The sequence below is a fragment of the Mytilus trossulus genome, chromosome 3 (genome assembly GCF_036588685.1).
Source record: "Mytilus trossulus isolate FHL-02 chromosome 3, PNRI_Mtr1.1.1.hap1, whole genome shotgun sequence".
NCBI lineage: Eukaryota > Metazoa > Mollusca > Bivalvia > Mytilida > Mytilidae > Mytilus > Mytilus trossulus.
In genome coordinates this window covers 7,512,251-7,584,339 of record NC_086375.1, presented here as the reverse complement: position 1 = coordinate 7,584,339, position 72,089 = coordinate 7,512,251, and the positions used below count along the sequence as shown (strand labels likewise).

At 31.7% G+C, this 72,089-nt stretch overlaps 1 protein-coding gene and 1 long non-coding RNA gene across 2 annotated transcripts; one reads left to right on the top strand and one right to left on the bottom strand.

Moving 5' to 3' along the window:
• The first annotated feature begins 25,341 nt into the window (after nucleotides 1-25,341).
• Nucleotides 25,342-26,624, top strand: LOC134709928 (ankyrin repeat and SOCS box protein 8-like). Its single transcript, XM_063570051.1, has one exon. The coding sequence runs from the start codon at nucleotides 25,342-25,344 to the stop codon at nucleotides 26,020-26,022; it is 681 nt and encodes a 226-aa protein (XP_063426121.1). The 3' UTR covers nucleotides 26,023-26,624.
• Nucleotides 26,625-45,469: 18,845 nt separating this feature from the next.
• On the bottom strand, nucleotides 45,470-51,676 carry LOC134709198 (uncharacterized). The gene is made up of 4 exons (XR_010105919.1): nucleotides 51,607-51,676; nucleotides 48,601-48,672; nucleotides 47,495-47,566; nucleotides 45,470-45,612 (listed from the first exon to the last, which is right to left on the bottom strand). It is a non-coding gene; the product is annotated as an uncharacterized LOC134709198 (long non-coding RNA).
• Between the last annotated feature and the right edge of the window lie 20,413 nt (nucleotides 51,677-72,089).

Here is a 72,089-nt window from a genome sequence, read left to right as displayed (position 1 = left end):
GTTTCAAAAGGTAAACATATTCGGATTGCACCAAAATACGTTCCGAATGCACTGATTCAACCAAATTTAATAAAATCTTGAAAAAAGAAGTAAAGGGGTATAGACATAGATGTCACTCACATATGTGGATTGCCAAGTTAATCTTAGTCTACAATTACATGCATTTATAACATAATTAAAAACATGTACGTTCTATTTGGAACATAGGCAAACGTTCATCTGCTCACTTATAATTTCCATTAATTGTCTACTATAAAGAACATACCTGGGCAATTTTGATTTAAAAGAGGCAGGTCTAAGGTATTATATACATATATATGATATTTAATCAAGATAGATAGTCTATTCATCCTCATATTAGTTCTACAACTTTGTTTTTGATTAGAATCGTGATATCATACAAAGTTATACTGTAATCAAGAGTATATAACACAAGCTTAATTCATTCACCTCATTTTCAAACAGGTATCTTGATCTAGTATGTGACTGTAACTTCCTCTTTTGGTCCTGGCTTAAATCAAAATCTTGGTTTGATGATCAAGTCACCTGCGTGGATCGGGATTATATAAAGATGTCGAATCTTCAAGAAAATGATTTCGATAATTGTAAATGTAAGTACTTTGTGTGATAGCATACATTTAAAGAGAAAAAAAACAATGATAATTGTAGACTATTATTGATCATTTTAACAAGATTGGTTTTCTCGCTTGCGCCGGAACAGGACGAATAAGGATACTCTGTTTTGCTATCGTACCTAGGACAACAGCACCCTCTTAGATGTAAGCAATAATTTTTCATATTAATCTACAGTGCTGAGAAATGAAATTATCAGTCAGTTAGATTTAAAGAAAATTTCATAGAATAGCGATTATACAAAAGTCATCGATTATATTGAACAGTATATGTTATTTAAGCGTTTTAATAACAGTCATTTGACATAATAACAAACGAGGTTCGGAAATATGTCTTTAAAAATAATATATATGGTCATTTCAACAAGTAAGTGCACTATATATATCAAATGAACACAATGTGAAACATGGGTTTTAACCGTATGTTTGGATGAATCATCAATTTTTTAACAGTTCATACAAGAACAGAAATAAAACTTAATATTCCTAAAACTTGATATCACTCTTTTGTTTATGAAAAATCACTCTTGGGTATTCAACACAGCTAGAAAATCCCTGAAAATTCATCTGGCCCTTCAACAAAAAAGTGTACTTATTTATTAGTGATGATTCCCGTAACACTAAAATTCAAAACATAAAAAAACCATACAAGACGAACAAAGGCCATAGGCTACTGAAATGCAGCAAAGTTAAACATGTTTTGTGAGACCTCATCTTTATCTTTATCTCATGTAGAATGTTATACCATGTTTATTTGCCTATTATACTCTGATGAAAATACAACTACTATCATTAAGATAAAACAAATATTTGGTGGATGAAAACTCAAAAAAGAACTGCGTCTTCTAATTGATACTGATATGATTTACTCATGAATACAACAGAAAATACTTTAACTTTAAATAATATGTAATGGTTCTTTTTTTGTGGATAAGCCATTTAAAATAAGGCTTATTTTCATAGCAATTTGTAATTTAAAGAGCATGCACATTTTTACATGTATACCTTATTTATTTAATTACTTACAATTTCTATCATAATAATTGAAACATATGTTTTGCACACTGGTGTTTGATATTATTTAGACAAGATATATTGTTGTATAATTTGGATGAAAATGAAATAAAATGATTTAGGTAGCACAATACAAAGATTTTATAACTCCAACTCTCAAGTTTTAAAATGATGTAACTTTCTTAATAATGCTTGAAACATTTATAAAAGTAGTAGTTTTTGATAGCTAACAGATTCTTCAGTCAAATTAATGCAATGTTAGTAGTACATGTAGTATGCAACCATTATGTAACCAATTATAATGTTAACTGTGTCTAAAATATGTTTCACCAAAGGAGAAGGTTAAGTAAGACCCTATTTGGCCCAAAAATATAGCAGTTTTAGAAAATTGTGAAAATGTAATATGTCTTTTTGATGAGTTTAGCCTTTTTCAACTGATTTTTATAGTTCGTTCTTATGTTGTACTGTTATTCCACTGTCCCAGGTTAGGGGGAGGGTTGGGATCCCGCTAACATGTTGAACCCCGCCATATTATCTATGTATGTGCCTGTCCTAAATCAGGAGCCTGTAATGCAGTAGTTGTCGTTTGTGTTACATACGTGTTTTTCGTTCATTTTTTTTACATAAATAAGGCCGTTAGTTTTCTCGTTTGAATTGATTTACATTGTCTTATATATTGCCTTTTATAGCTGACTATGCGGTATGGGCTTTGCTCATTGTTGAAGGCCGTACGGTGACCTATAGTTGTAAATGTTTGTGTCATTTTGGTCTTTTGTGGATAGTTGTCTCATTGGCAATCATACCACATCTTCGTTTTTTATATTTAAGCTATATTCTTGAAAGTAAAAACGCTTCTTCTACATACATATGAGCTGTTTTTCACAATACAATGCACACATATCGCGTTCTAGAATTAATAAGTCATGCTAAATTACTGAAATCTTCAAATTTTTTGCATTTTGATTAATTCTTAGACGGTTTCCGTCTAAAATGAAAGTGGTCGCATTCGTGTTCATTAATATTATTGAAATTTTAAATGTATTTGGTGATAATACAAAACATATATAAAGGTTGAGGATGAACACAGATGCGGCCACTTTCATTTTTGACAAAAAAACACCTGAAAAGTGACTTTTTTTTTGCATATTTGATGGATTTTTTATATTCAGGCTTAAATCAGAGATCAGAGCGTTTTTAGTGACTAAATCAGTTAAAATCTTTTACAGAAACTAATCGAATTGAAATAGACACTTAAGTGTTTAAAAAAGTGTCCAACAACTTTCGTTAGATGAACCTGGAATATTAGGCCAAAATCTGCCTTTACCTGACCTACTCCTTTCCAGTTTCAAATGAAAATAGCTTCTGCATCTGTATCCCTTTAGGGCAGATTTTATTATATGTTGTTACTATGGTCATTATCTACAAAAAGGGTGTCTCATATTTCAGATAGAATGTATAGTACAAAGTTTACAGCTAATTAAACATTATCTTCTTTTATGTGGTTAGGATATTTACACTAATTAGAGATTTATAAGATAATGGAATACCATAGAGACAATCTGAGACACCCCTTGGAAGCCCATGATGTGTTGATTAAGATTTCGTTAAAATTTTCTGTATAGTTAAAGAGATAATAGAACTTAATTCGTTCAAGTGAACTAACCATGATTTTGCCACTAGTTACATAATAATTGATTACATAATGATTGCATAATAAAAATATTGCATTCATTTAAAATATGTTTTATCTATCTATATATACATATTTTATTATTGTCTATGCATTCATAAGAATGTTACAGCATTTCAAAGGTTAGTGATTGGAAGTAAAAAATCTTTGTATTGTGCTACCTAAACAGATAAGATAGTATCCAGACACATGAACACAATGGTTTATCAAAAAATGGATGCGTACAGAGATGCTCTTGTCCTTATTGTGAAATCAGTGAGATTTGTAAAGGAAAACAAAAACAACAAAATAATCTTTTTCTATATTAAAAGTTCCCATTTATTGATTCTTTATATATATATAATTATTATAATGCTTTACTGTGGCAATGTCAATCTTTGTTAATTGCTTTTTTATAACATACGCATATACTTACTTTGCCTATATAGAAAGAGAGTTTTACATTTAATGTTGTCGAAGTTAATATCAATGCAAAATAACTGCTATTTATTTAAACACTTTTTTTTTGTATTTCAAGTGAATTTAAATTTCGAATGTATTGCATATTTTATGTTATTCTAAAACTTTCAATTTATATTTTATATATATCCAGTGTGTGTTACATTTCAGTGTTGTGTCGTTGTTCTCCTCTCATATTTAATGCGTTTCCCTCGGTTTAGTTTGTTACCCCGATTTTGTTTTTTGTCCATGGATTTATGAGTTTGAACAGCGGTATACAACTGTTGCCTTATTTAATGTCACAATTAATAAATGTATTTACTTCAATCATCAGTAAGGCAAATTTAAATAATACAAAAAGATTATATCTTTACTATCATTGTAAGATCTTGTAGTTTGTTTTGTTACTCTAAACAGATATAAGAAGATGCGGTATGAGTTCAAAAATAAAAATTTGTAAAAGTGAACCATTATAGGTCGAAAAACGGTGTTCAACACGGAGCCATGGCTCACAAATAACAGCAAGCTATAACGTGCCCTAACTATTGAAAAGAGGAAAACCAACGAACTTATTTATATAGAAAAACGAGAACGAGAAACACTTATGAGCCACACTTTAAAAACACACTATGAAATATCAAATAAAATTGCTGAACTCAATTAAAAGACATTATCAAAAAAAGTGACAAACACTGAACAAATAAATTTGATCTATGACACTATTTGAGTACAATGTAAATTAAAGTATGGTCTATTACTCCGTACCAGCCAAAACACTGCAGGCGGAGTAAGATGAAGGAGAAAAGACAGACAGATACTAATCTGTAACTAAGTACATTATTCCGCAATATCCAGAAGGAAAGCCAGACGCTGAAACCTAACATCATCATTATCAAGTATGTTTATTCTTATATTTCAAAGGTATGGGCATGGTTGTGATTATTTGGAACACAATTCCTTATATATTATAGCACTAATCAAATTATGTTCAATTTTACAAATTACAGATCAAACAGGGGAAACATTCGATCTATACCATAAGTTGAAATGATAAAGAAAACACCAATATCATTTCAAGCAGTCAATCCATCATTCATAAAGAAAAAATACAAAATGTCAGATTAAATTATATAAAGATCCGTGAGTCGACTCGAAAGTGCCGAACCGATCCTGTATAAAGTTTCACTGCACTAATAGAAAAAAATCACTGCAATTAAAAGTTGGTGATAAGTCGCATCATGTTATGTCACAATCGAGGAAATGTTGACGGAACTGTGTCTGCGAAATGGACCATGTCCGTAGTAATATGTTAAACCCCAATCATTATTGGCAATCAAATTTGCCATCGAAATAAAAGTAGTTTGTGCATAAGAGCATTGCATTCATTTAATATTTATGGAGGTGTGATTTCATTATTACGCTCTGTTTGTGCGTTGCTTGTCAATTTGTTTTTATTATTTTTTCAGCTGTACTGAAATCTTAAATACATTCTTTTGTTCACTTGTATACAAAAAAATATGGCATGCTTGCCAATGAGACAACTCTCAACAAGAAACCAAATGACATGGAAATTAACAACCGTAAGTCACCGCAGTTAACTTTAATATTTTGAAGTCTACAGGTCAAAAGTGAATTAACATTATGAAGAGTTTTGATTATTTATCGATGATAACCTCTGAATTACGTTTTAACAAAAAAAAGCTCAGAATAGAAAGACCAATTCGAGCTTTATGTTATATATACATCAATAAAAGCAACAGTAGTATACCGCTGTCCAGAAGTCTGAAATCGATTGAGAGAAAACAAATCCGGGTAACAAGCTAAAACCGAGACAAACACATCACCTAGAAGAGGAAACGACGTAAAAGCAGAATACAGAAGTGCAAGAAAAAACAAACAACAATGCAACATACATAGAAACAAACTATTAGTATTAGATAACAACTGTAAAATTCCTGACTTGATGTAGGACAATTTGAGAAAAAATAGTAGATTGAACCTGTTTTTTCTTTGGCTAGCCAACTTCCACGATTTATGGTAATGTTAAATATACCGCTATATAATCATATGTATATATATGTAAATCAACATAAGTCGTCATTTGAGATCACCTGGACACACACAAGCTGATCTCAAAAACCTTACCATCACAATCATAGACCACAACGAGGGTTGGTCGAAGGTCGACAGAGTCGCTCGGGAAAGATTTTGGATAAGAAAGTTACGGACAGTTTCCCCAGAGGGCATTTAATGAAAAAACATAGAACGAGTCCCTCTTTTTCCTGTCATCATCTGTTTCCAACAACGCCGGCTTTAATACTGGCTTTACAGTTCGAAATTATTTTTAAAAATAACAGTTTAAATTACAGGGCTCCATTGATTTGTGATGGATGTATAAGTACGTAGCCACGTTCAATTATTTTACCTTATTATATAAAACTTATTTTTTTAATCATTATTTATAGACTGCTATTCGTTTGGGAGGCTTTAACATGTAGTTTCTGTTGTAATTGCCCTACCGTTGTCAAATTTATACCATCCTGGATCGGTTAGGACATTTTTGATTTTTTTGTTTGAGGACTGCCCTCAATGCAGTTATAACATCTTAACTGTCACAACCTTTGGAAATCTAGAGTTATGCCAGTTCACAACGAAAATAACTATTTTCATTTGGCATATCTATGTAATCTTTGCGGCGTGTTTGGAAACTCTAAAATTGTATCAGCGTCTGTGGTGTTCGCTTAAATTGTATAAATTCAAGATTTAGAAAAAGTATCTCAGTTTGAATATATTGACATGATTCATTTGACATCATGCTATTATTGAAGAAGGATATCTGTTATCCGAAATATCTAATATTTGTTAATTTTATAGTTATCTAATGGTGATGTTGTACCCTTTTTGACTTGTTATATATGTAAATCAACATATGCAGTTGCACTTGAATAGCATAATTTATGTCTTTTCATCTTGGTCAGTCTATATTTCTGTCAGAGATATAGACAATAACTGTTTAGTGTCTTTAAATATCAGCTGTATTTGTACGAGGCTAGGGAACAAGGTGTGTGCGAGCTTTTAGCGAGCTACTATAACTGTTTCGAGCCGAGTACAAATACAGCTGATATTTAAAGACACTAAACATTTATTGTCTTTATCCTGCAATTAATTCTGTGTATTGTTTGTGTTTTGAAAGACACAAAAAATAATATAATTAGCATTTATTTTCGATTTGTAATCCCTTGAGGCCCGCGTAGTAATACCAAAATTACACAATACGTTGAAGACGGGTTCGCAAAAAAAGAATCTCAAATGGTCAACAATAATACATCGCTCAAGGTGAATAATTTTCTATTTTAACATAATAACTCATTTCAACCGTAAAAACAAATAACAAGACATTGTCTAATTCGAAACAGGAGTGTACGAGTTGTCCTACGTTTCAGACTTGACATTTACTAAACATGCATGCTGAAATTGACATTGTTTGTTTTGTAACACAATTGTTTTTGAAATCGACAATTGTCATCGTCATTGGAATGCAAATGGAATACACATTCTGAGGTCACACATGTTCAAACAATACTCAGTTCGGCAGTGGGCCGAGCTTTAAAAGCGATATATGTATAGTATACAAATACAGCATAGCGATATCTGTAGGGCTGTATCTGTATAGTAGGACACCCAATCGAAGGACAAAACATAATAGATGAACAATTGTCCATGTATATGCGATCATGTAATGATAGTCCATTTAATGCCATATCTTTGTAATATTTCAATAAGTAGTTGATAAACATTTTGTCAGGCGAAACTACTATACAGATTTTTTTCCAATTTTCAATTCTAATTCTGATTGATAAATTAAACACAGGAAATTGAAGTAAAAATATTGGAGGGGAGGGTTACTATATTACATTTTAGTTACAAGCTGTTGAAAGTATCGGAATGATATGCCAACAAGACAAAGAATATATAGTGGAAAACGGTAGATATGATTATATTAGAAGCAATTAGTCAAGATATTGGTTTTTTATTGTTGATTTCTGTTTAAAAGTGAATACGGAATGCTTTATTATGTGAAAGTTTTTAACTGTAGCAGAAATTAAAACAAAAACAAAAACAATTAGCAAAGTTATCAATATCTACATTGACAATGTCAGAATTGATAACGGTATAGCTTATTCTGACACACAGTTTGAAAGGGTAAGTGTGTATCTGTAATTTTTACAGTTGATACAAATATTCAAGAATGTTTTAATGAAAGGAAAATATACTGAGCAATTGGCAAAGGCATCACCCAAGACACAAATCAACCAATAGCAAAATATATGTACTCTTACCAAAATCCTTGTTTTTTTATATCAAAAGATATTATTCGAGTTTGATTTCGTCACGTTTAATAGAGCATTGACAGAAAAAATGTCATCTTTTTTATTGGTTTTAAAAGGGGAATTAAACGTTGCGTATACATTTTTTCCCGACATTAATGTATGTATTTTCTTTTAAATATACTATCATCTTCTGAATCTCATCCTTACTATTTCAGGTTGCTTTATATTTACTCATAAACTTATTTACTTTTGCTGGACTGCATTCAGCTGGACAATTCTATATCAACAAATGATCTGTCAGGAACGCTCACAATTAAGCACAATATAATGTTTTTAACTGAACAGACCTTTAGTACAGAAGAAACTATTTCTTGAACTTGTACTTTTTTCTCTCATTGCAGCAGCCTAGTTTTTTTGTTGTATGTGTTAACCGTCCATCAATACAAACGAAAAAAGTGAAGGATAATAACAGATATCCACGAGCTTATTAGCATACAACAGGTTAAATAGGGGGGCATACGTAAAATACTAACATTATACAATGGAAATGGTTTAAAGGACAAACAACCAAAGCGTTAGACTATTTTCGAAATAAATCCATTTTGCTTTTTATTTTTGGGGAAAGAATAGAGATGACGGTCACAAATATCAAGGATGGCTTACTTTACTATGGTAAGGCTTTTTTTAATATATCCAAACTTATCAGTCCACCTATATGTATAACCAAACAAACTAAGGGTTTTCCTCGATTGGTGCAAAATTCAAAATATGACATTGGCATCGGCATTCGTAAGTATGTAACCAAGACATGTGGTCCCGAAGAAACCAACAAACGGTAGCTCGAGTTTATCAAATGATACAGTTCGTTATTCAATAGCTTTCCAAAGGTTTATCTGGTTTTTCACTACATCGTTAACATTTTACACACAATGGTCATTATCCTAGTAAAAAAATAATGTATCGTTATTTAACAATATTTTCTTTCAAACATACCTGTCCCAGGTCAGTAGCAAACTTTAAAGTTATCAACTTTAAATTACCGAATAAATTGATTTGTCGATTTGCTTATACTTTTTTTAAGTCCAAGGTAATATCATTAAGGAATTGGAAACTTAACTATTCATATCTGATCCTTCACGAATGTAAAATTCAAATCTTAACTTTTAAACAGAAAGGATAAGGTTTTATGTACACTTCCGAATCCAAGGATTGACTTTTATTTACCAATCCATACATTTATCTAGAACTTGTGTTGTCCTCTTTATTCATACTTGTATGTCCAGAATTCGATTTCATCATAAGGAACCTCGTAGACAATTAGGACTGAAACGCAAACTCTACAACATATATTGTCTAATATGTCATCTATTGTATTCTATTTTATTAATAGGTAAAATTTCAAAGTGTTTCAATTGTCCGAACTTTAAAGAATTCCAAGCAAAGCATTGCTTTTGCCATTGTTAGTAGGGCGGTTGAGGGGGGCTTGGCTGTGTAATCAGCTCTGGATGTCTTATTAACTTTATTATAAGTCTCATGTCCATTTGATCCTTCTTTTGGTGCATTTGTGTCTAATATTTTTTTATATTTTTTTTAGTTTTTATTTATTCATTTATTTTTATTAGATGAGGAGGTCACAAACTTACTTAAGAAAACCCTTTTTTATCAAGTGAAATTATCTGGATATAAGGTAGATGACAGGAACAGAAAAAGGAATTACATAGTAATTTGATGTGACCGTTGAAGAGGAGAACTTGATTCTGAGTTATGATGCTGATACAAAATCGTTGTATTTAATGAGGCGAACAAAGTCGCATTTCAGATACTATTCGACATAAAAACTTGTTTTAATTTAAATATATATTTATTAATATGCACCATAATTAATCCTACTTTACTTGAGTAATAATGAAGGTAGTTAAGAACTATTAAGCAGCCTTAATGTGAACATTATGATATATAGGAAATAATTCATCATCAAATTTTTAAATTTACGTCAATTAAAATTATCCTGTAATCCTATTAAAAAAAATCACCAAAAATATTGAACTAAGAGGAAAATTCTAAAGGGAAAGTCACTAATGAAATGGCAAAAACAAATGATAAAACAAATCAAGCGAATGGACAAAAACTGTCACATTCCTGACTTGGTACAGGCATTTTCAAATTTAGAAAATGGTGGATTGATCCTGGTTTTATAGCGCTAAACCTCTCACTTTTATGATAGTGGCATAGAATTCTGTTATTTTTACAACGATGCATGAACAAAACAGACATAATCTTTAAAATAGTATAAATATAGTTACAACAGTCATCACTGTGTTACAATCTCAAAACAAACAAACATTTACCAAAAAGCACAAAAAAGCTTTATCAAATTAAAAAACACATTCATGGATTCGCGGGTTTGTCGTCAGAAAATGTAAACGTGACATATGAAGAAATTTCTCGTTCAATGTATGTTCAAAGCAATTATAATTTCACATGGGGAATGGTGGTGTGCAGGGTTAAACATTCAAAAGTTATGTTGTAATTAATTACAGAGATTTAAAATTTTCCAGTAGTTCTTTAGAATTTTTAAGAATCCATAAATGGTTAATATCATAACACGAGTGAACAAATTTTGTCGTTTATTATTGTGATACTCAATATCTATTACAGAAAACGTATGACAAAAGACTGAGGAAACAAGACAATTACAAGCGTATAAATTGACAGATAGGAACGACGCTTTCAAATGAACGTCGAGTACTCTACACAAACAAAGCTTCAATCATCTGACAAAAATTGATCAACGTCATGAAAAGAATCTAGTAGAAACACATCATCAAAATTTTGTGAAATTTCGTTAGTATTTTGGAATGGTACTCTTACATTATCTGTAAACGTAAATTTGAAAACTTCTGGTATGAAAGGAAAAATTAATATAAAAAAAGGATAAAATTGTTCATAAAGAAAAAAAAAGAAGAAAAGAAAAGAGAAAGAAAGAAAAAAACAGAAAAGAAAAGAAAAAAGAAAAAAAGAAAAGTAAAAAACGAAAAAGAAGAAAAAAGAAAGGAAAAGGAAAGGACAAAAACCGTGCAGCCAAAACTTTGCTTGCCAGTCACCAGCCTGGATGAATGCAGAGTGACCATCTTAGTAGAAAAGTCTAGGATTTTAAACACTATCAAAAACGTCTTTCAATCTTATACTCAAAGTTATCAACTCACAATCGCAATTTCCTTCTACTAGTTTCTTGAATATTTAAATTCGAAATCTGATGAGTGTATGATGAATCGGAGTGCCCTTCATTATCAAAGTCACCACGAATAACATCAACACAACGTAAATACGTGAATCGTGCTGATTGTAGGCAACAGTAGACACGTTATTAAGTCTTTGATGTTTTAAGAGTAATTATCTGTAACCATAAACTGTTTTATATACCATACAATGGGAGAATGTTCATGGTGTTCAAGCCCCTATTTTATCACCATTTAAACAGTGAGAATTGAAGTTCATTTCAAAATGACTTAATAACCTCCCTTTTTTGATAAGATAAAGTTCATAGTTACCATACATCACATAAGTTTTAAACAATTAAATATTTGAAGCGGTGGAAAAGTTTCTATCAACATTTATTTATATTGAAACAGTGTCTAGCAACCATCATTTATATTGGACTAGTGCCTATCAACCATTTATTGATATTAGAAAACTGCATGGCAACACTATTTTATTTCTTTCATTGGGATAAAATAAAAAAAAAAAACAAACTCAAAATGCAGTTTCCTTTAAGAACACATGTATAATCCAGAAAATTCAATTGAAGGGTAAATTCAATTTTAAGAGACTGATTAAAGATTCAAATACAAACATTGATATTTGATTTAATACATGGCACAATTGTTAACGAGACAGCTCTCCAACAGTTACCAAATATTTTTTTACATAGGTCCTTTGAATATACAAGAACAAGAGAAAAGGAACAACACTACTAAGGGACGACATTAACTGAACCCCTATCTCCCACTTTACTTTATTTGAGAAATATTGATCGACAATTAGGATCTATACATAAAATCTATGTCAATTATATAAAACTTGGAGCAAGAGGTTTTGCATAGACAGAATACTCATTGTCATCCGTTATAAGGCTGTTGTTTTGGACGTATCGATATTAGTAAACACAAAAGCGTCTTCAATGTTTCGTATGCTTTACTAGTCTATAATATACAAGAGAGACGTTGGCAAGTGACGACGTTGCGGGCCTATTGCTACGTAAAATGGCGGTAAAACGTTAAACAAATAAAAGTGATAAAGTGCTAAATTGAAACTAAAACTAATTCACAACAGCTGTATATTACATATTTCACATAATAGGTCGAACTATTATCTCCATCTTGTACACACCAATTGCCTATTTCATATCATATTTGACAGATGTGCATCTGAATATACAGGAAATTCCTTTTCAGTATGTGTTGTACTATATGTGCATCTTCATTTCCATCAAAATTATTTCATTCAGCAGCTAGCAAACACTTTACGCTCAAATCTATTTTGAGGCATGAATGAATACAATATATCTATAGTGTTGCCGAAAGCCCGGTAAGCATAGTGGACAAAGGAATTTATTTATTATTTACATACATGTATCTTAATAAATATGTAAACATATGAAAAAAACAATAACCACAATTACTCCTAATAACAAAACCTTGAAATATACTGTTAGTTACAACTAAGCAATAAAAAGTAAACCTTGTACGAACAGTTATAACCATCTGTAACAAAATCTGTCTTCCACCTCCCATTTCGCTTTATGCATCTTTTAATTACATAAGACTTTATAGCAGCTGCAGTTTCACCACCCGATCGTAATAAATATTTAAACTTAATGAACTACAATGAAATTCAAAAACAGAAATATTAAGTTCCAATTTGACTTTGAGGATCGACATAAATAACTGCATGAGCCCTTTTAACTCAAAATTGATTTAAAATCATATTTCATTTTTTGACAATTTTAATAAATTTTGTTTTCCATACATCATAAAATAGAGAAAGGAAATGGTGAATATGTCAAAGCGACAACCACCCGACCATAGAGCAGACAACAGCCGAATGCAACCAATGGGTCTTCAATGTAGCGAGAATTCCCGCACCCGTAGGTGTCCTTCAGCTGGCCCCTAAAAATATGCATAACAGTACAGTGATAATGAACGTTATACTAAACTCCGAATAATACACAGGAAACTAAAATTTAAAATCATACAAGACTAATAATGGTCAGAAGCTCATGACTTGGGACAGGCGCAAAATTGCGGCGGGGTTTAACATATTTATGAGATCTCAACCCACCCCCTATACCTCTAGCCAATGTAGAAAAGTAAAAGCATAACAATACGCACATTAAAATTCAGTTCAAGAGAAGTCCGAGTCCGATGTCAAAAGATGTAACAAAAGAAAATAAATAAAATGACAATAATACATAAATAACAACAGACTACTTACAGTTAACTGACATGCCAGCTCCAGACCTCAATTAAACTGATTGAAAGATTATGTCTTCATCATATGATACATGTACATGTTATGATATATATGTATTCAAAATTTTCCAACAGATAAAGACCATTAACCACTTTTAACTTTATTGATATTGCAATTATGATAATATAATTTTAATACCCAAGCTCACCTATTGTTTGTTTAAAAAAAATGGTTGTAGTGATTAACGGCTTTTTCTCATTTCGACTTAGCTGTCAAAATTTATATATAAAGTTAATCCTAGTTTGCCATAGTACAAATTTTCAGGTACACAAGAATTAACTAAGGCGAAATGGAGGCTTCTGTAAACAATAAAATTAAGTTATGTTTTGTTTGTATTGCAATAAGTTGATATTTGTTATTTAGATGTCAAATTCTACCATGAAAGACTTTTTAAAGGCAATTTTTTTTTCATTTTTGGTGTCCCACTTTTTATAGTTGCTCCTTTTTTTCCTAAAAGTGTCTTTTTATTTACTAATGTGTTATATTTTGTAAATAAAGTATTATTAGAGATGACAAATTGGATATGAACATTTCATATTTGAATGAATAAATAAAGAAAAATATCATACAAGTACAAGGCACTGATATACATATTTGAATGTTCAAGGTTAATTCAGTTTCCAAGCTTGAGGATGTTCATTTAAGATGCTGCATCACCATACTGAATATAGTCAGTTGTACCATTGTGTATGGTTTCCTTTAAAGTGGCGAATCTTTCTTCTATTTATCTTTACTTCTTTGCTTTTCCTTTCATCTTGCCACCTGCTGCAAACTGTTGTGACTTTCTTTGCATCGTAAGCTGCTTACTCTTTTTCTTGAACATATTGATAATTTAAAATATATTTGGATGTGTTGTTTTGGCTGTCTTTTTTTTCTTGTTATGCCAGCCCTCTAAATGCTTACTTGTTCTGGGTCCTTCTGTCTGGTGGTGGTTCCATGTTGGCTGTAGGTTTCTGCCCTCTCTTCATATCACAATTATACGTTTACTTGGTGTAGGTATTAATTTAGTCTGTGGTGCATTTTCCAAGGTGTGTATTCTTAGTTAAGTATCTGGTAAACATGATTGCAGTTTTGTCTGGTAGAGTGTTGATCTCCTACTTTCGAACGAAGGCAGTTTTTGTGCAGTCTCATTGGTCTGTGCATCTCATGATAAACTAATCATTGGTAATTTGTTTAAATCTTAAAGAATTATAGTCATTGAATACCATGGATTTTGGTTTATATATATAATTAGCATAGTTCTGGAGATTTTTTAATAATTTTTTTTATTAAAGTTTGTGTTATGCAATTAAACAAGTCTGTGGGGATATGTGTTTTTTTTCTTTTTATGAAACTTTTTGGGTTGCATAATGTAAAGGATTATTAAATTATTTTGATTTTTCTAACTGCATGAAATAAAATATCAATAAACAATATTTCAAGAGAAGCAACTTTCCAACTAAATTTTTTTTATTGTAGATTTTTCCTGATTTCACAACTTTGAAAAACTTACTAAAAACAGTCACATTTATTAAAAAATTAAAATTAAAGAGAAACAAATCCCTAAATCATGTTGTTCAGGTTGCTATAAAAACACAAAGGTTTAATTTGCTTATTTAATATTTTTATCTAAATTCACATTTCGCCTTCCTTCAATTCCCATCTGGCCTTAGTGTATTTTATACCTTTTTTACCCGAAATTCACAGCTAAGGTTAAATGAAAGCACACCGTGATTAACACCTGTAAAAAACTTTATGGATGTGTCAATTATGTCCTCACAGAAAATAAAACTATACTTAATTGATTTTTCCTTATTTGTTCAGTTTTTTGTGAATTGGACAGTTGGTTAAAATTTGTAGAAAAACAAAATTATATCTTTTACATAGAGAAAGGACACTTGTCTATAGCTATGTTATCAAATTACACATAACTCTGTACTAGTCTAAATTATTTTAAATAAGATTTATAAATTATGGCCTTAAAAAAAATCACCAAAATTAGCTTATTTGTGAGGATAAAAAGTTATTAGAAATTCTTTGATATAGTAATATACAATGTTATCATAAGTAATCACAAGAAATCATGATTACTGTAAAGAAAAGTAATCTAATGTAATCAATTACATTTGAAATAAGGTGTAATTGCAATGTAATCGATTACATTTTATAAGCAAAGTAATTGTCATTTAATTGATTACATTTTAAAGTAATCAACCCCATCCCTGATAAGAGTATGGTTACGCCTTTGGATCTTAAAACAGGTTTAGATATGAATTGTTCATACATACTATCTGGACTAGCGATAGTGATACCTTTACAAATAAAACTTTCATTCCCTTGTCTGTATTGCTCCGTTTTGCTCTGAGAAATCAAACGTTTTAAATGATCTTCGAAAATACTAACATCTTTGCATCTTACTCTACTTATCTTATCAAACCTGAATAAGACAACAAAATCTTAGTGAGAATCCTAACTATAAGTAAATTGGAACTATCTGTGTACATAGAACATTAACCAATCAACATTTCATTGTTAACTGGATCCTTTTTTGTTTACAGGCCTACCATTACGTCGTTTTTTTTAGCGGATTCAAGAATTCTTTTTACAAATTAATTTTCTGTCGGATCATTAAAATCGTTAAGATCATGTGTCCTCTTGATAGAATGAACACCTGATTTTAAAACACTTGGAGAACATTGTTCGTCTATCAATTTTGCAATGTAAAGTGCTAAAGGAAAAGATTCGGAAGGCAATTCGTTTAAACAGTTTTCGATTGCGAATCCATCTATTAAAACTTGAATAGTACTATTGACAGGTTTTCTCATTCTCGAATCAACAAGGAATGTAGTCATCTTCCACCTAAGTTTTAAAGGTTACAGTTCTCTAAAACGCCAATCTCTACTAAAGCATCTTCAACGTTTCGCCGAAGGTCACACCTGCAAATAACAATAGTATTATTACAAATCCATTTTCAGAGCGAGCATTCTAAATTTCATTGGCAATTTTTCGCTAACTCCGTTTTTGCCGGCTCCTTATACTATCTCCATTTTTCCAGCTAAATATTCTATGTCTTGTATATAATATGCTATACCTTTTTGTGTATAAATCAGCGGCCAGAAAGGGGCCGGATTCCATTCAGAAATAACTAAGGTACATGCAGCCTTGTCATGCTGAATTGTTTGTAAATTCATAGGAACAAGAGACGGTCCCGGAACCAGTTTGTGTCGTTACCTCAATTTTGAGAGAATGTGTCTATGCCTTATGAACCTGGGCACTAATGTTTTGAGTTGAAATGTGTGCATTGTGTATTCTAATGAGTAGCGAATCTGTCAATGCTATATGGTCTCCATGTATCATTGAAATTAAACAATTCGCCATTAATACCCCAATCATCGTTATCAGTGTTTCTGCTCAATCTGTCTGCGTATCGATTGTCTGCCCTTAGTAGCCATTAAGAATTTAAAGTAATGCTCTTTTCTTAACAAATATTGTGAATATCTTCTGCTATATTTTGTAGTATGCTTTTCTTACTGCCGACCTTTAGTATATGCGAAACGTTTTTATTGTCCGAACTCATGCTTACCGCCTTGTAATCCTAGCCAAATTTACTTTCATAAGTGCATAATACTCGTCTTGCGCATTCTAATTCGTGCCACGTTGAACTTTCTGACTTTTCATCACTTGTCTAATTACCTGACATTTCACTGTTGTCAACACAAGTAACAACGCTAAACTTAGTGGATAAATAACCACCGAACTCTACACCTGAGGCGTAACACAAAATGTCAAAATATGACACAACATCATGATCAACATTGCAAATGTCAACACCTAGGCCTGCTCGTTTAATTTTCTGAGCGAGCTATCCCAGAATTAAATTTCAGTAAGAGCAACTTGGTTCATTTTTACAGGAGCCTCCAAACTTACTCGTTCCATGATACAATCATACAAGTATCTGATATTAAATCTCACCTTGTCACCAATAACAATCATTATGGAAATTATTTGACCCAAAATAATGGCAAAAAATCTAGCACTAATCTAACAGTCTACCGTTTGTAGTTTCTTTGCATAATTTGCGAATACTATTTTCGGCTTTCTTCCTTACTAAAATCTATAACTCTTTTGGTATCCCATGTGTAACCTAACCAATCCATACTCTGACTAGGTAACCAATGACATTTTTCATGAGCTATTAAAAAGTTTTCGCGTGTATGTTCCGGACCATATGAGTATTTGGACCATATGCGTATGGTCATGACCATATGCGTATACTCATATGGTCCGACCATACGCGTATGGTCCGACCGTACGCCTATGGTCGGTCCATATGAGAATTATACTCGTGTGGTTATAAACGGGCCGGACCATATGAGTATTGGGACCATATAGGTATTTTTTTTCAAATATACAATAAAAATAAAACAATAAACTTTATCTTAAAAACAAATGTGTTTACAACAAATTGTATAAGTTTTACATTTCAAAAGCTAAATATACATTAAATATTGATGCCACCGTCAGTTGATCTTAGTTTTCATCGCTTATTGTATTTGTGAATGCTTTTGTATACTTCGAATTACCTTCACACGGTTCAATACATGTAGCTTTTCTGCGATTGCTTGTTTTGGCTGCGTGCAGTGATATCTATTTGGACAGTTCCGATGTGTCTACGATGTTTTTAAGAAACTCCAGATCTACAATATCGTAAAATGAATAACACAGATCAAATAAATTAAAGGCAGTGGCAATTTTATGGCTCTTAAATGTTATTTTACCGGTCTTATAATTAAGATTAAAATAGAAATATAGAAATAAAGAATAGAAAAAAAAAAGAAACACACACTGTTAACATAGTTTACTTTAAAAAAAAATCATGACCTTTAAATAAATATCATGATCGTTGCCGGTGATGTAACCTACTTTAAACAATAAAATTCCGTTAACAATGTGTTCATATGATTTTAATATCTTTTTATAATTGTACTTACAAATAGTAAGTAATATTAACTGTGTGAAACTGTTTTTTTTTTATAAGTTTTTTAATATATAATAAAATGACATTTTAGTGACGTAACAACCAAAAGGGTCACACCTAATGAAGAGATTTAAAGTATACGTGTTGATAACCCCGACCATACGCGTACGGTCCGACCATACGCGTATGGTCGGACCATATGAGTATATACCCATATGGTCATGACCATACGCTTATGGTCCAGATACTCATATGGTCTGGAACATGTATGTTTCACTTCTATTCATACGATTTTCAAAATCGTTGTCTCCTCTAAGACCGTCATCTGAAAACATGATGACACGTTTCAATTCTGTTTTCGTGTGTTTGATAACTTCTATAAGCACTTTGGTTAATATGCACATGGAAAAATACATTGCAACACCAAATTGAAATTAGAATTAAAAAAAAACTTTTTCAACACTTTTATTCCCCTTTAAGGTGGCTCGGCCCTTTAACAATGCGCATATTTTAACGCATGTTTCTTACGACGAGTGCCTTGGAAACGGTCGCTTTCAGGGGTCTTCTCAAAAATAGCGTTGACGACCTTGGAACGCGGGCGTGTATGAAAGCACCCTTGACGATGTAAACAAGTGATACAAAACGTTCTTCAAAACAGGAAATACGAACGGTCAGAAATTCAGAGTGCTTTCTTCATTTTTCGCATAAAAGACTAAAAGGAGAGAAATATACGTGATTTAAGCATATTAACATTAAAAAAAAAGAATATATAAATACTGACAAAGTCACATGTATGACTGCGTCGACGGTGCCGCTTCGCTCCAAAAACGCATTCTCACCTTACACGGTCCATTTCGTACCATATTTTGAATTAAATATCGGTTGAATATTAAATGATGTCTTGGAGATTTATTTTTGAAAATTTTTTGCCCATGACGCAAATTGAATGATAAACTTTGAACAAATAATAGCGATATAAACAATTGCATGTCATTGTACTACGGGGCGCCGAATGGGACTCTTGTGGTTTTGTACTCAAAATTCAATTTTGTACGGACAAAAGTGACTTTTGTTCAACAAAAATGAGTTCAGTTTAACAAAATTTGTATCATACTACAAATTTGAAATTTTGTCATACAAAATTATCTATCAGCGGACAAAAGTCACTTTTGTCATGACAAAATTCCAAGATCACTCCTTCCATTTGCATGTACATGTACAAATGTACTTGCAGCCTGAAATTAAATATCAGAGTAATTCTGTCAGAAAATCAACAATTATTGACATTCAAAAGCATATAGATGTAGACTTGTTCATAATGGGGAATGTGTCCATAGGACACAGATGAGCAGCCGCTTGCATGTAAAGAATGAAAAGAGTGACACCACCCAAATTTTTACTTAATCTGAGTTGTGTTGTAGTAAGCATTGCATATAAGTATCACAATATTTGGATAAAGCAAACTTGTGTTAAAGAAAGGAACAAAAATTTAGCTATTTTAAAATTTATAAAGGGGCATAACTCTAGAAAAGTAAAAGCAACCCCACCAAAAATTCAAACTTCATGTGTGTTTGTTGGTAACAAGAATAATATATATGCATTAATTGTGAATTTTATTTAGTTTAATAACATTTGTAGAGGCAAACTGAAGTTAGAGAACAGAAAACAAATTTCGGACGTACATGCAAGTTTGATAAGACTGACAATGCAAGGAAAATCTAACTTAATGCCCCTGCCACTATGGTGTAAAAATAATGAAGAATTTGTTGTGATCAATAACTAGCAAACAAAATATAATTACATGCACAACAAGTGTAAATAGTGATTTTGTTTCTATAGGTTGAATAAAGGCTTCTTGCTGTTCAGCTGCCTTAATTTTGAAAATGCAGCTCATGCAGTCCTCATGAATAAATTATGCTGAGGCTTTTTGTACCCTATTTGGAATATAGGATACACAAATTTTATATTTATTAAAAATTACTATTCACAAAGCAACAATTATTTTCAACTCAAAATACAGTAAATGGCCAAAAGTAGTTGTCACCTGCATTTTTTTGCTACATGTATATCATGTAAATATTTTATATAAAAACACATTACTTCAAAAAAATATTTTGAGGGCATTTAAAAATGTATGATTTAATTTATATCTACGAGAGCTTAAAAGAAGTAGAATGGTCTATATTAATATGTGTTTATTTGATAATAGGTTCGTTTTAAGTGTTTTTGTTTTTTTCTTGAGAATGCATAAAATATTTTTCAATAATTATTATATTTATATATAGCAAATGCCAATTTCTTAACAGAAAATAATGAAAATGAGACTAAACTAGAGGCTCTAAAGAGCCTGTGTCGCTCACCTTGGTCTATGTGAATATTAAACAAAGGAAGCAGATTGAAAATTGACTACAAAGGTCAATAACTCCTACAGGGGTCAATTGACCATTTCGTTCATGTTGACTTATTTGTAGATCTTACTTTGATGAACATTATTGCTGTTTACAGTTTACCTATATCTATAATAATATTCAATATAATAACCAAAAACAGCAAAATTTCCTTAAAATTACCAATTCAGGGGCCGCAACCCAAAAACAGGGTGTCCAATTCATCTGAAAATTTCAGGGCAGATAGATCTTGACCTGATTAACAATTTTACTTCATGTCAGATTTTCTCTAAATTATTTGGTTTTTGAGTTATAAGCCAAAAACTGCATTTTACCCCTATGTTCTATTTTTAGCCGTGGCGGCCATCTTGGTCTGATGGCCAGGTCACCGGACACAATTTTTAAACTAAATACCCCAATGATGATTGTGGCCAAGTTTCAAATAATTTGGCCCAGCAGTTTCAGGGAAGAAGATTTTTCTAAAAGATTACTAAGATTTACGAAAAATGGTTAAAAATTGACTATAAAGGGCAATAACTCCTAAAGTGGTCAACTGATCATTTTGGTCATGTTGACTTTTTTGTAGATCTTACTTTGCTGAACATTATTGCTTTTTACAGTTTATCTCTATCTAAAATAAAATTCAAGATAATAACCAAAAACAACAAAATTTCCTTAAAATTACCAATTCAGGGGCAGCAACCTAACAACGGAATGTCAGATTCATCTGAAAATTTCAGGGCAGATAGATCTTAACCTGATTAACAATATTACCTTGTCAGATTTGCCCTAAATGCTTTGGTTTTTGAGTTATAAGCCAAAAACTGCATTTTACCCCTATGTTCTATTTATAGCCATGGCGGCCATCTTGGTTAGTTGGCGGGGTCACCGGACACAATTTTTAAACTAGATACCCCAATGATGATTGTGGCCAAGTTTGGTTAAATTTGGCCTAGTACTTTCAGAGGAGAAGATTTTTGTAAAAGTTAAGGCCGGACGCAGGACGACGACGACGACGACGACAGACGACGGACGCCGGACGCCAAGTGATGAGAAAAGCTCACTTGGCCCTTTGGGCCAGGTGAGCTAAAAAGAATAAAACCACAATATACAAACCTGTGACAATATTGCTTCTATTGGTACCAGGTTGCTTAAAATCAATCCAAAATGACCCCAAAATAAAAAATTTAATGTTGTTTTAAATACAATATATATATGTTTAAAAGATGTACAGATGTATTGCCTCCTACTGTAAGGGTTATCATTTACAAATTAGGCCAATTATGTAATATTCTCAAAAAAACCAAACAAGTCAATCAAACCCCTTGATAACCTTAATTGATTATTATTTGAGGGGGTGGACAGGGGTAAGGAGACAGGGGAATGAGGGATCAGAGAAAAGGGTTATCTTGGAAATACATGTTGTCATTTTTATTTTGTCTTGGAACAAAGAGATGAAAGTATTGAAGTAAGAGGAGAAAGTTTTAGGGTAAAAGGGAAGGGAAATATAGTTGGGACAAGGGAGTAGAAACTGTGCATGCCCTAGGGAAGTTATGGGGTACCCCACATACATATGACCCTAACTCTATGTAACTTGGCTACGAAATTAGATTTACCAAATGATGATTAAAAAGACTAAGGGAGCTACCATTTGATTTTTATGGGGGGGGGGGGGCTAGGATGAAATTTGAAAAAAATAGGCAGGACAGGAGTTTTGAGTAAAAAAAAAAGGCAGGATGAGACACTTGCAAAAAAAAAGTCAGGATGACAATTTATGTAAAAAAAGTCAGGATAAACTAAAAAAAAAAAAGCAGGACCGAATAGAGTGAAAAATAAAAAGGCAGGACAGAGATTACAGCTAAAAAAAAATGCAGGACAAAATTTTTCATCCTAGCCCCCCCATAAAAATCAAATGGTAGCTCCCTAATTCATTGACACTAACAGTAGCGTAAAAATGACAGTTGTGGTGGTTCATAGTAGCTAGATGTCATCCCCTCCTCTTCGTCCGTTTGCACACGGATATCTCTCAAAACGGGCCAGACATGTTTACAACTTGCCAGTTAAGGGTGAAAATACTATTAAGATAAACACATAAATAAGATACCAGCTATAACGATTAAACATGGAACAGAAATTGTGCTCGTACAAGGTCTCAGTCGCAGTGCTTTTCAACAGTAGCGAGTATTTTGAGACAGCCCCCAAGTTTGTATTTTTCGTGATACTGGTAACATTTGGCTGCCTAAAATATCGAAATATATGTTTTCTTATGTAATAACTCTACCTTCATCGTTGTATATTCACCACAATGTCTGTTATGTATGTAAATGGTAGTATTCATCAATGTAGTATGCTGATCGACAATGGCGACCTTGAAATTCCTCTGGTCCGATAATGGCGCCAAAATAGAGGGAAGCAACTCGCGCCAGACAAAATTACCGTATTTCACCTAAATAATCAAAGTTTCGCTTCTTGATAACAAACAGTCATACGATAACCACATTTATATTCAGCCATCGTTTATTAATATAATTTCAAACATTATTTTATTTAAGCCACCAATAAAGAATTCACAATTAAGTAAATAATGGACTGCATTGAAATCAGACCTTATGGGGTAGGGGGTTAAACAAAAGCTCGTAACTTTTTAAAAAGCCTGGTGACCCCCATTTTATTTTACCTTAAAATGCTCGAAAAGTTCATAGCTTTGACATATCTGTTTTTAAAAAAAATCTACCGGGAAAATTTTACGAAAAATCGATTCAATCAATATTTTTTGCCTTAAACTGAAATTAGAAAATGCAAAATTTAGACATAAATCTGAAAATAAAAGGATTTTTAAGTCAAAAACAACAACGGGAAAGGTTTACATTTCAAATTCTAATGTTTTTTCATATAAAAATTATACTGACTTGGTTTTAAAACTCTTTAAATTTGATGTAACCGTTATTGTTGTAAGGGTGGACATGTTTGGAAAAAGGGTCAAAATCGCACATTTCGCTTCAATTTGAGGGGAAAACGAGCCTGGTGACCCCCTTTTTTCTTTGCATTTTTGGATTCAGCATACAAAAATCTACAGAATAAGTGAAAATAAAAAAAATCTACCGGGGGTCACTATTGGGGTGAGCCACCTTAAAAGTGTCTTGTACCAAGTCAGGAAGATGGCCATTGTTATATTATTGTTCGTTTCTGTATGAGTTGCATTTTAACGTTGAGTCGTTTGTGTTTTCTCTATTTATTGAGATATTGAGATAGACGTAGCACGGTACTTGTCTATCCCAAATTCATGTATTTGGTTTTGATGTTATATTTGTTATTCTCGTGGTGTTTTGTCTGATGCTTGGTCCGTTTCTGTGTGTGTTGCGTTTCGGTGTTGTGTCGTTGTTCTCCTCTTATATTTAATGCGTTTCCCTCGGTTTAAGTTTGTTACCCCTTTTTGTTTTTTGTGCATGGATTTATGAGTTTTGAACAGCGGTATACTACTGTTGCCTTTATTTATTGTTTTGTTAAATAATTTGTTAAAATAGAACTAATTAAACATGCATTATTTAGATATAACCTCAGTTTAAGCAGTACATATCGACTTTATCAGTTCTTATCTGCACATGCAGCTACTGCACAGATGTTTGTATCCTCATTATTTTCAACACTTAAAATAACCAAGTTTTTAAATTTATGTTATTGACACCTTGTAATTGTTCATCCACAACTCATAACTGCAGCAAGATGGCAGATATCCAGCATAAGGGAAGTAGGTATGTCGCTAGGATAATTGCACGTATTGTATGTCATCACCATTCCACTATAAGTTTTTTGAGAAAATAAATCAGGCAAGAAACGATGGCAGGAATCAGAAGATTATTTTATTTTTAATGTATTGTCATTTCGTATTTCCATATATACCCAGCTGTTGCAATACGAAATGACAATACATTAGAAATAAAATATTGCATAATACCGTCAAAATCAAAAACAAAAACAAGAAAAGACCTGTGTACTTCTGTGATCTATGTGATTGTGGTGATATGTCGATTTCAAATCGAAATAGAGATTCATCCTTTTTAAAAAGGTGTCGTACGTTTTCTGTATCCTCGTACTAATTTGGAGTAATCTAAATATAAAAAGATGTGGGTTCAAATGTTGAATCCAAACCCAGTTTAGGTATGGTTTTATTGTAAGCAACTGTGAGAGGGTTTACAGCAAAAGACCTTTCTTTTACTTCTGAAATACCTTTTTTCTCTATTGATTTTCTTTTTTCATCTTCATCAAATTTTGGATAATTTAGTGAAGGTCTGTTATACTTCAACAAATCCGATTTTGAAATGGATACTATCAGATAATCAACATAGTGCTCAAGGCAGGAATGCACCACGACACACCCACACGAGACGGTAACACACCCATTGCCTTAGCAGCACCTGGGGGTCATCAGAGTGTCATTGATATTTTATTGCCGTTAGGTTGTAATGTAAACAATGCCGATAAGGACAAGGACACTGCTTTACATTATGCGGCATACAACAATATGATTGAAGGAGTCCGAAAACTTCTGGAATGTGGAGCCGACCCAAATTGCCAAAACAGCTACAAAGCCACTCCTCTTTGGAATGCCGTGTACATGAAACACAAAGACATTGTAAAACTACTTCTAACGGCTAATGTAGAAATGGAAGTAACAAGCGTAGGTATTAATCAACATTCCCAAAGTGACACAGCAGTACAGATTTATCCCAAGCCTCGCTCGCCTCTCTATGTTGCAGTTGACCGAGGATGTTTTGAAATTATGTTGTTACTGATAGCAGCTGGTTACAATCTTCATAGTGAGGCATGGGTATTTAGTGACGATATGTATCCTACAGAAAATCGTGATTTAAACATGCAAGCATTATTGAAAAAGTTTGCCTCAGAACCTCCACGTATGATAGCTGTGTGTAGGAACTTTTTCAGAAGGTCATTTGGTCAGCAGATTCACAATAAAGTGCAACATTTAGAACTTCCAGTGACTTTAAAGAATTATTTGATATTAGGAGATGTACTCAGTTGATTTCTCTGTTTATGTTCCCTACTTTCTGTGATTAAATATATTAAATGTTGCTGTGATACACTGGCTCTAAGGGAATATTTTGTATGCCCCGATTACTATAATAGAGGGGTATTATGTTTATATGTCTATGTGTGCTTTCATTCATTTGATCATCCTGTATCAGGCTGAAATTTTTGTTGATGAAAATTTGTTATGGAAAAAATGGAAAAACGGTCAAAACAACATAAAGATAATTAGAACTCATTTTCATTTCCATTAATTGAACTTTTAAATATATATGCAAAAGTAGAATTTGGACTAAGATTTTGCAGTTTATTGAACCAGAAAATGTTATAGTGGGAATGGGGCATGGTATCCTGTGTCCTGTGGGCAAACATTTTGTTCTCCTATATTTTACTGATAAATGGATTAAATTTGTTTTGCAGTTAACATTTCATGCATTTAGATAAGTTCTAGTGTTTAAGTTAAAATATTTTTGAAACTTCATGTACTGTTGTACAACTTGGACAGAAGATTGTTCATATATATTTATATGTTGAAATATGATCTGAAAACAGGTAGAACTTTTAAGAATATCAGTATTTTTTTTAATAATTGTTTTTATTTTTACGCTTTTCCTCTGACAGCAGTGAAACTGTTAACACATTTATACAATTTTTCACTTAAATGTCCTATACCCATCTACAAGGTTTATACTCTTTTATCTTTAAGTGTTTGAATTTTTTATTTTTTGCCCCTTGATGGTTATTTTGGACCCTTTGTCAAACACATTGAAATTTCTCCTTTCATTTAAATATGAACTATTTATTAATATTCAAGTGGAATATAACAATTTTCAATTTGGTATTGTTAGTGTTAAGTCTTGTGTTAAACTAAAAAAGGAAGTTTTCAGATATATTTGTTTTGTTATGTGTAAAATTATTCTGAAATATATACATGTGTTATATATATCATTTTCATTTCAAACATTGAACATTACACAAAGTTCTGTATAAGAATTTAGGCCGTGTTCACACCAAACGCCGTGTACAGTAAACATGTTTACAATTAGTTTAACGTAATGGACACTGGTTTCACATTACATTTGTTCACATCTATACATCTTGTTTAGCTACCTGTACATAAGTTTTGTTCACACTTGTAAACTATATGTCATTTAAATGTTCATTACGTAGAACAGAATTCAATGTTTTCTGACAACTTTTCTAGCAGAAAGGGAACGACCATTTGACTTCAAAAAGGGGGATGGAAATATTCCAATCGCCAATTTGATAAAAAAAAAAGATTCTGGTCATACAGATGATAAAAAAAAGATTCTGAATCAAGAGTTTCCCGTTACATTATAGTGTTACATATTGAAAAAAAAAATTTTGATCACCAGCATCGAACAAAAAATCGAGATAAAAACGTACGCGCGAAAAAAATTAACCCTCCCCCTTTTTGAAGTTAAGTGATTGCTACTTTATGAAAGCCATTTTTATAATTTGCAGTAGTTTGAATATACTAGAGATGTCTCGATTACGCATTAGAAAACGTTAGCTGCAGCAGCATGCTTGCAGCCGAAAAAAAGGATGGAGATATAAGGGATAACTACATTTTTATCTTTTCTGTTTGTTTCAAATGGTATTTCTTCTCCAAGGAGTATTTGGTAAGGGAATAGGGTAACGTTTTTTTTTTTATTATTTCAAGTGTAATTTGACGGATCTGAGATACTAGACAAACATATCATTTACCTCACACTTTGTTTAGTAATGTATTTATGCGTGAATCGTTGTTTGAGTAAAGACCAGTGGCAAATATTTCTGTGTACGACAAGTCGATTCGGGAAGACCTTTTCAAATGAATCAGGCAGCAACTATTTATTTCATTTGTTTTGAAATTTTTTTGGGGGGAGGGGGAGGAAGGGGGTATTAGGCTATAGATTTTTTTTCTACAAGTCGAAATCAGTTTTAGCATAAAATAAAGTGGCAGCTGAGGGTGAAAAAAAACCAAAAAAAATCAGGGACAAAAACTGGAAACAAATTGTTTCTCCAAAAAATTAATCCATAGCCCAACACCCCACCCCTCCCCCTTCTTTATGTTTTATACTCAACTATAATAGCCATCCCCCTCCCTGAAAATTAATTGGTTGCTGCCTGATGGGTTCGGCAATGGTGCTGCTTTGGGTCTTGATCAGAAATTGATAAAATTGATAAAATTTAGACAACAATTTCTGTAAAGAACTATACTAATATTTATCAAAACTATCAATTTTACTCAAAAATAGTTTCCTCCTTAAATATATACACTGTAAAACTAATGTCCTAAATGCATAGTTTTGTGTACACTTAACCTACACAAGGCCTACATTGACTATCGATTGTGTGTAGATAAAACATGATTTACACTACATGTAAACATTGAGTTTAATCAATGGGAACGCAATTGTGTTTAGTTTACGTGTGAGTTACACTAACACAACACCGAATTTAGGTCAATGTGAACACGGCCTAAGATAGACAATGTGCATGATGTGTACATACATGTAGGTACAATCATTTCATTACAAAAAAATCTATAGCATGGAGCATACAACAGCTTGCACATATAATGTATACATATTTATACCTCGCTTTGAAAAAAGGGGGGGGGGGTATACTGTTTTACCTCTGTCTGTCTGTCAGTCAGTCCGTCCCATGAAACTTTCGTCGCATTTTTCTCAGGAACTACAATACAAGGATTTCTGAAATTTGGTTTCAGGGTTTATCTAAGTCAGCTATACCGTGTGATGCGTTTTCAGATTGATCACTTGACCACTTCCTGTTTACCGAACACTTGTATGATTTTACACATGATTATAGCCAAGTTGAAAATTTTCGTCACATTTTTCTCAGGAACTACAATACAAGGATTTCTGAAATTTGGTTTCAGGATTTATATAAGTCAGCTATACCGTGTGATGCGTTTTCAGATTCATCACTCGACAACTTCCTGTTTACCGAACACTTGCATATTTTTACACTATTAATATTATCCACTTGCGGCGGGGGTATCATCAGTGAGCAGTAGCTCGCAGTTTCACTTGTTCATTATTTTCTGCCATGAAAATGTATCAATATTTGTTTATGTGGTATCTGGGTTTAAAAATAGATGTGAAAATAGTTTAAATCAAAAGAGTTACTAAAAGTACAACTAGTGATAAGTCATCATGGTCATTGTAGAACTTTTATTCATTTTACTTCAAAAATGTAATATGTTATACCCCAATCATGACTACAGTGACTTAAGTTTTATTCAAGTTCATCTTAATGTGCATAATAAATTGGTTTCTGCAGTTCACTCTAACTTTTTCATATATTTTAACAAAAATGTCAATAAATTTTTCAAGACAAAAAATATACTTAAAGCTATCATGACTGCCCTTTGGCTACTTCATAGTGAGGTAAAATGATTCATTTAAATGCATATATAAATATATTATTAAGAGTGTGCTTTCCTTTTGTATGTGTCTAAAGATTGCTGATACATGTACATGTTTATACACTATTTGTTTTCAATGATCATGTTCAATACATTTACCTGTTTTTTTTTCATGACATCACCATCAAGTTATATGTGGTAGAAGTTATTTAAAAGATAAGTATCATGTAAAATTCTTGACACATTAGTTCTCAATGAAAGAAATATTCAAGCTTTAATTCAAAGTTGATGTTATAATATCTGAAGAAGAAAAAAATTGACAATTGATTTTCTTACATATTTTGCTTGTAAATATTGTGATTTAAATCATGAAACTTTCTAAGGGAGTAAGTTCATGTATCAGCATAATTATAATTGATTCAAAATTTCATAGTTCCTAAGCAGTTTCTTGCAGACAAATTGTGCTAAATTTAAATTAATAAAGAAATTTCTACTAAGTCTCCAAAACTTTTGAATTTGATAATATGACATTATCATTTATGTCCTACCTATATTCTGATAAACATTAGTATTTGATACCTTGGAATTATTTTTTTTGTTGGACACCAATTTTTCGTGGATTTTGTGGGGAAAAAAATAACTACGAAATAAAATGTTCAAAGAATGACACATTTTCTGTAATCATGTATGCAGATTTGGCAAAACCGTGGAATTGAATATCCACAAAGATGTAAATTTTCCTTACTCCAAAATTGGTACCAACAAAAATAAATGAATTCACAGTATGCAAATTTCTTGCCAGACATGGCCAATACATCTTTATATAATATTAAATAATATGCTGTGTGATTATGTATGATAGGTTGAAAGTGTTTTGTAAATGAATTCATTATTTGTGCATGGCCTGGAATTTTGAAATGCAAGGAATAACTGGGACATACAAATATGGTCATGTTGACTACCTCTGTTCTAGTTAAAAAAATGACAGAAAAAAAAAAACATTTTAAAAATCTTTTTGGGTTTGCTGGATGAATCTACAGCTTTTTGCAGTCAGAATGGGGACTTTAAATCTGATGCATTGTCAGCACAATGGCGGACATTGCATGCTGGCTATACACAGCTTTCGATAACGTATGGTGCCTTTCCAAAATAAGATAATTTAAGTGATAGATAAATTTCCTGCATTTGTCGCAATCAAACCCAACCTTACAGAACCTACATATAGTTTCAATTGTTAATCTTCTCGTAATTATATGCATGAAATATTGGGATAAGATTTTATGCAAACATTGATAATGAATATTGACAGGTGACAGATTAAAAATGATGAGTAAATTGACTTCAGTTTGAAAATTTATTTGTTGAGAATGAAAGAAAATTTTGTGAGAAGACATGCTAAACAAAACTTTTTTATTCTGTGATTTGGCCAAAATATGAACTTTTTTTAATTTAGTATAAAAAGTTAGCTGTCAGATTTGAACGTTAAGCTTAAATGTGTTAATTAAATTTTGATGTTGAGATGTAAGCAAATGGATAATTGATGTTGTTGTCTTGCATTGCAAACTTGAATAGATTTTTTGAATGATAACATTTTGTATTGCTATTGATATGCATAAATATATACCATCGTTATAAATTTGTTTTTATTTATTTCATTGTTGTGTGTAGATTGTTATTATTTGAATAATATTTGTTTTCATGAATAAAACTCAGTTTATATAATTTGAAGTTCTCTTTAATCCTGTGAAATCGATATTTATCTGTCAAACTTACAGCAATGACTTCAAGTTATAAAAGTCCCAAGCAATACTTGTGTTCATGGTTCCATTAGGCAGAGATTGCTTGACAGAAAGCTTGCATATTTAGTTAGATCATTTGTCCTCATATTCTCTTGACAGAACAATACTGGCAGTAATTTGGAAATATTTACAGAAGTTGGTATAAAAGGACCATATTTTGCTTATTTGGCATATAGATCGTTCATGTACAGGACCTTGTGAACAATCATCATCATTTTTCATTCGTCCTCGTTTGTCTGATAATACATCATCTATGAAACCACTGGGCCAAAATTGCAGGAACTATTTAAAGTTATTGATTCAGTCAAACTGGTGTAAAACACAGTTGACAGAGGCAATTCATGATTCTCATAAAACACAGTTTCAAATGGTCACAACTTGAACACGAATTTACATAATGATAATGGGGTCTTCAGTAATTATTGAAAGACTACACGGGGATGACTTGCTTTTAATTTAACTACTTGGCCAAATTAAACCAAACATGTTCTCAATCATTATTTTATCTAATACTATTTATTATGATTTAAACCATGATTTCCTAAACCACAGTAAATACAATTGACCAACACAGGCTCTTGAGAGCCTCTAGTTTTAGGTATTTTAACAATTACACCTTGTGTATGCAATTCCTTCCTCTGAGACTTTTTTTAACAGAAATTTGTAATAGCTGGTATGATTGTTTGCAATCATATATAGTTCAGTAAACAAAATCATTTTTATTCGACCTATGTTATGACCTAAAATTGAAATAACAAAAATACCTAACACCAAGGAAAATTTAAGCGAAAAGCCCCTGATGAAATTGCAAAATCAAAGACTAAAACACATCACACAATTGCTATATCCGTGGTAGAGATATTTCCTTATATAGGCTGGCATAATATAGTAAAAAAACTGTAGACCGCTATTCACTAGTCATAAATCGATTGAGCGAAAACAAATCTTTGTCTCAAACAAAATTGAGGGAAACATCAAATATAAGAGGAAAACAACGGGCCAACAGAACACTGAGATGCAACAAATAGAAACACAAACGTACATAGAAACGACTAGTATAGATAACAACGCCATATTCCTGACCTAGCACGTATATACACGACATCAACACAAATGGCGGGTAGAAACGGGGTTTTTGGCTATACAAGCCTCCCGCTTATACGAGAATAATTTAAAACTACCACTAAAATGACAACATTACGTGACAGAAATACGGAACAAATACACGCAAGAATACGCATGAAAGCAATTCATAGATTATTGATACAGAAGTACATTACAAAGGCCTCGGACGAGTGGTCTAAGTGGTTACTTATCTAACCACTAGCCAGTTTACACTGAGGTTGTGAGTTCGAGGGCACACGACTCCAATCTCTATTGGCTAGTCTTATCAGTTTTCCTATTGAAGGTCGGTGATTTTCTCTAAAAAAATAAAAACTTGCAGCAACGAAATAGCTTAAAAGATTTGCTTAAAAATGGCGCTTAAACACAAAAAAATCAAATAAAAGAATAAACAAAAAATAATAGTACATGACAACATATAGAACACAAAATAACAACTGACATCTTTATTGGCTGTAGAGTAACCTGATTCATCATTTATTTATCAAATAGAGATAATAGTCTCTTAATAAAAGCCAATCATAATTGTTGATAAATATATTTTTTGCAAATTTCCTCATCGAATTGTTTGCAATTGTCATAGGTTGTTCAAGCAGTGTAGAGTTATTAGTTGGTCAGTTCATTGCACTGACAATGAAAGGTTCAAATAAAAAAAAAATATAACAATTACTGAAGAAATTAAAAAAACAAATGATGTCAAGAAGGGACTCCTTTGACTTTTTTTGAGAATTATATAAACAAATAATTGGACTGAAAAAAAAGAAGAATTAAAATATTCAATAGATTTGATATTCATAAATGTTCACACTGGTGATGATATGTTACCAAGTCAGGAAAATGGCCATTGTTATATTATATTTCTTTTATGTGTGTTACATTTTAATGTTGTGTTTCTGTTGTGTCGTAGTTCTCTTATATTTGTTGCGTTTCCCTCAGTTTATAACGTTCTAAATGTGTTTTTATTTCAATATAACTTGCATTGAATGAAACTCCATATCCAGTTATATCCTACAGTCATTACGCGAGGAAGGCTTGATAACTCGGATTTGTTTTTAAAACTACTGTTGCCTTTATTTGAAATGAAATTTTGTTACAATCGGAGATGTTTTGGCAAGCATTTCAAACATCCAGAAGATCCGAATCTTTAATGCAGGGCCTTTACTAATATATATAACATACCTACGATACCATTGCAGTTTTAAGATATTTTTGCACATGCATAGCATGTTGAAGCTATGTTACCATTTTGACTCAGTCATTTCTTTTCTAAAATTAAACCGGGCATAAATGAGTTAAAATAATATGTTTTTTTCAATAACTTGTCCTTTTATATATTGACGTCTACAGTAGGAATGGTTTATTAATGTTATTCCAATAGTATTTTGAAATAATAATATCATCTAGCAGAGACAAAAGTAGAGACTCCAAGAAGCCTATGTCGCTTTTGATTTTCCTTTTTGAATTTTCCTCGGAGTTCGGTATTTTTGTGTTTTTACTTTTCACCTGCTATTTTATTTTCATCTAATGCATGACATAATACAACCGTTTTACTTTTGCTTTAGTTTTAGAGATATAATCAAATACTGCATTTACCTTTTAAACTAAATAATATAATGCTGATTGTGGCCAAGTTTGGTTAAGATTGTCACAATTGTTTCAGGAAAAGACTTTTGTAAAAATTACAAAAAAAATACGAAAAATTGATAAACTTTACTTCCTAATCTAATCTAACTCCCGTTAGCGCCATGTGTCGCATAGGGCGCGAATGGAAGCCTTCCATCTGAGTCTGTCTGCTGCTGCTTGTTGTGATTCTCCCCATGTTCTCCATCCAAATTATGTTCTTTCCTTATCTACCATTCTTTTGGTCTTCCTATATTTCTCTTTCCTGGTTGTGTCCATGTCAAGGCGATTCTACAATCATTCCAAGGGTCCATCCTCAGGATGTGACCTATCCAACCCAATCTCATGATCTTAATGGTGTTTGTTATGCTGCACATGTTTGCTTTTTTGTAGCAGTTCTACGTTGGATATCATACGCAAGTTCCTGGTGTTGAAGGTGTTAAGTCTATCCCCATCTCTCTTGCTTATCTTCCAACATTCTGCCCCATATAGCAACACTGATATCAAATTGCTTTTATAAATTTTCATTTTGGTGTTTCTACTGTATTGGTTTGATGTCCATATTTTCTTAGCTTATAGTATGCTGCTCTTGCTTTTTTAATTCTATTCCTTATGTCAGCTGTTGCATTGTCGTTGGTATCTATGACCGATCCAATGACTTTACTTTAAAGGGCAATTACTCCTACGGCCATTTTGGTCATGTAGCCGTATTTGTAGTTAAAACTTTTCTGAACTTTATTGCTGTTTACAGTTTATCTCTATCTATAATAATATTCAATACAGTAATCCAAAAATTTCCTTAAAATTACCAATTCAGGACAAACAACCAAATGACAGCTTTTCTGATTCGTTTGAAAATTTCTGGACTGATAGATCTTTACCTGATAAACATATTAACAAATCGTCGAACTTACTCTGAATGCTTTGGTTTCAGAGATATAAACCAAATTCTGCATTTTACTATTACGTTTTATTACAAAGATTACAAAAATTTACACAAATTAGTAAAAAAAATCTCTATAAAGGACAATAACTCCTTAAGGGATTAATAAACCATTTTGGTCATGATGCCTTATTTGTAGCGCTTACTTTGCTGAAATTGACCTGGTGACAATGTTATCCATGTCAGATTTTCTAGTCGTGGTATAGGTTTCAGAGATATAAGCCACAATTTACATTTTATCCGTATGTTCTATTTTTAGCCATGTTGCCATTTTGTTTGATTGAACGGGTCATTTGGATCCTCAATGCTCCTCAACTTCGTACTTGTTTGGCTTTATAAATATTTTGATATGAGCGTCACTGATGAGTCTTATAACGACGAAACGCGCATCTTGCATACTAAATTATAATCCTGGTACCTTTGATAACTATCATAGGACACATTTCTTATAATACATTTTAATACCCCAAGGACGATTGTGGTCAAGTTTGAATACATTTGGCCTAGTAGTTTCAGAGGAGAAGATTTTTGTAAAAGCTGACGAACCGACGACGGACGCCAAATGATGAGAAAAGTTCACTTGGACCATTAGGCCAGGTGAGCTAAAAATGTAGTGCATGCAATCTGATTGAAATACAAACTTTCTGTAATTTGCGACACATGCACAGTTTTTATATACAATGTTTGTCCTAAACATAATCTAGGACATAACCGATATCTGATTTGAATATAGGACAAAGGATATGCCAAACAGATATGACAGCACTCCATTCTTATGTCAGGAATATGACAGTTGGTGTCATTCTTTTGATGTGTTTTATCATTTGATTTTGAAATGTGATTATGGACTTTCCGAGTGAATTTTCCTCGGAGTTCAGTATTTTTGTGATTTAAGAAACTTTACTTTTTAGAAATTTTCTTTTTAGAAACTCTTGGTCTTAAACATATCGCTTTCTTGACAAAATGTATAACTGTAATTATATTACATTGCCAGCTCATTTTCGTAGAAAAAGGTTATACTGTGGGTCTGATAATTGTCTATGTCTTAAAATTGATGCTGAAGAATTTTGAAAAAAAGCGTCAAGAGTTACACAGGGTTTGACATTCGAAAGCTTCCAAGTGATTGGGCATAAGAAATAATATAACGCTGCTTCCAGCACATGTAAAGTTATTGCTGTGGCAGCCTCTCAGTAAATTCGCATGATTTTTAAATGAACTGATATTAAAATGATACCAGTCTTCTGCGAATATTTGTTTTAGTTATTCCTTTCGTGATTTTAAATGCTGAAGGCAGAATGATATCTTTTCATTGACAAGTATTAAATCAACCATTGTTAAAATATATGCATTTGATATACGAAAACTTGCAAAAAGGACAGGCTAACAATAATTAAAGTAATATTGTTTTTGAATTAGAGATATAAAATATATCGTAAAACGAAGTTAGAAGATAATCGGTGAAACCTTTTCCGCTATGATTGGTATAAACGAGTACTTGTAGAGTCTAAATGTACAAATCCTTGGTATAAGTGACTTTCTATTTGAATATAATATTCAAAGATATTTTGTTTTGTTTATTATATATGTTTCATTTCATTGAGACATGACACGGGAATTTTTACTGGATTACAAATGACAGTTGGATAGAGGTCAGAATGAAATATCAGTGGCACTCAATGAAGGGACATGAATAGTTTAGAATAACGCATTTATAACTTGAATTCGAGTCATATAAATGATGAAACTATGCTGCACAACTCCATATATTGACCTATGCAAAAAAGCAAACTTTCCATTCATGGATGTTATTTTTTACCAAACTTCATGGTGAAAGAGCTTATCTGAAGCCGTAAAAGGAGTTCCAATAAGAAATTGCACAATTTTGCGGAAATGATATCTATAATGACTAGACTTTATATTTGTTAATGTTTCTATCTTTAAAATCTTGAGAAATTGAATGATAAAATTAAATAGAACGTTGTGTTTTACAATCAATTCGATTCAAATGGTTGATTTAAGAACTTTTGTATTTTTGAAGCGGACCAAAAGGACACATTCGACACAGAGCATCACGGATAGAAGTCCCAAAAACAGTGATTCCAAAATAAAATTACGTGCATAGATTTTTTTTCAAATCAAGCGATGTTTTAAGACCGTTGGTTTTACTAAATGATTATTTCTGATTACGTAACTGTATATATATTTTGTTTACGGGGAAGGATAAAATAGATTATTTCAAAAGTTAACATTTCTTTTTTGTCGGTTTTAGCTTCATACATATTGTAGTTCTCGTTGAAAATGAAAAGAACCATGATTAATTGCCTTTTGGATAAAGAGTTTTTGCACCTTATCACACATTTCCTACTTACACACAATTTTTAACAAATAACAAAAGCCCTTACCTCGGTAGATGCTCATTTGAACGGACACCCTCCTATAGTTTGCAAGAAATCAGGATAACAGGAACTTATATTGTGTTAAATCAGAGAAAAAGTAAAATATGTGTAATAAGATTCCTGTAATTAAACGCGTTGGTAAACGTATATACATTTGTATTTTGATCATACAGATGCAAGGACAAAACTGTATTAGGTGTAATATCACCATTGATTTTCCTCTATTATGTTAAATTTGCACTTTAAAAAAAATTGTGTAGAATTTATCATTGTTTCAAATAAAGAAATACTTGGCATGAGTAAAGTTTTATCCTGTCCAGTTCTATAGAAAAAGTTTCACATAACATTTCATTGCATAGAAGAAAAAAACCATCATTGGAAGTTAACCAATCAAATTTCTCCCCTTATTCTATCTGTGTACAAGGTTTAGTCACCATGTAACCTCAAGATTACAAAATTTTCTATAGAAATCACAAATGAAAAATAATGGTGTTTTGAAATACCCAAGACAAATGATTATGACTCAGAAATAGTTTTACTGCAATAAAATGTAGGATTAATTACCTACAACGGTCAAATTCAAGGGAATATCTTTTTAGACCTACTTTCGTATGCAACCGGATGTGACGTACCATGATTTGGTGGTATTACACCTATATGTTGCAAAACATACCATCTTCTTCGCTGAATTAGTAGCCATTATTGTTTAGGGGACCACCTTAAGCGCGTATCTAGATGCGGAGTTTTCTTGCTACGTTGCAGAACCATTGTTGATTTTTGACGGGTTTTGGTAAGGGCACTCATTGGTCCAGTTGTTGTCTCTTTGACATATTCCTATTTTCCAAGGTGAGATATTCTATTAAAGCAAAGAAGAGCAAAGTAAGCTGTACACTATCAATATTGGTAAATATTTAAAATTATTTTATTTTAATTTAAATTTCAATGTATGTAAAAGAATGACAAATCGATTTACAACATCAAAGACATTATAATTTAACAATCTAAAGCTATAGGTAAATTATTTATGGATGTGCATTAAAATATGTCCTGGCTATATCATGATTTAAAGGTGATAATGGAGCGGTACCATTTTAATGTCAACAACGAACACAGCAGACATAACATCTTTCATATTATTATTAGAATCTCTCACAAGAGGAAACAGCTCATTACTCCAACATACTGCATTTTCTACCTGAAAAAAACTAAAGAACAAAAGCGTTCCAAACTGCAAAAGTTCATTTCACAATTATAAGTCTGAAGACTTTGAATTGGTAATTAATTTAATACGACATACTTTCGTCCTCTAGATCATTGTTAATTGCAGAAAATACTCATGACATATAAAGACATCGTTCCTTATTGATCAACAATAAGAAATTGAAATCTAAAAAAATCAAAAAAGGAAATTTAACAAGCTTAAAATGATGGGTGCATTACCCAGTGCATTATATATATACGTATCAATTTGTGTCATCTTTAACACTCCATAGTATGCACAGAGTAAAGGTATCAAATTACTTTAAAAATTTAAAAAGAAAAGAATACACTTATGACACGGTGTTTAAAATTGGCACGTTATGTCATATATTTGTTACATAAGTACATGGACATGATCGAATTGTTTCAACAATAATCCTAGTTTTCTTCATTGTGAGTTATTTTTGAATTCGACTCATCTTCAATTTATTTTCACTTGGAATTACGTTACAGATACAGATTGTGCCACTTGAGAATGAAATACAGAAGGCACTGATTACTCCTCGTAATTATGTAAAAATGTAGTAATCTATAATAAATGAACAGTCTTAGCAAACTTTGTTTGCGCTACAATACAATTAAGCTTGATTACTAACCACATTAATGGCATGTTTGGAATTCGAAACAACGTAGGTTTTACCGGGTTTAATGAATGGTGTATTATTTAATCTCTGTGTGGTGTTTGTTCAAAGTTTTTCTTTGAGTTACATATTTTTGCAATATATATTAAATAGACTCCTGTAACTCTTCTCACTTTTTTGTTTAAAGGTATATTTTGACAATGAAGATAATTCTCGAATTATATTAGCATGATCACTACCTGGAAAATAAATAAATTGTTAGTTTAGTAAACATTTAAAGTAACATACAAGATGTCAAAATAGATACAAATACTTATCATATAACTTAATTAACTGAAGATAAGATTAAAATGTAATTTACTGAAATAGTGTAATAAAGTGAAATTTAAAATTTATATTGTATGTATTCACTGAAAATCAAATGTGTTGATCACTATTATTAATTAACAAGTATTTTTAAAATTATATAATATATTTATACAAAATATGAAAATATAACACTATTATTTGTTAGACAGAAGAAGTTATATGTAGATTAAGGCTTATAACTGCGTATATTAGTAAAAAGCAAAGTTCACACAAAGTACAGTGTTTAGGATTAAACTATATTATAAAAAGAAAACAATAAAATGAGAACTTTAAAAAATATTCAACCCACGTTTGATAATGCTATACCAGGAACCCATTCCTTTTTTTTTTATATTATTATATTTTCTTAAACATAAGTCGTGCAAATTACTATTTTGTCACAAAATGCTAAAAAAATAAACACTAAAACACTTGTTGCTGATATAGTGATAATAATTGTAAAAATACAACATACATTTTGTTTTATCTTCAATGTGCACAATACTTTGATAGCTAATTATATTGAACTCGCTCATATTTCATTAAGAATAGAGCATTCAACGTTTAGGTATTGTATATAACATAACATGTTTGGTGCTTATAAATATACGATTTAAGTATAAGTAATAAATCAATTTAGTTGCACAATGAATGTATTATTTATCACTGACTGTCCTAAAATCTATTATAACAAAATAATGTACATTTGAAAGTGCGGGTCAGTAACCGCCAGTATTCCTTTGTTAATTTATGTATCATTGTCATTTTGCTTATTTTCTTTTGTAAAAAATTGACAACAACACGTTTAATATTTGCATGCGTCCGAAGCGCTTTTCTGGATTTACCTTAATCAGGAACGCTTATGGTAACCTATTCTGACATCGGGCTCGGACTTCTTATTAACTGAGTTTTACTGTGCGTATTGCATGTGTTTCTTTATTTTACATTGGCTACAGGTACAGGGGGAGGGTTGAGACATAAACAACATGTTTAATCCCGCCTCATTTTTGAGCCTGTCCAAAGTCAAGAGCCTCTGGTCTTTGTAAGTCTTGTATGTTTTTATAATTTTAGTTCATTTATATGTTTTTGAATTTATTGTGACGTCCATTTTCACTGAACTAGCACACACTTTTATTAACGGTCAATCTGAGGACAACCTCCGGGTGCGGGATTTTCTCGATGTGTTGAAGACCCATCGGTGGCCTCATGCTGTTGTCTGCTCTTTGGTCAGGCTGTTGTCTTTTCGACATTTTCCCTATTTCCCTTCTCAATTTTATTCCAGTGGATACATTAAGCTAAAATAGTATTTGGTGAATCAATAAACCAAAACCGAAAGTTCAGCATTTTGTTGTGCCGACATGTGAAATCCCTATAAGAAACTTCGATTTATACAGTATACAGCGATGAAGTAAACGTTTCTTAAAACTCTCATTATCAAAAGCTTATTGATATTTAATAGATGTGGTTTTCAAACTCTGCCAGTAAACGATTTGTAGATATATTCGGTCTACATCCTTGCTTTACAAAGTGTGTATCAAACCGGATAATTTAACATGTCTACAATTATATTAATAAATGTACCTTATACTATCTACAAAAACTACCTTATCAATTTCAGATAGCCAAAACAGAGGCAAAAATTCCCGAAAGGATATTTAAACCCATTAGACAAAAATATACCGACAACGCCATAAAAAAAAAGTATGAAAAAGACCAAACAAACGTACTACTGTGCACACAACACAACATAGTAAACAAAAACTGAGCACTACAAACCCTACCAAATACCAGTGGTATTCTTAGCTTCCGCCAAAAGAAGGATAATCAGATCCTGCTCTACGTGTGGCACCAATCCAACAGTCCAATATCTTGAAATGCAAACTCTGAAGTTATTTTGAATATACATGTTCAAATATAGGGATGTTTTATGATTGAGACAAATGTCAATAACAATTTAGATGACGTGGTATTTTATTTCTTGTACATATTTTCCTTTCTTACCTGCACATGTAGCACCGGTCCAGTTACCAATGCACGAACAAACTAAATCACCATAACTGTTTTGACTACAAAATCCACCGTTTGAACAATAGTCAGGATGACAGGAATAGCCTTTAAAAGAATAACTGAGATTTTAATATGTAGTTTATTTTTTTAAATTTATATAAAAAAGGGAAATGAAAAGCAGCAAAACTAATAATTGTTCTAAAGTTGATTATAACATTTGCATGGCAACCACTATTGTTGCATAAAAGCAGTTTCTGTATTATAGATAATCTAATAAAAATTACAAAAAAAAAAAAGAGGATAGTTGATTCGGCAATACTAACGACAGGAACAAAAGACAGATCTTCTCAGTTTGTAACTGGTTTATTGAAAAAAGTGCCTTTTTTTAACGTACTTTTTGGCAAAATCAGATTTTCATAAAATCTTTCCAACCTAAAAAAAAGTATTTTCGAACTTATTGGGTTTTGCATATCATCGAAGTTGAAGAAAACATGCAAACAGCGATTGATGATGTTTTGTTTGTTGCTTTAGTATCCAAAAAAGCTGGACAAAACCATTGAGCAAGAAGACGACAAATTAATCAATGTTGCCATATGCGAGTTGCATATTACCTTGTCGCCCAATATATATTATCCATGTAACAACCAAAATCTTAAAGTCGTTTCACCTTACAACAGATACGCGAGATAAGAGTAAAAACTTATGATAGTTATTCTAATAAGATGGGTTAATGCCTTTCCTCGGCCCTCAGGACAGCAAATCTTTTAGCCAAAAGTACATGCGAACCAGACGACCTAAACGAAGGTGATTCCATTTTAAATATTTAACCACATTAAAATGTCAATACATACTGGCAATTTTTCTCCTTGATTCACCTTACTGATATAAAACAGATTAAGCATATTTACTTGATTATCCACTTTTATAAATTGCATTGCCTTAATTGTCTGTCCTTTAACTTAGTTTTCTTTAAGAATTACTAGAAGTTATTTAACTTTTGAAGTGAATACAAACAGAGGCTAATAGACATTTGCGGAAACTAGGTTTATACCTAGGATTACACTTTAGACTTATGATAACAGGTAACAAAAACAAGGGATCATCTCAAAATACAAAAACAAACCAACAATACATATACAATCCAGAAAATGGTGTCTTCTATAAAAAAAAAGGAAAGAAAAAAGATGTAAGCAACACGTTAAAATTTCGTGTTCAAAGCGCTTTTATTGATTTACAATCAAGACCGCACAAAGCCGAATATTTGAGGACAAGGATTTTAAAGGAAATAAGGTGTAGATAGATGAATGATATATATACTATCTGCAGGAGCAATAGCTTTTCTGCGGGAACCAATGTACTTTTAATGCAATGGTTAGTATACGAAAACCAGCAAAAATATTGTTCAGAGGATACTCTACAAACTGTTTCATTTGGAAAAAGTAATGTTGGTGTCGTTTTTGTTATGCACGATTACAACTTTGTATCCGCAACTGTTGCCTTGCCGACGTATATAGATTGTGATTATTTTTTTAACAATTTCTTTTCGCCTGCTTCACTTTTGCATTTTTTTTATCCCTAACATTCATGTGAATAGATTTTCATATAAACTTTGTATTAAAATGAACAACGTCGCATTGAGAGATCACGGGCTGTTCTAGGGGTTGAAACACTCCTTTTCTTGCCGATAAATGTTTTTGAATAGGGACATATGGTCGGACCCCCCTTTTCATCTTGGGTTGAAGTCCCCTTTTGAAAATGGCTTGATCGACCCCTGCGTCGTCAGTACACTCTATATTACCATTCTATGAAAATAGTACCAGGGGTTAAAGCTCATGTTTCGAGCATACCAAGACAACCCATGTTCATGGGGGATAATTATCGACACCCCAAAAAAGGCCATACTTAATGATTACCAAGATCTCTATTATAATAATTACTAGAAAAACAACTTGGGACTCGTTTTTCATTTTCTGTTTGTTGCTGTTGAAAAATAGATAGCAAAGTTTAAACTGTTTAAGTACACCTATTCTTACATTTCAACTGAGTCTTGCGAACAGTCTAAAATATATTTTCGACATAGAGAAGTTCGTTGAAAACTTTTTTTTTTAGTTTTTTTTTCTCTAAAAGTTGTGATTCATTTTCTATTGAAACCAAAAACGTAGACAAAAGTGTTAATTCTTTTCAGGAAAAAAAAAAGATTTTCAAAATTATTCCGAAATGTCATGAAGAATATATAGCTCAAAAACACACGTCCGCTGTATTTCCTCATTCTCTTTAAAACAAAAATAAAAGAGAGAAAGTATGTCTTAGCATAAACATGTTAACATGCTGCTTGGTTGATTGTACCTTACCTAAAACTAAGTATTGCTGACTTTTTTCAGCAATTGTCCTAATCTAGCTACTGCAACGACAATTGCGATATTTATTGTGTCTCACGTTAACTTAAATTTATTTTTAGAATAATGTTAGTTCATTCATTCGTACTTTGTACACTTAAAGCATTTCCAACCTGGATAAACACCGTATACAATAATTAATGTTAACCCATTGCTGCAAATATATTAGAAATTAATCATTGTTCAACTACAGAAAAACATCACTATCGTTACATTTGTTTGGATCGACGGTTTGTTTTTACTCTTTGAGAAAGCCCAATGTTTAAATGTTACCTGTAAGTGTAATAATTATTGTAATCCTAATCGTAGGTGTATGACAGTTTCCGCAAATGTCTATTTGTCTCTAGATATTTTCATTAAGTTCACAAAATCGAATTTTTCAGACATTAATCGTAGCTTGGCTACAGTAAACATTCAGATGAGAATGCGAAAAGAGTAATGTGATCAAACATTATTAAGAGGAACAGTGAGAGTAGTTATGCATTTCTTAATTGTATTACTCATACTAATAAATATTTGGCTGAGGGATAAAAGAAAAAAAATAAACCAGATATATTGATACCTTATCGAAAGTTCAAAAACGCATAAAATTATAATTTCAACCTTAAGAGTCGATACCCGATTATCAATTCATATCAAGAAAAAAAAAAACGGTCGCTACACTTTATACAATTTCAACAATATAAATGTTATTTCCTATTTGAAGCAACATGCAGCAATACTGTTATTAACCTACAAATCAACGAAGTCTAACAAACTTAAACTCATGCAAAGTGATTGCATATTAAAAAAAATATTTCCGGAAGGTTTTATTATTGCTGTTGTAGCTGTACGTCGAACGTTCTAGTTTTGAACATAAAATAAAACTGTTCCAGTAAAAGATAGTTCCTTTATCTATCGTTTTCATTGAGCTATCGTCACCGTCTTTGTGTAATTTATAACATATCTTTGTATAAAGCTGCTTCTGATTGACGTTTATATTTTGTGTATGCATTTTGATAAAGTAGCAAGTCACCTACATGTATGTTTAAACATGTTAAGCCATAGATTTTCGTTTGTTTGAACGTGAAAAATATTTATGTGTAATCTTCAACTCTATAACATTATACTCGTAATAGTACAATTGTATGCTAGTAAATGTCATGGTTTATTTATCCAATATCGATGTTTGTTCGTCACGCAACGTCCTTACAATAGCTACACGACGGGAGACAAATTTTGTTCAGGACCAGCGAACCTTTCTGGAGCATTTGCTATCACTCAAAGTTTTGGTTGTTGGTTTTGTTAGGAAATGTGTTGCTCAGTCTTAGTTTTGTTGTATTCTATATACTGTTGTTTGTCTTTTTGATCGTTTCTCGTTGTTTTTGCCATGCAATTGTCAGTCTGTTTGTTTATCATTTTGCTGGTGTTAGCTTCTCTTTTGAAAATATGAATAAATACTGTACTTAGTACGTGTTTATTACACAACATGTTCCAAATTAGCATAAGGAATGAATCAAGTAAATTAAATTAGAATACAACCTTTTGTTATCATTGTTTTTCAATAAGACGTAATGTAAAACCTTACCGTCACAATTATCAAAATCACTTGCTTGAAGACTTGACAAATCTGTGTTATTCCTATCCAAACATTTTATGATATGGATGATAAACACGACATTCTTTGACTTTGTCCAGGACCAAAAGGCAACATTACAACCACATACTAAATCCAGAAACCTGTTCGAAATTGAATTTCTTTTTTGTGCATAAATTCTGATTTGAATACTTGTTTAATTGTAGGTTTGTAAAGACAATATCCCAGTTATTAGGAAAAATAAAGCAACCTACACAAACTTTTTACAGTAAAAGGTTATAATAAGATAATAGATATTCATAAAAAGCATAAACGCAGGAATGGTATCTGACATTTCAGTTACAATTTACGGTAATATTTCACTACAACTTGTTAGTAGGTCAATACACTTTACTCAGTGCTCAGTGCCGTGAGTACACGATTTGTGATAGGACCATACAATCTTTTAGTTTCTGTGTTTTCTTTTACTTTAGAAATTCTTAGTTCTACAATCATCGCATTCGAAAATTTTGTTTAACTGTAAAATAATTCATGAAAATGTCAACAACTAGCTGATGCTCAAATTCAAATATTATAAAACATCTCGATATAAAAAAGTCCAAAGTAAATGATAGGACTGGTCAAACGGGGTAAATTTGATAGATAGACATGATTGCATTGGTGATATTACAAATGCTGTTTTGTGTATTTTAACTTTATATCTAAATTGCAAAATAATTGAACAATTTGAATTTATAAGAATTTTTAAAAACATAGTACCTCAATGACATAAAAATAATAGTTATAGAGGAACTGGTCATTATCATGATACATGGACTGCCCGTAGTATATTATTTATTGTCTGATCTGTAACGGTAATACATCATATAAGAGTTGATATATTAATAAGGATTCAAACTGCACCCATGTTAAAGGACATACATAGAAATTTTTTTACAAGCCTCCTGTAATTGCAAAATTTGTTCAATCTTGTAATATACATTTAATAATGTAATGTTTTTCTCGTTGCATTGTAGTTTGTTTTATGTTGCACTTCAGTGTTCTGTTGTTTCGTTGTTTTCCTCTTATACATGTTATAGGCGAAATGTTTCCCTCGGTTTAAGTTTGTAACCCGTATTTGTTTTCTCCTAATCGATATATCATTTTTTTACATAAATAAGGCCGTTAGTTTTCTCGTTTGAATTGTTTTACATTGTCTTAGCGGGGGCTTTTATAGCTGACTATGCGGTTTGGGCTTTGCTCATTGTTGAAGACCGAACGGTGACCTATAGTTGTTAATGTTTGTGTCATTTTGGTGTTTTGTGGATAGCTGTCTCATTGGCAATCATACCACATCTTCTTTTTTATATATGTCTTTTGAATAGCGATATTCTACTGTTTTTTTTGCATTATTTAAATCCCATATTTATAAATTTAATATCTGAGTTTTGGAGCTTTTAAGAGTAAGTATATATAGATGCCAGCACAATCATCATTTTTTTATAATACATTTTTAGCAGTATCTTTGTAAGCCCATACTAACGCTCAATATGCTGATTTGAAAATTACAGACGAAAGCAGAAAAGAGATTTGTTTATCTAATACTGAATAACCTATTATACTCAATATGATATACGTCATAAATTTTACGGACGCCAACACGAGTCGGTTGACAGTTATGGAATATCTGTTTTACTGATGATATCGAATATGTTCTTTATGCCGTAACTACAATCCCGTTCCCTTTTCACGAATATGACCTACCGAATTAGACTATTTACAGAGTTTGTTATAACATGAGTATCACGATGGATGCCACATATAGAGCAGAACCTGTTTACCCTTCCGGAGCACCTGAGGTCACCCCGGTATTTGGTTGGCCTAGTCTTTAGTTTTCTATGATGTGTCTTGTGTACTTTTATTTGTCTGTTGTTTTTTTTCAATTTTTTTTTCCATGGTATTGTCAGTTTAGTTTCGATTTATGAGTTTGACTGTCACTCTGGTATCTTTCACCCCTCTGTCATACAATATAGAATATGTACTTACAAATTTTGTAAGTTGATGTTATGTTCAAATGTGTCATTCTTGACAAAAATCAAATTGTTTCCAGTCAAAGATCTGCAGAAAAAATGTAAACAATCCTTTGATATCATTATTTCTCCTCTACTATAAACGGAGAAAACACATCCTCATTTCTACGGCAGAACTGTTCACCGATCCAGGAAATTAAGAAAATATCTGCGTAAACCTATAGATACCTGTATCTTGGAATTGTACAAGGTTATGTTTTTCTCTGACTGTTTATTACGTTTTTTCACTAAATTCATTGTATGTTGGATGTTTACTGATTGATATTTTGGTTTTAGATTAATGATCTTTTTGTAATTAATTGTTATTCGAGTAATCTCAGATATATATTTAGTGTCTTTTTGTTATTGAAATGTACAAGTACACTCACACGTTCTATCTGTGTTTTTTGTTATTTTAATTTGTATCACTCTGATTAGTTAAGATGTTTCAACTGATTGCGATAGCCTGTTCTGAGGTTGGATTGTTACACAACTGTGCAAGGTTTGGAAGTGTTGTGCGACCACGATAATGTTTAACTCTGCCATATTCTACATGTGTTGTCCCAAATGCAAGAGCCGCTACTTGAGTAATTGTCGTTTGTTGCTGTGTTACTTAATTTACTTTGTTTATTATTCTGTACATGAATTAGGCCGTTACTTTTCTCTTTCGAATGATGTTTTATTTGTCATTTCGGGGCTCTTTATATCTGACTATGCGGTATGAGCTTTGTCATACGGTTACATTTAGTTGTTTATTTCTGTGTCATTTAGTCCTTTTAAGATTTCTTTCATTTGCTATAATACCAGATCAATTTTTGTTTATTTGTAAACATCTTCAGAATCTAGTTATGCAGGTAAAAGTAACCACCAAAAATTTATATAACAATTAAAAAAAAAAATATTATATTGTATAAGATTGTACTCTGAAATAAACAGAAAACAAATGTTTTATGCTTTTAAATATTGGTACTTTTAAAAGCTGTACAGGAGTTTCTGTTGTTTCATCTGCGTTTAGACAGCCAAATCGAAATGTTACCTTTCGCCTCTATTCTAGATATGATATAAAAAAATAATGTTACTTACAGTGATTGGAGTGCTGGTAGGTCGTCGAAAGTTCCTTCCTGTAGTGACGTTATGCTATTGTTATTCAAGTGGCTAAAATTAAATAAAAGTAGGTTCTGTTAAAGAACTATAGTTTTATGATCCTGTTACCATCGACGAATTACACAAATTGTGTATTTTCAATTTTACCTCTTATCCGTTATTGTAAAAACAATATATAGTTTTGAGCAAACGTTTAAGCAGGACGAATTTTTGTTGCCTTATAATATAATTTTAAAACCTTTGCTTTTTTTGCTAAGAAATTTGTCAATTAAGCATGAACGATGAAATGATAACGGGATAACTACAATTAAAATAATCATATAATAATTATCAGGCCAATCATTATTCATCATATATTTATTGAATACAGTTAACAATTAATATGGTCCTACGAATTCATTTATTTTAGTTATTACTTGCAATAAAAGGAGTTTATTAACTGTCATATAAAACAAACAAAATATATCTAATGATCATACAGTCAGAAAGGTATTGGATATGAAAATATTATTTTACGTTTTATTCGTCCGAAGCGCTTCTAGGAAACGACTTTTATTAGGAACTCTCAATGTATTTTATTTGAAAGGCAAAATGTTTACGAACATGAACCGAAGAAGAGATATATGGCCAATAAAGCAACGGTAGTATACTGCTGTTGAAAAGTCAGAAATTGATTAAGCGAAAATATATCCGGATTACAAACTAAAAACAGTAAAATCAGTTATCAAAGGTACCAGGATTTTAATTTAGTACGCCATAAGACTCATCAATATCGCTCAAGTTGAAATATTTATAAAGCCAAACAAACACATGAACTAGAAAAGGAAAACAAACCTCAACAGAAACACTGAACTGCTACACAAAAAAACCACACCAAATACATAGAAACAGACTATTCTTACAAAGTCCCAACTATGTATTGGCTTCCGAAGCTCCACAAAACACCTTACAAATATAGATTTATTTCGTCTTCAAGCCATTGTTCCACAACTAAATTGTCTATTCTTCTTACCAATACTCTTGGTACAATAAAAAACCACATAATAATTTGTTCAAATAAGGCTTTCGAAAATAGTTGAATTATTATTTTTGGAGTGTCAAGAACTCGTAGGAAGTACTTGATAAATTGCATGCATATATTGGTGATTTTGAATCTATTCAAAGTTTTGATTTTTCTACCCTGTATACCACATTGCCTCACATTCTCATTAAGAAAAAAACCACCCACCTAATGAAATGGGCATTTAAAAAATCAGAATGTGAATATATATGTTCAAACTCTTTTAGGTCATTTTTTAGTAGCAATAAACAAAAAAACTATGTCAATTGGACATGCTTTGATACTATATATGCCCTTGAATTTTTACTAGATAACATTTTTGTTCGCTTTGGAGATTCTGTATATCGGCAGGTTATCGGAATTCCAATGGGGACTAACTGTGCACCACTTATTGCGGACCTGTTTTTGTATTGCTATGAGTTACAATTTTTGACAAAAATCAGCAAAGACCCATCGAAACAACATCTGATAAACAAATTTAATAATACTTTTAGATATTTGGATGACATTTTGGCTCTCAATAATGACGACTTCAGTATGTATACCAAATAAATTTATCCTGTTGAACTTACTTTAAATAAAGCTAATATTAACAATGACCACTGCCCTTTCCTCGATCTTGATATCTATATCACTAACGGAAAGCTTCATACTAAAATTTATGATAAAAGAAATGATTTTTCATTTCCTATCGTCAATTATCCATTTTTAGATGGTGACGGTGTTTATATATCTCAACTTGTACGATTCGCTCGTGTTTGTAACAATATTTAGATTTTAACGAGAGAAATTAATGTATTTCTGAAAAATTATTACACCAGGGTTTTCGTTATCACAAACTAGTCAAAACATTTACTAAATTTTATCATCGAAATAAGGACATCATTCGTAAAATAGCTCAACATGCAGACTTCTTATACGTTTAGGTATTTCACATCCATTTTTTTATGGAAATATTTTTTATAAAGCACAAAAATGCTAGTATTCACCGCAGAAACTAACAAAATCTTTAAATAGACTTATTAAGAAGGGATATAGTTACGATACTGTTGTCAGGTCATTAAAGATTGCATATTTCGGGGTTAATATTGATTCACTTATAGGGCCTTTGCATCGGAACTAAACACATTTATTAAAAAAAAAACAGTTGTTGGCATGACACGGGTTATGTTCTTCTCATATTGTTATGATGGTATGATACTAACCCCTTATGGGAAGGATAGTGCCTGATATTCATATGATGAAATCATAATCTTTCAATCAGTTTAATTGAAGTCTGGAGCTGGCATGTCAGTTAACTGTTAGTAGTCTGTTGTTATTTATGTATAATTGTCATTTTGTTTATGTTTATTTGGTTACATCTTCTGACATCAGACTCAGACTTCTCTTGAATTGAATTTTAAATGTACGTATTGTTATGCGTTTACTTTTCTACATTGGCTAGAGGTATAGGGGGAGGGTTGAGATCTCATAAACATGTTTAACCCCGCCGCATTTTTGCGCCTGTCCCAAGTCAGGAGCCTCTGGTCTTTGTTAGTCTTGTATTATTTTGATTTTAGTTGCTTGTGTACAATTTGGAAATTAGTATGGCGTTCATTATCAATGAACTAGTATATATTTGTTTAGGGGCCAGCTGAAGGACACCTCCAGGTGCGGGAATTTCTCGTTACATTGAAGACCTGTTGGTGACCTTCCGCTGTTTTTTTTTTCTATGGTTGTGTTGTTTTCTCTTTGATACATTCCCCATTTCCATTCTATATTTTATTCTTGAACACTGCCATATTCCTGGTCGAAATATTAACCGAATGATAAAAACCGATTCAGTCAAATGTTAAGTTCAAATTTTCCTCTAAGCAATATACTCGATTACCAATTGACCTTCGATTATGTGCAGATGATAAGATAGTGAAAGAATATAAACATACAGTAATACGAGTGCCGATAGGTCTTTAAATGTTTCTTGATGCAGAAAACTTATTCTATTGTTGCTCAAATATCTGAAACAAAATAAAAGTAATGCACACTATTCATAGAAACTTTTGTTGTTGTACTGTAATTGATGAAGGTTTCCAACTCGTAAGTATCATAACATCGCATATATATTTTCCATTTCATTCATAAAATAATAAGAAAGAAACCGTAAAATAAGAATTCAACGTTAGTTTGAGTAGATAATGAAAAAAATGTAAGCACAATTTCTTGTATTAGATTATAGACTTAGCCATATTCAAACGGAGAAGATCTCCAACGGACACATGTGCGAGCGCGTCATATAAAATGTAATCAGATATAATGGTCGCATTTTTGTTTTACTAGATGAAAAAAAAATTATGTATTACTTTGATTTTACTTTGCCATATGTTTTTTGTGAACCGCAATGTGTCAAGGTTTTACTATTTCAACCTTCTTACCTATACCTATATTTCTCTGAGTGAGCATCTACCTCAACTATGTTGATCATTATAGTATATATATTGTCTTTGAAAACAAAAACAAACGAACTATTTGTTAACCTGGAACAGTTGCATAAACGCAATGTTTGCGCATTGTCATATGCCAATTATTGTTCAGACAGTTATCTTTCTAAACAAACTTTATATAGCTTTATCAAACCTTTATCAAGATTCAAAACACCACCATCATCTAACACATAATTCATTTGAAAATGTTTCCCGAATCGACTGGATGTACATGGAAATATTTGCCACTGGTCTTTGCTATGTTTGCTAAATCAAATATTTACTCATGAATTCATGACTAAACAAAAGTGTGCAGTAAATTGTATTGTTTGGCTTGGATCCAGTAAAATGCATTTCGAAATAAAAAAAAGAATCACTTTACAAACTACTATTTGCTATTTTATTAACCAAAGCCGTAGTTTTCCCGAAGTATCTGCATGGTAGTATTTGGTTACTGCTCTTGGTTCAAACTCGTGACCGTTTTATTCTAAGTTTGATATTTTAATAAAGTTCTTACAGCAATAAAAACGACGATGGTTGCTTCACTGAAAGGCATTTAGTAGATCTCCCTGTATTAGTTTTGTTTTTCAAACTAGATGTCGTTTAACTTAACGATTTTGTTGTAAGACTTATTTTAGGACAAAATAAAATAATCATCTCTCCAAATTTTGTTTCATGGTTCGAGTATGTATGTCCCTACAAAAGTAATAAACAACAATTGAGTAATACTTACAAATACTGAAGATTTGGCAAATCTATAAAAGCGCCCGTCTCAACGGTTGATATGTTACACATATAAAGATACCTAAAAGCAAAATTGTACAATATGATTATGGCTTTAGAACAGAAAAAAATATTGCACAGTTCAGTCACTCACCAATTCAATCATACTGTTTCCTGGGGGGCATTTGAACAGGCTTACCAGGAAATGCCTATAAAGTAATGTTTCTCATTTTTATTTCGGTACCAAAGTACTGACTTCTGGATCGATGATATTCTCGTGCAGAGTGGACCAAATTAATCACGAATCTTATTTCATCATTTTACTTAATATATAAGCAATTATGATTGGACGAAAAAGTCATATACATACATATAAGAAGATATGACGAGTGTCAATAAGACAACTTTCTATCCAAGTCACAGAAAAATTAAACCACACTGGGCAAAGTACGGCCGTCAACAAGGAGCCTTGACTAATGTGAAACCATTCAAACAGGAAAATCTTTCATTATAAAAAACTAGAAAGACGAAACAACATCAACAAACGACAACCACTTAACCACATATGTCTGAGGTAGGATATATGCAAAACAAAATAAAAAATTCAATAGGTGCCAGCCTACAAACTAACCTGAAATAGTAGTATTATATAACATCACAACATAGAGAGACAAAATATAAAATATCAATTGAAATGGCGTAGCTCAATTAAAATACAGATGAATAAAAACAAGTAAACAAACACTGAAAGAATATATACTATCGATGACACAATGTGTATACAGAATTCATAAAAACAGGGGGCGGGACATGTTAAATAAGATCATGCCATTTACATTTTTATAATTACTGATTTTTAATCGTATATCTTATAGATGTACGTTTGGAAACATCAGACAACCAGAAAAGTCGGTGTATATCATTCTTTTGCATATTTATGTTCATTATCATACTCTTCACTTATCACAAAAAAACAAAACAAAATGCACAACCAATAACTGATACATACAGTGTATACAATGATGTCATATTTTGAAATGCTCCGTTTTCGATTATGGTAATTGGGTTTTTCTCCATAAGTCTGAAATATTTAAAAGCAACATAATATATTATTACAAAAATTGCTGGTACATATTGTACATTTAGTAATGGTTAAAAATCACCTTTCAAGTATTTATTTACATTTCTGGTTTGGTAATTTTACTTGAATACATGTGCTATTTCAGTCCGCTATATATCGTGGTGAATAAGGTTATATAAGAGCTTTCTTACAAATTTACGAAAGGTACAAACGAACGTAAAGGGAGCACGTATTTCATTTCTACAATAACAGTTAAAAGGGTCTTTGTTTTATCCAGTGAAACAGCATTGTTTTCTAAATCAAATTTATTACTAAAAAATATAATATCGCAAATAATACACGATTTTAATAAAACAAAGAAAAGTAGTGTCAAATACACTTACGTTCGATACGTTACTTACGTAAACCACGAGGACACACATTTCTGCGGGAAACTTTTAAGCACGAGTTTCACGATTAACATTTCATTGACATTATTGAAATACGTTAGTCTTGATTTAACGACAAGATTCACATTTATTTTTATGTGTTACAGTACACTTTCAGCAAATTGTCAAAGTGGAATATCGAGATTTGCTAAAAAAGGATGCTATAATGTTTTTAAAAAGTAATGTTGAATAAATCTAGAAAAAAAGACTTTGTATATAGAAAATAAATGTTCACTTTTGCACCATTTAAATTGTGGATTTTATGACGACGATTTAACAGGACACATGTTTGAAAGATAGACGCGAAGTTGTCACTTATCGTCCAGTGGCTTATATTTCATGAATGTTCAGGACTATAGGCAAAACGCAGTTATACGCTAAAATAACCGTTCCATTATTCCTGTGTATCATATATACACATTAAGGGGGGGGGGGCAATGAATATAACCAAGGGAGAGGCGATGATTCAAAAGTTATGAAACGAGCTCCAGCATATGGGATAGTATGAAGATAATCTTTTTTCTTCATTTTCATTTTATTATTTTGAGCGTTGCAAATTTTGAAACAAGGAAGTAGTTGTGTTTCTGTTAGGGAGGAAGACAATGTCAATTTGCTTTGACATTTTCTTTGGTTCAACAGTGCAGCATTGTAATATTGAAGAGTGAGGGAGGGGTCGGTTTTCAGTCTTTTGGATTCATATTCTAACCTATCGTACGTCCCGAAATCCTAAATATATCTCAAGAAAAATCCAATTGAATAAGTTTCGTTGTATGCACGATAATTGTCCACAGTTCACGACTATTATTTAAATATGTCAACATAAAGGATCCCTAAAACATGTCTTACGTATGATTCGTCAAGCATACGTACCTTTCGTTTATTTTTAAGAAAGCTCTATTGTGACGGTATGTTTTTTGCTGATATTGATCGTGCATGGTGTTGTCAGTTTATTTTTGATTTATGAGTTTGACTGTCCATTTGGTATTTTTCGTTTATCTTTCGTGATTCCGAAAAGTGATGTAGGGTTTCCCACACTCAATAATTGTTTTTGCGACCTCTTTCGTCAAAACAATATATTTTTCGCCACTTCATCGATTTTCCCCGCCAAGTGACATAAATGTATAAAAAAACTTTGCTTTTGGATACTTAAACGGGGGAAATGCAATTTATTTGAAACAACTTTCTTAAAACTCAATGTTAAAGAGGGGTCCACTTACTTTTGATTATAAAAAAGATATAAGTCCAGGAATATTACTAATTTCTTGGACATGACTTGACCATATAATACCAAATAGAAGAATATGTAGTTCATTGGAAAATATAAATATGTGCCCTTTTGTACTAAGAAGTAGATTTTACAACAAAACAATTGGTTTATCACTTGAAATTGATCCCTCATTAACGGCAGTATATAGCCATTTACCTAGAAGGATCACCTCTAACTTGAGTGTTTTTTCAAACCTGTTGAATATATTTCTTCATAATGACAAATTTCTTTTCTGAAATATCGTAAACGAAAAAGTGGAGACGTAAAACTATGCTTGAAACAAGTGCGTCACCAAATAGACTTTCTAGTATTGTCAGGAAAATTCGTCGGCAGTCCGAGAAACCCGAAAAAAATTTAATTAAACAAGAGGGATGAATTCAATTGTTATATATATTTCCTTCGCCAAAATTCTTTCGCAAATGGTGAATTTTTATCGCTTAAATTTTTTTTTCTACGTAAAATGCAAAAATGGCGACCGCCAGTGGAAATCTTGTATATGAATTATTCGAAATACACAACTTTTTAGAATATTGTGTCCTGAATGCTCTTCAACTTTTTACTTGTTTGGCTTTCTGACTATTTGATCTGAGCGTCACTGATGAGTTTTATGTGGATGAAACGCGCGACTAGCGTATCAAATTATAAGCCTTGTACCTTTGATATCTAATAAGTATGTATATACAGTTAAACGAAATGATTTGTTTGTGTTTACCTGAATATTTGATGGAGGCATATCGGCGAATTGTGTATCTTGTTAGTTTAAAAGAAAGCGATTTCATACATACATAGTATGGCGTTCATTATCACTGAACTAGTATATATTTGTTTAGGGGCCAGCTGAAGGACGCCTCCGGGTGCGGGAATTTCTCGCTACATTGAAGACCTGTTGGTGACCTTCTGCTGTTGTTTTTTTATTTGGTCGGGTTGTTGTCTCTTTGACATATTCCCCATTTCCATTCTCAATTTTATGTTGCTTCTCTATCTGAAACAGGTATTTATTAAAACATCTAACAACAATAGGATAACAAAGATGCTCCTGCAGTTTCCTTACTTTTCCCTAATCCACAAGAAGAATCACTCTGTATTTTAAAAATGAAAGAACTTTGTCTTTATTAATTATTTCCTGATCCTAAATATTTTTTTACTTGCTCTATAGATTGATTCTTCATTCATGTTCATGTGGACATTTAAAAAAATGATTACTAAGGATTCACACAAAAAAGTGCCAGCTGTATTAGTATAGTAATATTATGTCATAACGTAACGAGTTGATAAATGCTTCATGGCTTCAGATATCCACGACGACTTACACTCTAGCAGTTGCATTGACGTAGTGGTAGTCGTTTTCTTTTGTTTAAAACCAAAACTAGATTATATAAGTACATCCATCTGATTAAAAGGAATTCTTACATATATCAATTATTGAAACTTTCAATAAAGGGATATGTCCGGAAATTTCACAGAAAAGTGGTTTTAAAACGAATATTTGAGAGACCAATATATTCTAATGATCGACAAATTGCCTGGCTTATAATGTGCGAAGAAATACATGTATTTTTTTCCGGTTAGATTTCCTCCGTTTCTAATATGCTATGTAAGTGATTATTTATACATGAGCACGGTGGTGTCAAATGCAACGAAGGGTCTGCTTATCTCTCCTGGGTACATGAGATCAACCAAAGTTTTTGGTTAGGATCTTCAGTTTCTTATTTTAAGTTAATGGCACTGCTGGTTGTCTGTATTTTTTTTACCATTGCATTGTCAGTTATATTTCGAGTTTGAATGTCCCTTTGGTAAATTTTGACTTAAGCAAAATAATGTTTTATTTTTGCACGAAGACCGTTTTAGAGTTGCATATCACAATAACATGAAAACGTATATTTAATATCATTTTATCAACAAGTTCGAGCACATCAATTCGGATGCGTTTCCATATGCAACACAAATATTTTGATAAAAACAAAAAATTGATAAGCTTTTTTATATAAAAGATTAACATAAATCTAAAAAAATAATATGTATACCTATGTTTATAACAGTAAGCAATCTCAGTTTATATTCGTTACTTAGGGTTTTCCTGATTTCAATGCAAACTACAGTTTAATTAAATATTTAGTCTATCTTATAGTTGGCATGTGTGGTTGTAAATCCAGGTTTTCTCTCAATTTTCCATCTTATATGTTAATATGTATAAAGAAAACAATATTTTTTTCCTCCATTCACTAGACAGAAATTCAAGAAAACAAAGGAAAAAAAAATTATCTACAGAAACACTTGTTACTATGTAATCTCGCTACATTAAAGTGCATTATGTGAGATAAATAATGTCAACATTTTACATCAAAAAGTTATAATATTTTATCGTGTTTGGGAATAATTAAAAACAAAATCACCCACAAATATCATATAATATCATTTATTAACCCAATATTTTAAATCATACGAAGATAAAAGAAAGTGTGCTTTTCGTGTTAAATATAAATAAGTTTATGTTATCTTTGTGCCAATTCCTGATTTTTTTGTTGCATACATTTATCAACTACAAATTGACCAAAAATTCGCAATTACCTGTGACTTAACAGCCACGTGCTTTATATAGTTATCGGTTATACTAGTTACTATTCTAGTTTTTAAATTTTATTGAAGAAAATGTATTGCAATAACTCTGTTTGCATTGTCAAAAATTGTGAAAAAATTATTACAAATTTATTGCAAATGTTAATAATTGTGTCCCCTTCGATATATGTAAAAATTTAAAAAAACATTTTCTGCAGCCCTTGAGAACCAATTCATAGAAGATATGTCTGCAAGTTTCATATAATGGCACTCATACCACATCTTCCTTTATCTATTTACATAAAGTGTTCAAATGGACTTCAAAACAATTGTCTTTCTATTTGGGGAGAAATAACTGCTGAGTGCAACATACATTGACAGATGGTAGATAAGTATTTACTCATTATTTGTTGACATTTAAAACTGATGTTTCACTGAAGTTTGCATTTAAGAGAAACAAAAAGGGTGCGACTCGCATATCCTCTATATCAGTTTAACAATATTGGTGTTTATCCGTACTTTAGGGGGACGTTAATATTGTTCGATCGTTTTTAAATAGTGTTTTGAAAACAGATGTTTGACTTTCTCTCCTTTTTTCGTTAGACCACAGTGTTTTTCTACGACATATCGTTTTTTATTACCTACTTTATATCTTCCCTTATTTTATTTGTACAAAGTGGCGTGTCATATCAACATATATCGACATAATGTAAAATTTTAAAAAGTAAACATTTTACATGTTGTAGGCATCGTTTGGGATATTTCTTGGAATATCAGTCAGTCCTGTACCATTACAAAGTACAATAACTTTATCATACTGTGTGATACATGAACAGCTGTTCGGACAAGGTAATGCAAAATCAGTAGACATCGCAAGGATGAGTAGACAAATTGCTACTGCAAAGGACATCTTTCTCCTCCGGAAATATTTCAGTGATCTTCGTTCTATAAATTATAGATTTGATATGAATCATAGATCAATTATACAAATATCATAGATTTTTTAATAAGAAAAGATAAATTGTCTTAAAGTAGAAAATCAGAGAAAGAAAATAGTAGAATATAAAATTACGTAGACACTTTGGTGATTAGTAAAATCCACAGTACACTGTACTCTATTTTAAAGGTACCGAACGGAGAAATGAAAAACATTTTCAATGAGAAAACTAATTCCCTGATTTATGCAACAAGACAATTGGTGAAAACAACAGAGAAAACAAAATATACTGTTTTACAAGTTCATACCTGGAACGTGGACATACACAATGAAAAATGATCAAACCCTCCTATAACTTCATTAACTCCGATTACTCACGGATTATGGTGGGAATCATGTTGCATGTTTCGTGTTAATTTTTTCTTTTTTGTTTCTTGTGAACTATCATTTGTCTGTTTGTCTTTTTCATTTTTGGCCAGGGCGTTATCAGTTTATTTTCAATCTATGAGTTTGACTGTCCCTCTGGTATCTATCGCTCATACTTTGCTTAAGTGGTTTAACTTAACGATATAACGAAACAAATCATCTGCAAATGGCTTTTATCAGATTGACACAAATCTCAAAACAGCCAATGACATAAAAAAAAAATGTCTAAAAATATCAATCACTTCACATCCAAAATCCAATAGCTTTTGTGTAAAAAAAAGAAGTATTGTATGACCTTAAATTTAGGAGATATGAACATTACAATAACACTTTGTTGGTGTAAAATATATTTGTACATTTTTGTCCGGGTAAATTTTTAAAATAGGTTTATTTTACATGATCGATAGTTTTATTCGAATCGGATCTAAATTGTTTTAATAAAAAAAAAAAAGAATGTGATTGCCAGTGAGACAATTTTCCAGAAAAAAATCCAACGCAACAGAATAAATACAACCAATTAAAGATCAGTATTTGGTTTTCAACAACAGACAAAACCCTTTTCGTAAATTCGAAAATGAGCTGCAAACGTGACAATTATACGAATGCTGTATGCTAGTCCAACAAACGGAAGGCAAATAATACTATGACAGACAACACACAAGATAATCAGGTGTGGACAAATGATCGTTCTAAGACTTGCATTTCCTAAAGATTTACTTTTCTTTTGTGTTTAAATCATCAGTTATATGACAGATTTCATGTCCTTTACATATGCTAACATTTTTAATGCAAAGATGGTAAAGATATAAATTTCCACTTAAAATGTATCACAGTTACAGAAAATGCGTATAAGCTTAATAGAAACTAAAATTATGTGTATAAAAAAAAGTATTTAATTCATCGATTCTCAATTTAAAATATTTAAGTTCGTACATGATGTTTTTTTAGATTAAAATACAAAACAAATCAAACATACCTTTTTAACTTCTATATCTCAACATCATTTCTTTCAATGCATTTTAAAATTTCTTCAGCTCCGTAATATAGTAACGAAACGACCCACACATTTGATCAAGTTACGATAACAATGTGTTGTCTATTTAGTTAAGGTCGTGTTCACATTGATCTAAACTCGGTGTTGTGTTAGTGTAACTCACACATAAACTAAACATAATTTAGTTTTCATTGATAAAACTCAATGTTTACATGTAGTGTAAACATGTGTTGTCTACATGCAGTCGGTAGCCGATGTAGGCCTTGTCTAGGTTAAGTGTATACAAAATCAGGCATTCAGAACTTTTATTTTCCCATGAAAATTTAAAAAAGAAGCGATTTTTATACAAAATTGATACTTATAACACTTATTGATAAAAGAGTGACGAAAGATACCAAAGGGACAGTCAAACTCGAAAATCTAAAACAAACTGACAACGCCATGGCTAAAAATGAAAAAGACAAACAGAAAAACAATAGTACACATGACACAACATAGAAAACTAAAGAATAAACAACACGAACCCCATAAAGTTCTTTGCAGAAATAACTGTCTCACTTTGACATATTTATTTGTTATAAAAACACTAAACGTAACCTTATTTACCCCTTATCAAGACAAACAAGACTCATCCATCATCATTGCCGAACACATAATTCATTTGAAAAGGTCTTCTCGAATCGACTGGACGTACACACTGACATTAATATTTGCCACTGGTCTTTACTCAAAAAAACGATTCACTCATAAATGCATGACTGAAAAAGGATGAGGCTAATCGTTTGTTTGTGCAGTATCCGAGGTCCGTTACAATATAGTAAGTCAGAATATTTTTCTCGCGCGAAAGTTTATATTTATTTTTGTTTCATTGGTACCATTTCAATATTTGACACTATAATGTATTGGCAAACTTTGGATTCAGAATATTTGTTTATTCTTATCATCTTTATGACCCGATTTTTAAAATCAAATAGTGGTAAAATCACCCCCCTTTTTTAAAGTCAAATGGTTGTTCCCTAAATGCTAGAAAAGTTGTTCGAAAATTTGAAATCTGTTCTACGTAATGAACACTTAAATGACATAGCTAAACGAGGTGTATACATGTGAACAAATTTAATGTGACACTAGTGTACATTACATTAAACTAAATGTAAACATGTTTACTGTACACAGTGTTTGGTGTGAACACGGCCTTAATCAGGTACATTGTAGGTGTCGTGTATATGTCATTAAGACCTCTTAGTTTTTCTATTTGTAATTTGGAGTACTCAATAAAAACTGCAGAACATGAACAATACCAGTTTCATACAGTAGAGAAAAAAAAAAAAAAAAAACAATAGAAAGAAAGTGACAGTCAATGTAAAGCACAAAAGTAATAACATTTAAAGAGATTCGAAAGATACCAGAGGGACATCAAAACTCATAAGTCGAAAATAAACTGACAGCTCTATGACTTGATAAAAAAAGACCAACACACAAACAAAAGTACACATAACGCTACATGGGAATTTAAAGACTAGGCAAAACAATCCCACTAAAAATTGTGGGTGTTTTCATGTGAACCTGAAGGGTAAGCAGATTTTGCTTCACATGTAGCACCTATGGTATTAATCATGCTCATGCTAGTACACATCCGATAATATCTATTAACCTGAAGGTCAAATTCCAAAAAAGGGAAACGATCTTTTTCATATTTATTTATATAGACTTTTGTACCACTAGTTTACCTATTATGTCTGTTTGTTTTGTTTACATATTAATGTATCCTATTTAATGTAATTTAATGCAACTATCATACACATATATCTATAAAACCAGGTTTAATCCAACATTTTGAAGCAAGGAAATGTATGGAACAAGTCAGATATATGACACTGAATTTGTTTTCCATTTGTTGATGTGTTGTAGCTTTTCATTTTTGAAATTTGACAAAGGGACTTTCTGTTTTGAATTTTCCTTTGAATTCGACTTTGTTGTTTTTCAATTTTTCATATTCCGAAGAAAGGTGAAAAACATATTTATGTATATTTACAACTTTGTCAAATATTTCTTTGAGCAATCAGGGTTGTTCATAACAACGAATGATATATTTAGATATTTAATTTCTGATACATATTACATGTTTTATGATTATTGCTGGCCATTACTATATTTAAAAACTTACGAAAAGTCACAGAATGTGAATACAAAAACTATTTATGTTTTGATTATTGCTTAAAATCTTTATTAATTTCTCTATTTGTTAAATAAAAAACTACAGTTTACACTGTAAATTGATTTCACACAAAAATGCAGGCAAAGGTAATATTTTAACGCGTAGAAAAACAGATTATTTTCCACGAAACAGAACTCATAAACTTAAGAAATTTGATACGTATAAATATTGAGACGCGACGATGTTATTACCCTGCCAGACTGAAACAACATATTTAGCTTCAAACTAAAGGCTATTGTTGAGTATTTATTTGCATACACTTTAGAAAAAGGTTGTTGTACATTTTATGTTTTTATATAAATAAGAGACTTTATCTCAACTTGAACAGGAAGTTTTTCTTGATACATATATATGTATTATATTTTGCAATTGTATGCAGTTATCTGTATCTTGGTAGTTTTAATGAACGACAGGAAGGAAATGTAATGTGAACATTTGATTTAACAATAGAAATGCATCAACTTATCAAATTAACATTATCCGCTGATCAAACAGCCTGTCATGCTTAGTGAAATAAGTAACATAAGACTCAACAAAACATCGAATAGTTGTTAATTATATCGGAGTGCATTTGTTTTATAAACTCCCCTTTATTTATATCTTCTTAAAGTTTCTATAGCTTTACATAAAGAGTTGTGTTAATAAGAACTATCATTAATATGGAAGGATGAATTGAATGAAAACGAATAGATAAATTGGTAGAGAAATATACATGCATATTCCTGTAGGGGATGACAGATACAAGTTGTCCTTTGGGAGGCGTACCTTTAACCTTATTTTTTTTTATCTCACTTCTACAGCAACAACCTCCGGCATTTCAGATACCGGTTTTGTCATATAACATAAGTTTACCTGTTAAAATATTTTAATTTCGGAATATCTATAAAACTAGTCATAACAACGACGACTAGTAGAAGACGAGGGTATTATGAGTGTCTTATAAAATTCTCTGCATGATCATAAATACACATACATTTGTATACATTCGTCTATAGTTGCAATAAGTATATATAAGATATAAATCGAAATCAAAATAATAGTCACTCTTAATAAGTTAGAAAATGGATTAAATATGTTTTGTACTCTTTTTCCGAAACCTAAATAACATAAGTTACACAGTGTATTTGTCCAATAGTTTAACTTTTCTTAATCAGGATGTTTTTTTTCTATTATTTGGAAATATTTTGTATTTTTATCAGTAACTTCATCTCTCAATATGAGATAAACAAATGCAAGGAGGTGACTTTCAAGCAAAAATATAAAATTTCCTTACTGTCTCACGTTTTCTCATCACATTGTGATCATACAATCAAAGATCGGTGCTTAAACAGACATACATTAATGATATTTAAATGATATCTATAATACTAAAATAACGAGGTCAAATTTGTCTGCCGTCATGGGGTTACAACGACAAATTAAAGATTTCAACTTTATATATACTTAGTAGCTAATATACGACAATGGTGTTAATTAAAAATGACACCATTCCAGAAAATTTTGTTTCCCACATAATCATGTTAATTAATATTGCCAATAATTAACAAGTTTGAAGTCGAATCCGATACCAATACCAATAGTATATTCACTTGTTACCTTTTCTCTTATCTGTACGTTCCGCATCTGAAAGGTGCACCACCAAACGTTGTAAGTATGATTTATTATATACACGGGTCATTATCACAGGGTTGACACTAATAAATGCAATCATTGTCACATTGTTTTCTAATGTAGTATTTTAATCTGTATAACTTTATAAGATGACAATATGAATACTTAAAATAAGAAGGATAGGTAGAGATTCCAATGTGTTAGCCGACATGACGTAAAACAACGATTCAAATAATTTAACTTTGTTTATAACTAATATATGACAATGATATTTATTAACACAAACTCCATTCCAGGCCTGTTTGTTTTTCAAGTAATTATTATTACCTTTAATTGATAAGTTCAAGGTCAACAAGAAGATTTCAAGAGCAAAGAAAACTGTGCATCTTATAATCAACATGACTGTGTCAGATGACAAAACCAATACTAAAAAAAATAAGTGGTTCATCTCATGATTAGGCGAACGACTAGTTAAAAAGACACACCGTTAAAGGAGGCAAATGAACCTATCCGTCCATACGAGGAAAACTTGCAAAAGTGAATAAAAGATCGGGTCTTTCCTAAAATAATTTCATATAGTTTTTTTTTGTCATGATTGTTTGTATTTCAGTTCATGAAAGTGACAATAAATGGTTTTATGTAAGGTTTATAAGTGCGACGACAAAAAGGGTAAATTTCAAAGGAGTAGGTCCGGTAAGGACCGATTTTGGCCTCAAATTTCAGGTTCATCTAACGAAAGATTTTGAATACTTTCACACACTTGAGTGTCTATTTCATTAGCTTCAATTAGTTTATGTGAAAGATTTTATACATTTAGTCAATAAAAACGACCTTTTTAAACTAAAATATGGAAAATCTACCAAAAATGCCAAGAATGTCACTTTTCACATGGTTTTTGTCAAAAATGAAAGTGGCCACATCCGTGTTCATTCTCAACCTTTATATATGGCATGCATTATCATCAAATACAACTTACATTTCAATAGTAACGATGAACACGAATGCGGCCACTTTCATTTAACTTGGAAACCTTCCAAATTTAACTAAAATGCTAGAATTGTGAAGATTTCAGTAATTTAGCATGACTTAATGGTACTAGTACCCGATATATGTGCATTGTATTGTCAAAAACAGCACATATTTGTGAAGCAGAAGCATTCTACTGTTCAATAGATAACTAAAAGTTTAAATTTTAACAATTTTATAAATCTGCTATATTTTGAGGCCAAAAAGGGTTTTTACTGAACCTACTCCTTTGGAGTTTTGGAATACCCGACGGCTGATTTTGGTCTTATTATCAAGAGTTATATAATTTCCTCTAAACATCATTTTCCTTTATTTTTTTATTCATCGGTGTCCATTTATATCCATTTGGTGGTCAAAGCTTTTGAAATTTGAATAACTTTTTAACCTATCCGGGATAGCAGTTTCATTTTGTTTAGCTTGCGACTTACATTAAAAGTAGACAAGACTCTAGGTTTCACGGAACACCTAAAAACTTTTTTAAAATTTTCATTGCAGAACTAACACTACTACACCATGTGCACATTTCGTCAACAGAAGTTAACAACTATAGATCACCGTCCGACCTTCAACCATGAGCAAAGCCTATACTGCATAGTCAGCTGTAAAATGCCCCGAAATGACAATGTAAAAAAATTTCAAACCATATCTCGACTCTAAACTGTATCTTAACAATCGTTCTGTACATTTTGGAAAAAAAACCAATGAAGATAATACGCAAAAGAAAAATTTGCTACTAGTTAAGGTATTAAAGTGTAGGTATAGGGGGAGGGTTGAGATCTCATTAACATGTTTAACCCCGCCGCACTTTTGCGCCTATCCCAAGTCAGGAGCGTCTGGTCTTTGTTAGTCTTGTATTAATTTAATTTTAGTTTCTTGTGTACAATTTGGAAATTAGTATGGCGTTCATTACCACTGAACTAGTATATATTTGTTATGGGGCCAGCTGAAGGACTCCTCCGGGTTCGGGAATTTCTCGTTACATTGAAGGCCTGTTGGTGACCTTCTGCTGTTGTTTTTTTCTATGGTCGGGTTGTTGTCTCTTTGATACATTCCCCATTTCCATTTTCAATTTTAATTTTATATCAGTATGAAATCAGGGATATCTAATATGAAATTTCATGACTATGACACTAAGTACTTGTTGAATAGATATTTCATTACATTGATGGTCAATCACTATATACATTTACAGTATTTCCTATCATGATTTCCTTGATAGGGTTACTGCTAACAAGGAAGATATTTAACCAAGAGTTCCAAATGATGAAGTTGAAATCATCCATTCAAAAAATTCACGCCATCATGATTTGGTCGACCGTTATGGAACAACCGATTCACAGATGATTTTGGATATGTTCCTTATTTCGCACCAACAATCTCATTTCCTTTGCACGAATGTGACCTACTGAATTATACTATTTACCGAACTTGTGATAACATGAGCAACACGACGGGTTCCGTATCTGGAGAAGGATCTGCTCACCATTCCAGAGCATATGAGAGCCCCCGAGGGTATCACCAGCCTTGAAGTCAACACTATTTACACCAGTGGGTCGATGCCACTGCTGGTGGACCTTTCGTCCCGGAGGGTATCACCAGTCTAGTAGTCAACACCTCGGTGTTGACATGAATATCAATAATGTGGTCATTCTTATAAATTTCCTGTTTACAAAACTTTGAAATTTTTGAAAAACTAAGGATTTTCTTATCCAAGGCATAGATTACCTTAGCTGTATTAGGCACAACTTTTTGGAATTTTGAATCATCAATGCTCTTCAACTTTGTACTTGTTTGGCTCTATAAATATTTTGATTTGAGCATAACTGATGAGTCTTATGTAGACGAAACGCGCGTCTTGCGTACTAAATTATAATCCTGGTACCTATTTGATAACTGTTTTCTTTTTTTGTTTGTTTGGCATGGTGTTGTCAGTTTACTTTCGATCTATGAGTTTGACTGTCCCTCTGGTTTATATCTCCCCTGTATTATACACCAAATGTATGAGGCTACTAATTCTTCAGGATGATGACGTCGATATAACAAATACTTATAACATCTAGCAGACTTAACGTGTTTACTGTTGCCTTTCGTAAGCACCTGCATATTGTAAGGAATCGTACACAAATTACTTCTCAGCGTTGTGTTGCAGTTATTCATGGTGACCGTGAACGATTTAAATCATTTTTCCCTGTACTATGAAGGGCACTCCGATTCATGAAACATTCATCACATTTCGAAACGAAATATTCCAGATACTAGTAAAAGGAAATTGTAATTCTGAATTGTTATTGATTATAGGATTAAAAGACAGTTTTCAGAGTGTTTAAAAATCCGTACTTTGATAACAAGATGGTCACTCTGCATTCGTCCAGGCTGGTGACTGGCAAGACAAATCTTGGCTGCATTACCCACCTCCCTCCCGATTACCAAGATTCAAGCAGTTCTTTTCTTATTTCTATTTTTTTCTTTTTGTTCTTTTTTCTTCTTTTCTTTTTTTCTTTTTTTTTCTTTTATTCTTTTTACAATTTGTTTTACTTTTCTTTTTTTCTTTTCTTTTCTTTTAAAATTCAAAATCTGGCTTTCATTTATAAGGTGTAATTAATGTGTATATATAATTATATAGCGGAATATTTAACAGTGCGGATGTTCGGTTCAATCCATATTTTTGTCTTTAAATGTCATGTATCCAGTCAGGTATAGGACAGTTGCTATCTAATAGTTCGTTTCTATGTATGTTGCACTATTGTTTTTTTTTGTTTCACTTTTGTGTTCTGTTGTTTCGTTGATTTTCTCTTAAAGTTGATGTGTTTCCATTGGATTTATCTTGTAACCCGGTTTTGTTTTCTCGCAATCGATTTATGAATTGTGAACAGCGGTATACTACTGTTGCTTCTATTAATTTAGTGTTAACCTGAAGTTGAAATTGGTTATTTTTATTCTAAGCTGAATGTTAATGTTTTGTTTTTAAAAACGTGACTCAGAGGATATAGCCAAATAATCAAAACTCTGCATATTGTAAATTCATATGTTGCCTGACTTCATATTAAAGTTAATTGAAACAGAACAAAAAAATAATGCATACACATCTATTGAAGATTTCAGCTATAATAAAAAAAAAGCGCAAAACGGATGTCTCACTTCCATAATATTAAATGAATGCAATGAGCTTATGATATGTACCAACTACTTTTCTCGTTAGTTAATTTGGTTGACCAATAAGGATTTGGTTAACAGACTGTCACGCAAATGTTCCGTGTCGCAGTCATGGTTCTGTCATCTGTTCTCAACTGTGACATCTGAAACGGCGACTTATCACCAGCTTTCAAATGCAGTTATATTTATTCTAACAGTCCAGTAGGAACTTCTTACAGGTTCAGTTCGGCATACCCACAATGTTTCGATGATTAATTCTGATAGTGTCGATTTATGAATGCTAGATAAACTGCTTGAAATGATATTGTTATTGTTTTTATCATTTCCACTTATGATCTAGATTGCATTTCGTTTTTTTCATGTTAGAGCTGTAGTTTTTAAATTTTGAGTAAAAGCTATAGAATGTAAAGTATTGTGTTTTAATTTTATTTTACACAATCAGAAACATGCTTTTAGGGGCCAGCTGAAAGACGCCTCCGGGTGCGGGAAATTCTCGCTACATTGAAGACCTGTTGGTGACCTTCTGCTGTTGTTTTTTATTTGGTCGGGTTGTTGTCTCTTTGACACATTCCCCATTTCCATTCTCAATTTTATTTTATTCACATAGTATTCACATAGTATAGAAGTTGTGTCATAGCTCAAATTAATTCGTTCATTGTATTGTTCGTTTGTTTTTGTTTATATGTTTTTGATCTATTTATCCCATTTAAATTGATATTCAATATAAAGTTAATTGTTGATTTTTCGATTAAAATGGTTTAACACTAGTCATATTTTGTATAGCTTGCAGTTTTGTGTGAGCCAAGGCTCCGTAATCTGCAATGGGTTACTTTTATAAAATTGTGACTTGGGTTTATAGTTGTCTCATTTGCAATCATACCTCATCTTACAATGTACATCTATCTAAAGTGACAAACCTACAAGATCTTTACGATAATAATAAATATATAATCTTATTGTATTGTTTTTTTTTTTTTTTTACTAACAATGAATGTACATACATTTAGTGTTACTTAATCGGGATGTGATAAAAAAGATTAAAATTATAGGATAACTTTTACAAGCAATATATTCACTTGAAATACCAAAAAATGTGTTTGGACACTTTGAACTTGCTGTCCGTTAACTGCGAGTACTCTCAGATATGTTCCTGGTGTCTTTTTGTTATTGAGATGTACAAACGCAAGTACCCGGCCACGTTCACTTGTATTTTTGTCCATCTGATGAGTTAAGACTTTTTCAAATCATTTTAATAGTTCGTTCTTATGTTGAACTGTTATACCACTGTCCCAGGTTAGTGGGAGAGTTGGGTTCCCGCTGACATGGTTACCCCGCAACATTATATAAGGATTTGCCTGTCCCAAGTCAGGAGCCTGTAATTCAGTGGTTGTCGTTTGTTTATGTGTTACATATATGTTTTTCGTTCATTTTTTTTTATACAAATGAGGCCGTTAGCTTTCTAGTTTAAATTGTTTGACATCGTCATTTCGGAGCCGTTTATAGCTGACTATGCGGTTTGGGCTTCGTTTATTGTTGAAGGCCGTACGGTGACCTTAAGTTGTTAATTTCTATTCATTTTTTGGTCTCTTGTAGAGAGTTGTCTCATTGACAAGCATACCAATCCTCTCTTTAATATTCATATAATAACCGTTATTTTTTATTGATATAACTTCGACAACATTAAATATGATAATCTCTTTCTATATAGTAAGGTGGTTAATAAATGCGTATATTATGTCAAAGCTTTTCGTAAACATTTACATTACACTGTTAAGCATTATAATAGTTATATATATATATATATATATGCAAAGAAGCAATACATGGGAACTTTTGATATGGGTTAAGTTTTTTTTTTTCATTTCAACGACCTGGCTAAGGCTTTTCTTAGTCCATCCAACTTTTTATTTTACATTATATTCATGTGTCTGAAATCCATCTTTTCATTGTTTTGTTAATTTCCATCTGAATTGTATACGCAATATATCAATCACCGGTGATCAATTCATACGTTACACTTATGATTATAGAAATTATAAGCAATTGAATAAATACGGTATGCATGTAGCACTTTGAATGACATTTACATTACAAATTGCTTTTAAAATCAACCTTATAGTTTTCACTAAAAATTGACCATAACATATTATATAAAATTAATGTATAATCTGTTTTATTTAAAAACAAAAATCATATCAGTATTAATTGGAAAATTCAGTTATTTATTTTTAGTTAGCATTTGATTGCAGTTGTATTTTCATCAAACGTTAAATTGACATAGAAACATGGAATACCATTCGACATTGGCTAGAGGTTGATGGGAAATGATGACATCTCAACATTTTAACACTGCCGCGTTCAGGAGTTCCTGGTCTTTGATAATCTTGTATGTTTTTTTAAATTTGAGTTCATTTATATGTCTTGAAGTTATGTGTGACGTCCGTCATCACTGAACTAGTTCACAGTTTTGTTTAGAGGCCAGCTGTAGCCAGACTCCTGGTGCGGAATTTTCTAGCTGTTTTAAATACCAATTTGTGACCTATTGTTGTTTTCTTCACATCTACTTTTCCATAGGTACTAGAAATATGTAGTACTGGGAATTCACTTTTAGTATTTAGTACTATTTCTTTACTTTAAAATTATTGTAATATTTAGGTACTGGAATTTTACAGTACTTTATTTGTACTAAATATTTTGGTACAGAAATAATACCAACAGTGATCAAAATGTTCCATTTGAAAATCATAAGTTCCAAGATATTTAGCATAGGAAAACTTTATAAATGCTTAAAATGTAACGGTAGTAACCAAAAATATGTAGTACCTAAATTTCAAGTACCCATAAAGTACTGTAAAATACAGGTACCTAAATATTACAATAATTTTAAAGTAACAAAATAGTACTGAATATGAAAAGAAGATTTCCAGTACTACGAATTTTTAGAACAGAAATAGTACCTATGGAAAAGTAGCTGTGTCCTATGTTGCCGGGTTGTTGTCTATTTTGTGCATTCTCGATTTTCATTCTCAAATTCATAATCTTTCTTTAATGCAAATATTATATTTACCTGTACATGTAGTACCGATCCACCCGCCGCCGCAAGAGCATACTAAATCACCATAGCTGTTTTGACTACAAGATCCACCATTTGAACAATACTCAGGATAACACGAAACGTCTATGATAAGTGTTATAATAACAGTTTTAATATGCAATTTTTATGTTTATGTTTTCGTGTAAGTTAGTCATGAAAAGTACATTGTAAATAAAAAGATTTATTTAATATCTGATCTTCACCAGAGATATAGATTGTATTTATTCACAAAATCTAGTTCTTTAAGCATATCTAGTGAAATATACTTCCTAAACCTATGGTCGTTTCATTACTCTCTGAGGTTACATCATCTTCATGGTAAAGTTTACGTTAAATTTATTTATACCGGTATAGTTTGAAGGATTTTTGTTTATGCAGTTGGGCACATTCACATCTCACCTAAACATGTATTAATTACATATAAAACAGTCATTCTTA

Excerpts from the sequence above, each read along its gene's own strand:
- LOC134709928 (XM_063570051.1), top strand. The coding sequence starts at position 25,342 with ATGCACCACGACACACCCACACGAGACGGTAACACACCCATTGCCTTA.